The following is a 72,089-nucleotide window of genomic DNA, read 5'->3' as shown; positions in this document are numbered from 1 at the left end:
ACTCTCTGAGATTATGATTTCATCAACCGACTATCAATTCACATCCTGAAGAACAATACATTGCTTTAAACTAATTCATTTTTTTCTTCAAAACTAACCGAAATGTGACACTTCTCTTCCATGCATTTCAAAGATACTACATCATACAGACCTTTTTCTACTCAGACTTGGTTGAATTAACATGTTTCTCACCTGGAACATGGCCACAACTGAGTGGCACTTAGCACTACTGACTTAAAGTAAGGGTCAGCAGGCAGAGTAGATGGCTCTTAGTAGATGCAAGAATGGCAAAAACCATAAAGAGTACAAATCCGAGAAGGCTCTGAGGGTCTGGACAAAACCAGCAGCACGGCTGACTATTTTAGTCTCTGTTATAGAACAGTCACCTGTGCGTGAACAAGTCAAAGGAAGAAAACAGCAACACAATGAAGCCCAGTGAACAGTGATTTATCATTTGTATATTGTAGCTCTTGCTCTCTCTCTCTCAAATGATCGTTCAATTGATCTGAAATGAAATAAAATATTGAGCGCTGTCCCAAATTGAAAAAGTAAGGTTCACCACAAACATTAAATGCTTGCAGCTATAACGACAATTAATATGCGTTGTAGCAGTGCACTACAAATGACATTGGAATTAGCATCGCAGCCAAAAAGGCAGATGGAGCAAAAAGTATAGCTATTTTTGCTGATGCTGATCAATAAAAAAACAGTGGGCAAACTGGAGTTATTTGTCCCAGGAGAGCTCGTCAAAACCCCATTTAAACCTGGGATCGAAACAAGTTTTGTGTCCTATGTGAATCAGGTGTAATAAATGAAGAAAATAAGATAACGTTTGCCCGTCGTCTTTTACAAGGAGCAGACCGACTGCTGCTGCTTTACAGCTGAAGTCACCCATCAGTCACTGTGTCCACTTGCTTTTCTATGAAAAAACGACTCAGCGAGCTCAACAGCAATAAACCAAACAAAGTAATTAAATTCTATTTGTGTATTCTTCTTCACCTTCTTTGAAAATAATTGCAAATCTTTCCCAGTGTCATAATACAAAGCTTTCAGGTTTACTTTTAGATCACAGCGGATCCACTAATTTCACTCATCTCTGTCCAAACAGTCCTCTGTCGGTGTTAACTTTCTTTATTCCTATATATTATTTAACGTTTGCCGCATCAAAAAACGCGTTACCGCGGGGCTATCAATTGCTGATGCATGGAATTAAAATGTGAGACGAGCACAAGCAGCCGCAAGAAATCTGCAGCTTTCGGTCAACAAGGACAAGAAAATATCAGTGGAGCTGGAGGAGACCGAGCGAGCGTTTTTGCGGACAAATCCACTGCATCTTTGGCTCCACAGTCCCTCCTTTCGCAGCACAATTAATGTCCTGCTAATGCATCCACAGTCCCCCGAGCAGAGACAAAAGCAGCCCATTGATAACAGCTCAATAAGTGAGCATGGAGGTCTGGTGAGGGCTTTGAGGAATTTTCCAGTCAATACGCAGCGTATTGGATTGCACATGACGCTTTCAAAAAACTGCATTTTTAGCCCCCCGAAACTGCAGTCGCCACAATTTGTATACAAGCTTCTACACAACAACACCATCAAAACATAATAATGAAGCTATTTTTTTTTTAATAATGAAGCTTCTTTTTTTTACAGAGGGATATACTGTACATCAGATGCGTCACCCTTGTTATTTTCCCTCTTTAAATAATAATCTTCTGTCATTATTCTCAAAATGTTTTTCATCCACATCACAAAATCCATTCCATTACTCTCACAGTAAAGATCCCCCTTTGTTCTCTGAACCACAAATTATTTCCCCGTTGCTTCAGAAGAAGGCGACTCCTTTACTTGGCTTCAAAACCAAAGGACAGGGGCAGGCAGGAGGGACAGGAGGGGGGTGAGCAGAGGACAGAGGGACAAGAAAGGACATACAAAGTGAGACAGAGAGGAGGGGAATGATGGGATGAGAAAGGGAGGGCAGAATAATAAATAAAAAACATAATAATAATAATAATAAACACTGAGACAAGAAGGAAACTGCAGAGACAGGGTGTCAGTCAGCATATGTGTGTGGGTACAGGGTGTTTGTTTATTTTGGAAGGTAATAACGATGAGGATATGGGATGGAACATCAGCCAAACTCTGCCCTTCAGACAATCTACCAACTCAAATCTCAATATTCACCCCCCGCCCCCATCTCAGTTCGCTAATACCGCCTTCCTTTGATATTTGTTTTCCCTTTTAAAGTCATTGATGTTATTAGTTTTTGAAACCCAGCTTAGAGGCTTATTGATAGGCTGTGTAGATGGGAATATAAAAGGCCTCAGAATCTCTGATGAGAGAACAATAATTCTCGTTTCTATAGGCCGTGCGAGGCTGCAGCACATGTGCAAACTCATAAAGCACACCTGGAGAGAGTTTCTGCGGTTTTCCTACATCTCGTGCTCGCGTGTACCCTTGCACGTTTTGGCCACTGTGCAACCAGAGGTCCTCACTTATAATAAGTAAAATGCAGCTTTCCTGTGAAACACTTAATCATGGATTATTGGAATCAGTGCGAGCGGCACACTGGCTCTAATGTGTGTCTCTCTCTGGGCTCAGGACGGAGGGGGCTCGCCTCTCTGATGTGCCACAGCTGAAATTGGCAGGCTATCAGTCACAACCCTGTAACACAATGTACAGCATTTCTAAACAGTATAAAGAGATATGACAGCCAAGTAGGCAGAGAGACGGATCCAGGGAGAGAGAGAGAGAGAGAGAAGAGTGCAAAAACAGAGAGTGAGCGACAATTTCCATTTTTGGAAAACTGGCGTGTAAAGTGTTGTATTTACAACTGGGTCAGAAGAACAGCAGCGTTATTCCAGACGCACAGGACTACAAGCGTGTCGTGATGTGACACTGAGCGTGAGAGCAGAGGGTCACATTTCACAGTCACAATCCTTCAACGCCACAATATCTCATTTGAACTGTGCACTTGCAATAAGTGATTGGTTTCTTCTATGTCAATCTAATATCGTATCCCATATTCTCTGTACAGCTGCGGCGTGTGTCCTTGGTGCTGCATCTTATTCTAATAAATCCTTTTGTGCGATAGATAGATAGATAGATAGATAGATAGATAGATAGATAGATAGATAGATAGATAGATAGATAGATAGATAGATAGATAGATAGATAGATAGATAGATAGATAGATAGATAGATAGATAGATAGATAGATAGATAGATAGATAGATAGCAATGTCTTATTTTAGCTAACTTTAAGCTAACAGACAGACAGACCAACCGATCGATCGATAGCAATGTCTTCTTTTAGCTAACTTTAAGCTAACAGATAGATAGATAGATAGATAGATAGATAGATAGATAGATAGATAGATAGATAGATAGATAGATAGATAGATAGATAGATAGATAGATAGATAGATAGATAGATAGATAGATAGATAGATAGATAGATAGATAGATAGATAGATAGATAGAAAGAGCTTTTTTTCTGAGGACATATGAGAACAAAGCCCAGTCTTGCTCCCTGTAGGTAATCAGGTCTATTGATTAGTGGCTGTGTGGGTCTGTGTGTGGGTCTGTGTGTGTCTGTGTGGGTCTGTGTGTGGGTCTGTGTGTGGGTCTGTGTGTGGAGCTGCAGAAGCCTGGGAGCCAGTGGCTGTGTGCATATGCACAGGGGCATTAGCAGCGTATATTCTCCAGCCTGTGGGACAATGCAGCCTCTGAGCGAGGTGATTAAAAGGCCCGAGCTATTGAGCTCCTCCAATCAATGCCATCCTGTGCTGAGTCGGAGGCCAATTCCTAAACAACAGACCCACACACACGCAAACATACTATCACTTCCACAAGCTTTTCATCTCTCCTCTCCCTGCCCCCCAACAAAAATCTTAAGTTAAGTTTGTTAAGTGCCGGGGCCAAAGAGAGCCAAATCCCAGATGCACTGCTGTGTGGCTTGCCTTGACCACACCACACAGCACAGGGGCTTTGCCATTTTCAGCATGTGCGATGGCCAATTAAGCAAATCTAATACCAGAGAGGAGTAGGGGGGGTGTGGGATAAAAGTAGGAGCTTTTCATTTAAATGGATAAGGTTAATGAGTTATTTGTATGGTTGACGCATTTCGATGGTTTAAAAGGTTAGGTGCATCTACACGGCTGCCCTTTGGAGTGATCTCCTCTGTTTCATGCTCCCTCAAGCCGTGGTAATGAGAGGTCACTATGAACCGTGAGGGCCCTGAGAGCCAGCAGCTCCGGCCAGACAACCACACACACCCACCGTCATATTACTATTTCATCCCAAATAAACAGGCCTTGAAGAGAGAAACAGGTCATTTCAGACCTTTCGCTTCACCTGTGTGTGTCTCTCTCTCCCCCTCTCAATATCCTGACAAGTGGTCTGCTCTCAGCTTGCCATGACCAGAGCATACTCCTCCCTCTTGTTTTTTACAACATCCACTTACTTTCATATTTTCAATAACTGCAGAATCCTATTTTTGTTGCCTAATGGAGCCTCTCTCTCTCTTGTTTTGTCTCTAAATTCCATTTCAGAGAACTGGGATGCTTTCTTTACATCCACTACAGTATTCAGACCTGCTATTTTTTTGTCTCATTAATGCCTCAGTCAAAAATATCACATTTGTTGCCATGGAAAAACATAACTGCCGAATATAACATAAATGTGCGCGGCGTCACAACCGGCGCTGTTCGAGACGTGAACTTGGACCCGCGTTTGTGAGAGTCGGGAGGAAAAAGGTCCTCGTTTCAACTTCATTTGGAGTGATTGATTTCATAATTATGTCATAATCTGGTCTGCCCAAATACTCACAGGCACAGAAAAAGGCCATATCACAGGCGAACAGGCAACCTGGGGTCCATTCCTGTCAGGTTTGCCAGTGTGAGCCCGACAGAGGTGGTGGGCTCTGCTTAAGACAGAGTATTGGACAAACACAAACAAACGAGGCAGCGGCCACTGTGACTCAGTGCTCTAATGAACCAGCGTATTGACTTGCTGGCTTTCTCTTTCTCCCTGCCTCCATTTCTCTCTCTCTTTCTCTCTCTCTCTCATACACACTCCCAGACACACACTGCTTTGCTCGCTCTCTCCCTCTGTCTGCTGTGTTTGTATGGATCCCAGCTGCCACTCGGAATACCAATTACTGTGGGCCCAGGAGTGGGGGAGGGAAAGGGGGTGAGATAGAAGGAAGAGGGAGACTGGGATAAAGAGGGAGAGAAAGAAATTAGGATGATAGGGAAGAAACAAGGAAGGAGATTGGGATGATAAGGAAGGAGGAGAGAGGAGGAAAGGAAAAGCTTTGGATTCTGGCAGGAAACTTGCATGTCCAGCTCCAAGTCATGGGAGGGGGGGGGGGGGGGGTGCTGTGATACCGTGGCACCTCACAATGAGGGGAAATCAAAAAGTGTCTACATGTGACACGTGTACTCATACTGTGACACTTGTGCACCTTGCACACAAGGAGGGAAAATCAAAGGCCACCTTTTTTGTGGTTTGCCACAAATAGGTGCACCCCCCCTGTGCAGCGAGAAAGAGAAGGGGGTGAAGTGTTTCACACGCCAAAGTGGCATTTTTCCTCCTGTGCATTCCTGCGACAAAAAAAAACGTGCACCGGGCGTCTGCCATTTCAAGTTCCGTCTATTTGATGAAAGAATTTTGGACCGTGGAGAGCTTATGGTCGCAGTGACACTCGTTTTCTCCCTTTCTCTTCTCCCTTCTCCCAACCACTGCAACAATTCTCATGACAACCATAATGAGCATGCTCACATTCGGCACGATACCACTAATTTGAGAAATTTCCAGCACAAAGACATAATTAGACAAACTAATTAGACGAAGACTTCGCTGCACAGAGATCCTCCGCAGTTCAACTCATCCGCCTACCTGCCGATGACTAAAATAGGAAGCAGCCGTCAAGCCCATCCATGCTTATTCCCCTCAGTTAGTGTGGTGAGATGTTTGTGAGATGGTGCACAGGGGAGAATAACATGATCTCTCCCAAGGGCTGCAGCCGCTCCTCGGCAGCAGTACAGCAGAGTCTTTGTTGTGGCTTTAGTGTCACATAGGGCTAACAGGTCTTACCCAACCACAGATTGTGTTCCTATTTATATCTGAGGCAGTGACATCGTCTAGATACTGCGAAAAAAGTTGGCTGAGCACAATCTGTGAAAAGCCCACAGCTATACAGCACAGTGTAAGACATAATAAATCAGAGCTCAGCACTCAAATGTGCCATGAACACTTAAAACACACAGTGTTCCAGTCGAGGTGTTCATAGTGAGCTATAGGTGAAGTGGTGGGTTTTCTAATGAAGAATATGAGGAGAGTACTTAGAGAGAGCTGGAGAGGCGAGGGAGGTAGAAAGGTAATTGATTTTAAAAGTGATGGGAAAACCCACAAGTCTCAGGAGGGAGCAGCAAATCGTCTCGACGGATACAGAAGTCCCAGCTGCCTCCTAGAATAATGGAATTAATTTTTAGCCTGACTTAAATACATTTCATAATGGGAACTTAAATTAACATTTCCTAAAGCCTCCAGAGATGGAGTCAAAGTGTAAATTGCTGCAAATTCCTCCCTTTTTTTTATTATTACTCTATTCTCAACAATGGCGCCTTTGTCTTCTGAATATGTGCTCCTTGTAGGCATATGGCAGATATCCCGACAAATAACCGCGTTTCACTCTTTATCATTTCTGTGCAGCGATAAGATGAAATATAATCGTATTACGCTATGAAAGCGGGCCGACTCGAACGTACACAAGAACAAGAGCTCTTGTGCCCACAGAGAAGCTCTGGGAGCCAAATAAGCATGTGCACATGCGTACGCGGACGTTCATGTTTCCCACAGCTTGGCAGACTGTCACTGCGTTCACTGTGGAGTCTCTGTAGTTGTGGGCAGATTTGTAGGAGTATAAGAGAGGGAGAGACAGACGGGCGTGTTTGTTATCGCAAATTCTCTCTCAGGTCAGTAAGTCCAGGTGGACTAAGTGTACCAACGGGATTAGCCTCTCTATGCACCGGCTGCCCCCTAAAACAGATCATTCATATGTACAAGCACACGCGGAGACTGTAACACATACACTATGCACACACAGATACCTTACCACACATCTCAAGAGGCCTCATCACTGTAGCGGAAACACTGCAGCAGCATACATCTTTGATAGCGAGTTTTAAACCTATTAGATCATATAGCTATAAAGTATGCATGCAGACTGTACACTAGCTCTCCCCTGACAAGGGCTTTCTCTCAGCGGTATTACCTGCATAAATAAACCACAAGCAAATCCCAAATAGTGAACACAAACGGCAAAAAGGCCCACTCATACATAAGCATACAGTATACACACAGCTCAGAGACGGATCTCAAAGGAGCAGGTTATACACATCCTCATTTGAATATAAAAGGAAAACTACCTGGTGTTGTGATGCTCCTCAAGTATTTAGCCCACAGTGACAGAAACACCGCCGTTACAAAAAAGTTTTAAAAATGGCAGTGGACACTATAGATGAGGAGGAGTAAGCTCTGGTCTTTGAAACAGGGGAAGCTCATTTCAGGCCCAGTTATTTATACATAAATTCTGCAAACGAACAACTAGAACAAGGAAAATCCATAATTATGGAAAACTGAAATGCCATACTACTGTTTTTATTTACAGTGTATATGTACAAACGAAAATAGGATAAACCGCTGAGCAAACAACACGGACCACGACTCGGCTATTTGTCTACAGACTCAAAAAACTGGTTCCACTTTTTCAGACAGTTCCTCCGATCATCATGTAGCAGCCCGGCGTCCGCGCACGTCGACCCCCGCATACACCGTGTTTCCTGGAAGTGACGCTAGGTAAGACGATCCATCATCCCTCCATAACCCTTCCATTAATCGCATTCTAGTTTACGTTAAGTATTGAAATATAAATACAACACAGCACATATTTGACGGCATTCTAGAGGAAGCTGAGCTTCCTTTGCCGTCTTAAAGCAATCGCCACTGGTACACTGGAATCCCATGGTGTAGAGGACTGTTGTACCACAAAAGTACAAACAGAACCACGGGCTTTATTCTAGAACACAGAAATGCAAAGTGGCTCTCCGAGAACACAGAACATGACAAGTACGACCCAGCCCTAATTCGAAACAGGTACGATTACTTGGCCTGAATAGCAACCCGTTTCTTAATCAAGTGTAAAAGTGAATAAGTTCTGCTGCAACTGACAATATACCATCCATCCATTCATCTTCTACCGCTTTATCCTCCACATGAGGGTTGTGGGGGGGGGGGGGGGGGGGGGGGTGCTGCTGCCAATCCCAGGTGAAAGTACGCCCTGGACAGGTTGCCAGTCCATCACAGGGCCACATAGAGACAAACAACCATTCACACTCACGGTCAATTTAGAGTGTCAAATTTGCCTAATCCTCAAATATACATGTTTTGGCACAGTGGGAAGAAACCAGAGAATCCGAGGGAAAACCCATGCACACACGGGGTGAACATGGAAAGTCCATGCATAAAGACCTTTGTTCTGACTGGGTCACAAACCCGGGTCTTCTTGCTGCAAACACAGCTACACCACAGACAATGCACATTTAATATAATACAGCAGCTACATAACAAAACCGTCCTGTCACAGCTCTCTAGGGCTTCCGCATATTTACAAAATGTCCGTTAAGATGGGAGTGGATCGCTTTGTCATGTTGACTGACGTTTAGATTAACAAACGGTGCCACTGCAGCGGTGACGCAGCGTGATGACATAGGTAAACAAGGAAGACAGCCTCCCACCACGGCTCTCACCGCTATCTGCGGTGTTAACCCACGAAGAACCCGAGAGGGTGGAGGTGACGACTTCTCTGAATTGAGGTCATATATGTTTGAACTGACATGTAAGTGATATATGGCGGCAAACATGAGATGAGTCGTCATCATCTTCATCGTCACATGTGGGTTAGGCTATCATTTGATATTTGATTTGTTGTTATTGATTCATCTGTTATTTACCGTCTCTACTGATTAAAAAAAAAATGTCTGAACATATAAGATACAAATATGAAAACGAGAGCAAACAACACTGAAATCTGACCAATCGTCCAGCATGAAGTGTTCAACACTTAAAGGCGCCATATGTAAGAATGTGGCCAAAAACGGTTACTACATTCAAATTCAAAATACAGAGTTCTTTAACCCGTGGTTGCTTGGCAGCCGAGACTCTACTGACTGCAATGATTGGTAGACTGCGGTAGGTGGCGCCACATGCCAAAACATGATTTCAAAACATAAACATGATTTGCAGTCTCCAAAAAATTATTTGTTTATGCAAATATTTTGTCTGTACTGTTGTTGTTGGTGAGTTCAGTTTGTTATATGAACATTATTCCTGAGTCTCTGTGACATATTAGGAGGATTTTACAGCCAGTTGCTTTAGATTTATTACATAATGCACCTTTAACATCACAGGGACACTCGGTCACTTCTCAAATAATTAAGAGAGGTCAAAAAGACTCAATACTCAGACCTGATCCTATTACCTGTCACAGCTTTGTAGAATACAGCGCTGTCCAATAACTCAATATCATAATCACACTTTTTCAATAGCAATATAACACAAGCTCAATGTACTGTACATCGCTATTGTGTTAATGCACGTTGAGAAATAACACATTTGTTAATTGCTTTTGTTGTTTTACCTCTGATTTGTGAAATGTTTCTTCACTTGTGTTCTATTTATAAAGAAGTAAAAAACACATAGAATTAATTGGTTTCTTCAAAGTTCAGCCAGGGACAAAAAAAAAACCAAACAAACTATCTTTAGTTATCTGACATTTACCATGATGACAGCAATTATCAATATTGACTGGAATGTTTTATTGTGATAACCTTTTCGATCATGAGTTGAACAAAAGCTCGTTTCTGTTTGTTTTAAGCAGGGCGTCGATACTCCAAATTGTGGGACATTTATCAAAAAAAAAAAAAAAAAAGCTAATTACTCTAAATGACTAACTCTGGAATTACTGGAAGCTATTCAGCAGATCCAGATTCTCAACAACAGCAGCAAACTGCACCCGATATTTATAAAGGAGAGTTTGTGGCTCTGTGTCACTTTGTGATGAATTAGCTCCTTTGGAGGCTACGTGGGGTGCATATGTCTCAAACAGGGAAGTGTTTTACCGGCTCAACTATGACATACTGTACGTGGGCTTCAGCGTCGTTGAATGATGACTCGGGGAAATAGGTTAGACCTGAGAGACGATGATGTTAAAACACGTCTATTTGTGCGTGACAGTGCATCGGTAAGTCAGGGAAAGTGTTGCCGTCAGGAACGAGCCCAGACAAAAACACAAAAAAGCCTGGCCCTTTGTGTCTCTTTATGCTGCAATTAACTACTTGTTTATGACAGCAAAGACTGGGTCACTGTCATGATGTAAAATATATGCATGTGTGTGTGTGGTGGTGGTGGTGGGGGGGGAGTGTGTTGTGTTTGTGTGAGGAGGAAAAAAAACAAAAAAAAAACAGCAGTACCAAAGCTGAAGAAGCCCAAGAGCGAGCAGAAATGATTTCTTTGGCGCGCTGACGCTGGCACACACAGGGAAACAAGCAAGTATACACACAGCTGTACATCCTAGAAGTCAAAGAACACACACTCGATACACTCTACTGCATTGCATCTGAAATGAGAAAGTCCTAATTATTATTTCCATTGTGCCCCACTCCTGTGACAAGGACCACTAACTGTGAATGATTATAATTATTAACCGTAGTAGAATAGCAGTCATGCTGTTGTATCATCAGCAACATCATCCAACAGATCAGGGTCAAATCCAACTTGAAATTCATGTATGCAATTCAATTCACATTCGCCTGTGTTAAGATATTCAAAAACATTTCTCATTTGACTTGTGCTTAGATGTGTCATGCATGGATTATGTTTCGCCCGTGGCATGCTATGGTAAATAGAAAGTAAAGTGCTATTCGTCTGCTCACTGTATCTGACAGGAAAACTACTGCATCTGCTCAACAGGCTTTTGTCATTCTGCTCCCTGCATCAACCGCAACACACGATAAAAGAGCTTTTCAATTGAATTATCGCTAATGTTAGATTAGGGCACGAATGACGCGGTCTCCACAAGCACAATTAAACTGAAATGAATTTACGACAAATCTTGGACCGAACACTGGCAGCGAACCCGAGACGTTCAACTTGTGAAAGGATTTACAGCGAAACATGTCCCTGTCCCTTATTTGTATATAAATTCACAACATCATTTAGAGTGGCAAACAAGTCCGTCTTGAATGGCTGGTAATTATGTACAGCAGCAAATAAAGCATGGCTCCTTTCTGAGGCACTGGTGGCTTGTTAAGTGGCGAACAGACAAAACAGCATTTAGAAAATGAAAGGTGCAGGGAAACATCCAGGGCACAGCGAGCTTCTCTCCTATTAGAAACAACACTGTCTGTCTCACGGCCGTTTGTTTGTTCCAGCTGGCTGTGCAGCGAAGACGCACCCTGAAACCCCCCACCACCAACAGTAACAATGTCTCTCTCTTTTCTTTTCTTTTTTTCCGGTCCCCTCTCCGTCTCCGTCCCTTCCTCTAATCTTCCCACCATAACCAACCCTCCTCTTCTCGGTAGATCCTCTGATATTTCCTCTCTCGCAGCACCTACGTTTTTCTCCCTCTCTCATCATCAACCCTCTTTTTTTTTTCATCCCTCCCCCCTTTACCTTCCACCAAATCAAAGATAAGGCTAATGAAGGCAGCTTATTACTGCAGTGTTCGGCACCCTGACAGTACACATGTCCAATATAACATGCATCCGTGGCATGGCTAGGAAGAATAAAAAGGGAAAATGTTCAAATTAGACAAGGGGCAATGAATCTATTAGTGTTATTATATAACAAAAATGGGGGCTGTTATTGCCACTGTGTGTGCCATTACAAAAGGAACAATACATGGGAGCACACTGTGTGAAACCAATTAAAATCCAGCCCCGTCATATAGCTTCCTGCCTCCCGAGTCATGTTGTGAATATGCTGCTTTCACACCATTCACATCAGCGCACCTGTGTCCAACCGCATTAAATCCCCACCTCTTTCGGCTCCTTCTCAAATTTCCCAGCATCACGTCTCACTATCTGTTTCAAGAGTCCCGCGAGTCGAAATGGAAGGAGACCCGCGAGAGAGTGATCAGAACAGGGGAAATTTCACATTATCTATCCATCTGCAATATAAGGGTCTGATGTGGTAGCAGGAAATGAGCTATGAACGTCAGGCCCGCGTGCTCCCGGTCCCAGTGGCCACCAGCCTACATATTGAGATCAAGTAGGCAATGTGGAAAGTGGTTTAATAGACCCCAGTTTAATTGGACTTTCATTTGTTAATGGCAGAAATTGTGATGCATTACTTTAATCATCCTGGCAGAACTAATTCATGAACACGCTGCAAAAAAAAAAAGAAGAAGAAAGGAGGAAAAAAACATGACTAAACCTGGCATTCAAATAGCATCCAACTGTTTTCCTTTCTCTCTCGTCTCTTTTTTTTTTTTTTTTGAAAACCCTCCCATCGTCAAAGTCCTCTTGTTTCTGCCTTCCATGGAATTCTCTCTCTGATAAGACTTGTGAGGCATGGGATGGTTTAAAGCAGCCTCAGTGTACTTTAACCAGTCAGCTGCCATGAATGAATCCACGGGAAAAGAGGAGACGACAGCACTGAGAGCAATTTTTTTTTTGTTTTTGTTTTCCCTCACCCAAAAAAATGCTGGTACCCACCCAGGTCCTATATGTGAGTATGTACATGTTTGCCAGGCCCTGAGAGTGCAGAGCAGCCCTCATCCTTTTGGCTGCTGCTGGGGGAGGGAGAGAGGGAGAGAGAGAGAGAGAGAGTGTGTGAGGGGGGGATGGCACAGCTCCCCCTGCAAAGCACTGGTCCAAGACAACCACAGGCAGCCTCTGCTCACATCTATACTCAGCCCAATCACACCTCAACCGCTCTGTCAATGTCGACCAGCGGCCTATCCAGGGAGAGAGAGCCTTAATGTCTTTTTTAATGCATTACACGACTGCACGCTTACACTCTCATACTGACACATATTCCCTAAAACAGGGCAATCCTTAAAGTAGATTAGCACAGTTTGCCTGTTAGCTACAGTTGATATTCTTTTTTGCTTCTCCCAGCCATTGTGTGTGTCAGAGTGCACGATGTGTCTGAGTAGGTCCACATGTGCACGCATGAGTATGCAGTAGTACAAATGTGTGTGTCTTCCTGGAACAGCTCACGTCTGGAGGGGGGGGGGGCAGAACAGACAGCAAAGAGCTCAGCAGCGGCTCGGTCCCTCAGGACACGCTGCAGCTCTCTCCTCACGGCCACGAAAAGCAATCAGAGCCCAGTCTTCTCCCCTGGTCTTACCTCTGCCTTTAATTACAGACCTCAGCAGCCGCAGCAGCAGCAGCACAGAAAAAGACCGCCTCTGCTGGGCCACATCCAGCATGTCACAGCTCAAACGCGGGGTCGACGCAGCAGGCCTCTCTGCACGCGGTGGCCTCGCACAAACCCCAGTGTGCTTTACACACAAGCGTACAGTCGCTCCTGATGGGCTCAGCGTGTTTCTCTATAGACTGCGACGGAGCCAAGGTGCTGCCATACTGTAGCGATACAATGTGCAAAGAAAACTGCAGCGCTCCAGACATAAAACACAGCGGGGCTCCATGTAGGCAGGAAAAGGGCCTTTTCTGTGTGCTTCACAAGATGTTCTTATGCTCTGTATTCTGACGTTTTTTAAGTTGAAAAACTAAAAAAACTAAAAAACAATCACACACTACTAAATGTGATACAGCAGTGTTGTATCCTCATCTTAATTCTGCTTTATGTGTAAAACATTAATGCTTACACGAGGCATGATTGATGAGGACCAGTTCATTCTGTATAATTGAGACTCTCTCTCTCGCTCTCATTCAATAGATGTGCTATAGTAGAGGCTCATGTGCCTAAGGCTGAAGCAGAGGAGAAGCCACAGTGTACACATGGGCAGGGGAAGATAAGAGAGTATGTACACAAGCTGCTGGTTTTATTGCTGCAACATAATGCTCAGATAGCATTTTAAACACATTTTCAGAAAACCTGCCAGCGCTGTCCTTGCTATGTTGGAACACAGCCGTGCAGCTGAAGGGAAACGTATCACTGAGCTCAATTTCTCACCCAATTTTAAACTAAAAAAAAACGTAGAGAATGACACTTTAGTAAAAGAGCACTGAGACTGATCAGGAAGAGGCGTGAACGCTGCAAAAGACAATCCTCCTCACAGACAGATCCCAGAATGAAGGCGCTGTTTGATATGATATCTCCCGTTAGTTTCCGCATCTGTGATCTTCAAACAAGGCCAGGCGGCCTGAGGATGGAGGCCCTCTCACCCTCCACGCGTCATGTAGCCTCGGGCCTAATGGCACACTGTGCCGTCACACATGATAATGACACCCACATCAACGTGTCAACTCAATTTGGCCCTCTTATAGGCTCCCTTTGACTCAATCAATGCACGGCCTTCCATCTGGTTTCCACTGCTGTCCTCACATTATACATGCAGCAACAGGCGTCAACTGTAACTGGCCCTTGGTCGGGTCAGAGACACATTTTATATCCTCCAACAAGTCACTATAGAGCGAGGTGGAAAGATACAGGGGAAAAAAGGAAAAACATTGGAATCAAATAGGCTCGAAATGCTTCGGAGCATAAATGAAACCAAGTCATATCAGGTCAATAACTGTGTGCTGTGCAGATCATTAACTGCAGCAATAAAAAAATGCACCAAGTTCTTATTTGAAAATCCCACCCTGAGACGCATTCCCATAAACATCAGCCTGGCAAATTCCTAGCTTGTTAAACATTTAATGCAATTAAAATCCTATTTAAAACAAAGTTAACAACAAGCCGATTGTAACACCTCCACAAAAGCACACAGAGGCTGTTATTATGGGCTGCAGCTCATTATTTTCTACAGGGCTCGTCTGGCTCGCCAGTGTGTCTGACTGGGACATCCAGTAAACATGTGTCAGGAGGAGACATCAGACACAGGCGGCCACTGATCCAGTGACCCCACAGTGCAGGCATTCACATCCACGCACGCCCTGCTGCACCTGTGCGTGGCCCCCGCCGTCGTCATGTTTTAGGCCAATTTGGGGAATGTGTGCCTCTTAAACCGTTTATGAATCATTTATCACAGTGGATGAGTCTATAGCTGTAAGAAGATGTCTTATCCCACTGGGTTTCAAGAGCCCATTCATGAATCATGCATTGGTTTGGACCAAAGATGATCCCCCCCACCAACACCACCACCCCCCTTTATTCATTTCTTATTCATTTCGGGACCAGCTCTGCTCGGGATGCATAACGTTGACTCAAAATGAAGTCCACAGGCCACTGTGCATCTTCAAAACACACGACATGCAGGCGCTGGGAAACTAAACTGGGCTCCGGAACCAACAACCACACGTGGCACCTGTATCGGTGTTGTGTTTTCCGAGCTTTTAAGAGAACGGGTCAGAGCCTGTGCGTGGAATAAGTGCGGGCATTTTTTTTTTTTTTTTTTCGCAGGGAATGTGTGATCGATGGAGCAGAGACGAGTGAATGTGGGCTACGACAGCTGTCCCACGGACGCAGAGCTGCCACGAACACCGCATGCTTGGTGCGTTTGTCCACAACCTTTGAATAAAATCACATCGAATCGGGGGCAAAGCGTAAAAGCAAGAGTGTGGATAAGCCAGGCTGTCATGTGCACACAGACCTAGACCTAACATAGCTCCATCTTCTAACGCTGAATGGCAGCATAATAACGCGTTCACTGCATGCCTACCTCCACAGCGTATGCGCCCAAGCTGCGTTTCTCCCCCCCACGTCGCAATGGGATCCTTCTCCGCTGCTGTGGACCAGGCTCACAGATGCGTCTTTGCCCCAAAATGCGAGCACTTGCCCTGCATGTTCCCCCCACCCTCCCTCCCCGCTACTACCAGCAGCAGCAGCAGCGGCGGCGGCGGCAGCGGCAGCAGCAGCAGCAGCGGCGGCGGCAGCAGAGGGAGCAGCCCGGGCCTTCTCCTCCTCCTCCTCCAGTAATAGCAGGTGGACGCGCCTCTCAGTGATGGAGACAGCGCGTCTCTCCTCCTCTCCCCCGCCGCTCCATTTTCAATTAGGGAAAGAATTCGTATTCCAGGAAAGGCGCTACAGCGCAGCCAGAGAGTCCTAATGTCGCCGCTCCTCAGGACAAACAGGGGCCGTCGCCTCTCAAACTCCCGGTTCGCGGCGGCGGCGGCGCGCCCCGTCGCCTGGTGTCTACCTTTTACGAGCGGCTTGATGTTGCCATTGTCGCGGTGTGTTTTTTCTTTTTCTTTTTTCCCTTTTTTTTTTTTTTCCTTTTTTCTTTTATTTTCTTTTCTTTTTTTTTTGCAGCTGGACCTCTCCCCCCTCCTCGCAGCGCGCAGTCTCGTAAGCGCGTACTTCGCCTGCTCCCCCTTCCGATTCTTCTCGGTCCGACCTATGAGCGCGCACAGCTCCAGCCGACGCAGGGCCACGCACCGCTCTGACGGACGCGCTGAGCAAATCAGGTAGTCCTCTCCAAATAGGACTGTATCATAACAGGGCAACTGCAATGACATGAATAATGAATAGGCTACTCATGTCTATGCTGGATGATAGGCCCACTCATAACACTGACTGGACTGAAAGCAAGATTTGGATGCACAATCTCTCTCTCTCTCTCTCTCTCTCTCTCTCTCTCTCGCCTCCCTCCCTCTCTCTCTCTCTCTCTCTTTCTCTCTCACACACACTTATTGAATTCATGTAAAATATGTCAATAGCCAAGGGACAATATGAAAACTTCCTGTACGATTATCTTGATCTAAAGGAAAAAGTGCTTTAATATTCTGCGGGTTTATTTTCTTCACTTGCATCCATAAGTTTGCACACACAGAGGAAATGGTAACAAGTGAGCTATGCTTCAAACATTATTGTTACAAATGCAACATTTTACATTGCACATTGTTATGTTATTGTAATGTCACAGTGCAGTTATGCCACGAGAAGCCTCACGCTGTTTGCACATGAACTGATGTGGATCAGAGGACAGGGTCTGCATGGACAGACAACTCCATATCTGAGGTAATTTTTTTGTTAAGCATAAACAAGTTAGAAATGAAAACTGTTGGTTATCCCCTCTAATATATTTTCCCTGAGCCCATGGTGATAGATGGAAATTGCTTCTCTGATCCGACACAAAGAAAAACAACTATCACGTCCAAATCATCGGGAGCTGGAAACAAAATGGTTGGTGTTCCTGCTTCAAAAAAGAAAATGATTGAAATGATTAATTGGAGACCAAAATAGATCAATTTTTCTGTCTTTTGTCAGAGTGTTGCAGCTCTTGAAATTGAATACAGAGTTTAAAATAATTAGATAATTGATTAGTTGGCATGATGCTGGTATTAAACACATATGTTTGGGTTTTGGACAGTCGTAGACATCACTGTGGACTCTAATCACCTTTGATTTTATAAAATGACAAAGAAGAATGGTCATCTAATGTTCTTCGAGTGCTTACTTAGGATATCGACTTAAAAGTTTATCATCTTATTGTTTATTTCCCATTATTGGTGATTGATTTTGTGCAGCAATCACCGTCACTGATGTTTTTAAACTGGTTCACAGCTTTTTTCTCTCAGCACCGAGAGAAGATAGCGAGAAAACGCAAAGCAGACGAGAGCTGAACACGTTCATGCTGCTATAATTATTGAGTTTCTTCATGTGTTTTCTGTAAACAAAGGTAATCACGACTGCAACACAAGCTTAATGTGAAATAATAAGCTTGGATAAACAAAGTAGTGCTGAGGCCGGAAAGAAAAGTCTGAATTATGAATCTGAAAAGTTTATGATGTATATCAGTAAGATACAGAAATACTAGTGTATCTGGGTAAGGGAATCATAAATAAAGACTAATAAAAAGAAGGTATATAATTATAATAATAATAAAAATTAAAAAGAATCTTTCCAATGAAGGATAGCAACCTGTGCAGGGTGTGACCCCATCCTCATGTGGAGGATTAAGCTGTAGAAAAAGAATGCATGAATGTGGGAAATTGTATAAATGAGAAGAAAATGGAGTTACACAGATGTGACAAGAAATTTTCTCTGTATATCAGGTTAAATGATTTGAAATCCTGCCCCTGACAGATTAGGCTTGGTAATAAAATGTGTATTATAATATGGCTTGTGTGAGTAAGTCAACAGGATATATGACTCAAGCCCATGTACAATTAAAGGTAGTGAGTGTTGGAGCCAGAATGTAAATGCTGAAATTTCAGGCTTTGACGCTCACTGGGTCTGACAGACAGTGTGAACTCTCCAATGAGACTGTGACAGTCGTACCCTGCGTCTATTAGCGTGACTGTGCCTGAACAAACAGTCTAAGAAGTTGCCGTTTGCTCTGATTTGTCAGCCCCGTATGAGATGTGAAGAGCGTGATTACAAAAGCAGACCCAAAATGCACATGCAGGTTCACAGTCATTCATGGGAACTCATCTAAAAGTCCCTAAAGACGCCCACTCATCCAAAACAAGGACACAAATGGTCTCGAGCACAGGTATCTGATACAGCTTCAAAGCTTAATAATTATAAGCTTATTTTACAGAATGTACATCATGTTATACTGAAATAGACTTGAAATTAGTAATTGAGTCCATTTCATTTTCCCATTGACTATCATTCAAATGTAACCAGCAAATTCGCCCCCTGGTGGCTATTCAATATATTTTTACTCCTGGCTTGGCCTCAAACAGCAAACTGGAAGACTGTGTTGCAGCTACAGTGATTTTTTTTTATTGTCAGGAAGAGTGATTTCAAGAGTCAAATTGTGACATTGGATGACAGCATGGAAATGTTGTGGTTGTTTACATTATGCAAGGGTTAGTATTGTATTTACTAGAACTAGCCCAAGGAAGGATAAGCTGTTATTATTGTATGCAACAGACACAGGTGTCCACATGTTCACTGATGTGTTTGTGCTCAAAGCAAACTATTCTGCAGTCTTGTATAAAGTATCTTAAAGGGATACTTGAGTAAAAGTATCTTAACCAGAAAATGACTTAAGTAGAAGTTGAAGTCAATTCTTATGATGTTACTTCTGAAAGTACATGACATTTACTGTATTTAAGTATCAAAAGTAATTTTTTGATATGAAATGTATTTAATTTTTTTTTTCGGATACAGAGGTGGGGCGAGTTGTCTTTCAACTGGAAGGTTGCGGGTTGAATTCCTGGCTCTGCTAGGCTATATGTGTCCTTGAGCAAGACACTTAACCCCATGTTGCAGCGTATGAATGTCTGAACTGTAGTGTAAAGCAGCTCATGAAGACTAGAAAAGCTCTATTTTAATACAGACCATTAGCTCTTCTGATTTTATTTGGAGTATAACGAGTAACAAACACAGTTAGAGGAAATGTAGTGGCGTAAAAGTAGCTTTACTTTCTGGATCTTAATCAAACATTATTTATCAGTATATTTGGTCTGCTCTGTTGGGTAGACTTCACATTCATGTGGATGATGAGCAGACACATGCAGTACCTTCCTAAACATCGTGGCAGCACACCTCTGCATGTCATCCATTATTCCCTGATTTCAGTGGCCTCTTCCATCGAAACACAGCGTGCACACTGCGAAAAAAAAAAAAAGTTCAGGAACATTACAAAGTTTGGATTTGACCTGCAAATTCTCATGATTTTAATCCAATCAAGCATCCGAGGGCTGTGTCGTAATTAGTCTGGTCAATGGAGGTCCCACCATCTAACTTAATTCAATTCAAGAGAAAACCTAGATTCACACAATGAGCAAGCACTAGGCATCAGTGGAGAGAAAAAACTCCCTGAAATCTCTGACAAAAGCAGACTCAAAGATGTGCGCCCATCTGCCTCGACCGGATGGGGTGAAAGGAAAAATGGGGGACAGATGGGGGAGAGAAGGACAAGAGAGACGAGGTAGAGACAGAAGAAAGAGACCAGGAGCAGATAGAAGAGGAGTGTTGTCCTGTTGCATTCAAAGAGAGAAACCTTCTGACCATGAGGCAAAATGAGATGGAGGAAAGATTTGTATTGCTCAAAAACATTAACCTCTGTTGCCCACAACTATAAAAAGATCTTTATATTTTGCATCTGCAGCAGATTACAATGGAGTAGCCCGGACTCTGCTCTAAGGTTGTATTAATTACAGTGTGCTGCATCAAGGGCAGAGACGGTAATACCAATATGTGAGAGTTGATTGACTTTATGGGGATCAGCAGTGAGTGTATAAGTGCACGCATGTGTGAATATTCATTCTCATGCTGACCAGGAGCGTTGATATAGTGCACAGGGATTACGTACATAAATTTACACTCCCACACAAAATGGTGGAAATAACTACATCTACTCTGAGGCATCCCTGCATATTTATCATGAAGCCTTTGGCCACATACGAGTTCCATTGTAGTGAAATGGGGGGTGAGCCGAGTGTCTGGTGCAGAGGGATGGCCCTGGGTCTATAATGTATGTTAGCATGACGGGAAAAGAGTGTGGCAGACGTCAGCAACAGGCCACAGAAGGATCAGCGTGTGATTTGGCGTGTGTTCCCTTCCATCACCGCAACTCTGAAGAGTTTTCCTGGGAATAGAGATGCAGCTCATGCATGTTTAAATCTGTCTCGGGATAACAGAAACACGTACAGGCAGAAGGAGTTGGTGCCATGAGAAGATATCATCCTTTCTTCACATCAGCGTTTGTTCTTTGAAATCCCTCCCTCTGTGGAAGGTTGCTGTTTCCATTAGTGGTGGACTTTCCTGCTGCGGCCCATATTAAGGATGTTATTAGTGGCCTTTGTGTGCCCGTCTTCCTTTGCACCAGCAGAATGCTGCATGGTTAACAGGGACATGGCTTCATTATTACCTCCTAAAGACACGCGGACGGCCACCTCACAACAGCAGTAATCACATGCACGTCATGCAGAGAGAGCAATTGTGGGTTAGTGAACGACAGATTTCTGTGCTGCCGTCTATTCTCCTTTTAAAGAGGTTATACCGCTTGTACAAACACGCACTTCTGTGTGGTTTCAAAGTATAAACTCAGGGTTTCTACTTTCAGAGTTCTCAAGATGGGTTCAGTGGTGTCGTTGTGTCTGTTCTACGTCAATTTTATCTTTTTCAAAATACCTTGGGGGGGAGAAACCGTATGAGAATCATCAGCTGAGAAACAACCCGTGCAAAACCTTGATGTCTTAACTCATTAAACCCTCCTGTCTCGCATAGTTCCATCTCATTGCCTAGTCACTTTTATACAAGAGTGTCACATCCTTGACTGTATCAAACATACACACAAGCTTTGCCTCAGCAACCAAGAGTAGGACAAAAAAAAAAAAGCCAAAATAAATCTACTCTTTCTAATATCCAAGGTTCTTTTGATGACACTGAGCAAAAAGCAGAGAATTATGTTTCCTGGATAATAAGCGAATAACCCGTTCACTGCAGCAGCTGAGCCTCATAAGCTTTTCCTAGGTTAGATTAGAAAGATACTATTAACATCAACTCATCTGCCTGGACGTCTGACACTTGAAAGGAGACCCATTCAAGCAGTAATCATCCAGTTGGTTTCCTTTTATGCAGGGCACTATCAAAGTCTACTTTCATCTATAATGTGCGACTTCCTGAGGAGGTGGTGGAGGCTTCACAATGCCACACAGCAGGGCCTGGACTGTCACGTTATGTAAATGTTTTTTCGTCATTTATGGTTTCAATAATATAATCCTGCCCAAAGCCCTCGCAGAGCGCGTGGTCTTCTGTATCTCGTCCCAGAGGAGGATTTGGGAGCTTGAAGGGCTTCTTGAGGAGGATCCACTGTTATTCTGCCCACAAGATGACGAACATATGGAGAGCGTGCGAGGATCACGGAGGATCAGCGCCGATGAAAAATCATATCGAATGGAAGACGGATCAATAGTCTGTTAAAACGAGTTCATCTAGAACTGGCAGATTTGATTTCAACCTGATTTTCCTTCACACATCAATCATTGGATATACATTTAAAATTAATAACAATATCATCATGCATTGAAAATATGCTGGATTCTGCTCATTGTGGCATCTTTAAACATGCTCGATAGATGTGTTGCTATGAGCAGAAGGAATGTTCACTTTTGCATTTCAGTTCAGTGAAATAAATAAAACAGGCAACGAAATATCCTGTGGACACACTATTTAAATTGTTTAAATGTAAACATTTACATTTCTACAAGTAAGATATAGAAGTGTACCTCACAAAGAACTGGCTACAAGCTTCTGTTCTGGACAACACTGGACTAATATCATTGAGAATCTGGTAATCATGGAGAAACTCACTTATAGACTACGTTAAAAAGTTATACGTTATAAAGTTTGACATGGGCCGGGAAAAATGGCTAAAATATAAGGAAAGAATAAAACATATGCAATACAAATTTGATTTCTCTCCTCAGAGGCCTTTTTTTTTTCCTCTTTTTGAAAAAAATATTTCAGTATTGTTATTGTTATTTTTTGTGTGATTTTGTGTCGGGTGGGCGGTTTCCGACTTGTAGTTTTTGTCTTTTTCTTTTATTTATAAATATGATGCATATAGTGTATTATTTTGTGATGTTCTGTACATTTTTCCTATGTGCATCTTCAATAAAAACTCAAGTTACAGTGCAGTTGTACAGTGCACATATTAGACATTAGACTTGCATAAATATCCTCAGCTACTGTACATATAAGCATGATAATATGTCAAAGTACCTTCAACCATGAAAAATGAATGTCATACCTTCTTAGCTTGTTAATCTTCTGGCACCTCAGATGAGTTCTGACCCTCAGATTAGGAATCCCTGTTTAAATACAACCAGACATTAATGGTACACGGTAGATTCTTTTGTTATCAAGGGTATGATTGTCTTACACTCAGTATATGGTTACTGTATTATGATTGATATACACCATCAGGAAACGTTTTTTTTTTAGCCAAAAGCCAATGTTTATTTACCTTTCTCCAGTGTACTCACACTGTACTCAATAGAATACGTAGACACAGGGTTTACATCGTGTGTGTGTGTGTGTGTGTGTGTGTGAGTGTAGTACAAGAAAACCGGCTAATTATTTTTCCATCAATAGATACAAGGTTCCAAAAAAAATGTGCATATCCCACCCAAACACAGGCCTCGGAAAAGGAGGACACATCTATATTATAAGCATTTATAACATTAACATTTACATTAAATAACAAGAGGAAGTCTTTGTTTTCTTCTCATACAATCCAGAACGCCGTCTTAGCACTGTTAAAACAAGTTTTATTTTAAAGATGCCAAAAAAGACGATATGACTGCGGAATGTTCCCAGAAGACGTTTGCAAGTAGTTGCCACTTGATTCCTATGCAGATAAAAACATTCATGATATATTAGGGCCACCCTTCGCTACTCTCAGTGTGTTAAATTTACATGATGTGACTGTGACGTACTGCTCAATCAGTGGAGAGCTGTTTTGCATGTTCAAACATCCTTATTATGTTGTCTAGAAGACAATTATCTGCCAGATTTGATATTTCTTTTTTTTTAAGAACAATATCATGGGCAATGTGTGTGTGTGGGGGGGGGGTTTTCTCCGGGTTCTCCGGTTTCCTCCCACAGTTTAAAAACATGCTATATGGGGATTAGGTAAATTGAACACATCGTGTGTGATTGTGAGAGTGGATGGTTGTTATGTGGCCCTGCGTTATGTCCAGGGTGAACCCCGCCTTTTGCCCTATGTGAGCTGAGATTGACACAGCGCCCCTCGCGAGCCTCATGTGGAGGACAAAGCGGTAGAAAACGGATGTATTACGCTTAAGTATAATAAATCCCAAGTAACGATCTTTGTAAATCTGCATTCAAACAGCTCACCTAAAAGCAGAATGTACACACCCTAAGTATAAAAAGAAACTATAGTTTATTTTGAAAATAATTTAAAAAATGTAATTAATACAAATCTGGTGTCATCATCAAGGCATATGTTAGATAGTCCATGTATCCTCAACTGTTTTCAGTGCAATGGAAGATCAATAAACCTGGTGTAAAATATGGGGGGTTGGGGCAACCATGTTGACTAACAGATGTCTTAGACACATGTTTGTAATATACAAGGTCTCTTATGCTTGGCTTCAGCTAAAGCAACTGGCATAGAAGCTCCATCTCTGGACACCAGCCAGTGCTTCACACACACACTTGCTCTCGGTCTCTGCTCCTCCTCCTCCTCCCTCACTTTAGTGAGCAGTGGCCTTTATTCACATGAGGAGGAGGAGGAGGGAAAGTCACATGGGCTGAGGCTTGGCTCGAGTCGGGAGAGGGTATTGGGGATGTAACCCCCCCTCCCCCCTCCCAAACAAACCCACCCCAATACTCCACAGACCAGTATAGGGCATCTGAGAGGGATGAACAGACACGATGGAGGCAGCTCCTCTCAACAGGAACAGTTCCCACATCCCTTTACACTGTTGAGAATCTCCTCCTGCAATTTCTTCCTCTCCTCCTCCTTCTGGGAGAGGCGCTCAACCGGCGGCTGGGGCGAGCCCTTGCCGCTGTTCAGGATTTTATTGTGCTGGGTGTTCCACAGATCGGCATACAAGCTGCCTGGGGTGCTGAGGAGGCTGTGGTGATCCCCCCGCTCTGCCACTTTACCCTGGCAGAAAAAAAAGGAGGGGAATCGAGGGAAGGAAAGAAACATAGATAAGCACAAGCTATACACATGAAGTAAAACAAAGGGGCTACACACACACAGTCCTATAGTTAGCTTCTCTTCCTGACCACACAACAGTGATCACATTTTCTGTGGAGAGTTAGGCCCCCCACCTAGAATGCCTGCCGCCTCCCCAACAACTGTTGCATTTCGTTTGCAAAAACAAGGCCTCGCAGACACACACGCGCGTCCACACGCACCAAACACACATCCCTCCCACACAGTTGAACAAAAATGAAGGCACCCTCTTCCCCCACCTCCCATGAGCATGCAGAGGTGTTGGCATCATCTTTAGTGCACCCAGGACGGGCACGTGACTGCTTCCGCTCGTTATTTTAATGAGCACCGCAGGCAGTCCTCTGCTGGTGACACCAGCAAACACCATGGCGACATCACACGCAAACATGCCTCCTCACCACGACCCTCTGATCCCTGCCATCTGACTCTGGAAACATGGAACAACACATGCTCGCTCACCGCAGTTCAAAGAATCCTCTTCTCATTTTATCTTAACACACTGGTGGGAAATGTCACTTCAGTTCACCTCAGTTGCATTTCTTATTAACTCTTGATTTCTGGATAACTGGCAGCACTCCGTTTGTGCTTAATAGCATCTCCGTGCCCAACCCCTGAAATGTTACTGCATTTTCCTCTGCACTCATAGATTTGTCTGTTTCACAGTCCAGCAACAATGTAGCGAAAACATGAACACAAAATAAAATCCTGTCTTTGTCTTTTCAGGCTGACTTTAACACATAATTCAAAAACTGCAAAGATAGGTCCATTTGAAAGGCGATCTGCAGTGAAAGACTTGTTTAGTCCCGGATAATGCCTCATCAGCGTCTGGGAAGCTGGCCCATACATTATTAGTCACTGAGACAAACAAGACACGCCATCTGACCAAAACAGCCAGTCGAGTCTGACTGCTTTAATGAGCCCTTATGGAGAAAATAATACATTCACTTCAACTAACAGCACCCTGTTGTTGTTGTAGTTAATGAGAAAAGCTGAACAAAGCATGTTTTCATCACGTACGTTGAAGAAAAGTAACTGAAAATAAACGAGTGGCAAAAACAGAGAGGCTACTTGTCGCTGGCAGATACAGTGCCCTTAAGGTCACGCTGATTGCAGTCCAACATCTTTCCCTTCAATGCAAAATTCGCCTAATTGGACTAGCAATTAACACGGTGCATTTTTATACTTGGAAACTCTGAACCGTCCAATAATTTGCTTTTATGAAACTGACATTACAAGTGGAAATGTTAATCAGTGAAGGCAAGTGATCAAATAAAAAATAGGCAGGCAAGTTCATACCTCATTCAGCACAATAATCTCGTCAGCGTCCACAATAGTGGAGAGCCTGTGGGCGATGAACACTGAGGACCTGTCCTTCACCAACTCCTTCATTGAACTCAGGATGTTCTGGAGGACAAAAGACAAATACAATTATCACTGTTAACAAGAGCATATCCTAATCCAAAGGAAAATATTTCCTCAGGGTTGCAATAACTCGGGTCTGCAAAAAATAATTGGAAAGACAGCACATGAATGACAGGATATATATGAAAAGCAAAGCTAAAGTTTGATTTGAAGAAGCAGCAAAGTCAACACAATGTTGCTGAGCAACATCCACCTTCATATGGTTTTCTTCGCAGTGTTTACATATGATAATTTAAAAACACCATTGTGATGAGAAGCAACAGAAAATCTCAATTAACAGCTGCATCTACTGCCCCAGTCTTACTCCTGAAGTTCATTGGGGACATGGTGAACTTTCTCATTAAATGTAACATTTACAAAGCCTGCGGATTTTAAGCTGAGCTGAAGATTAGGTAGGAGAAAACACTGGCGTGTGTGTGTGTGTATTGGGGGGGTCACAGCAGGTATGTGACGCAGGCCTGAGTCGACTTATTGTGTTCTTCCAGCAAGTGAAGGAGTGGGCGTTTGTTCTGATAAATGTGTGTGCAGGCATGGAGAGGCATCAGCCTGGTCGTGCAGCAGAGAATGGGCATTTATGCGTATGTTATGTATGCATGCCTGTGTCTGTCAGGGTGTGTGTGTTCAAGCTCCGTCAGGCTAACCTCTTCTGTTATGGAGTCAAGGGACGATGTTGCTTCGTCATACAGGAGAATCGGGGGGTTCTTCAGTATCGCACGGGCGATGGCGACGCGTTGCTTCTCCCCTCCTGTAACAAGATGACAAAAATCATTAACTAAAGCAAACCGGGCGAAAGACAAAGCAGTTTGAAACACAGGAAGATCCAGCAGGTCTCTTGCACTTGTCAGGTAATTACCACGGCTTGTTCACACTTTGACAATTCCAATGCTACCGGTCTCAGGGTTATAAAATTGACTTAATTTAAATGTGAAGACAAAGCAGCAGGATGCAAAGATTTCCCCCACTGTGTCTGACTCAGCCTTTATTGCATATGAGCCGTGTGTGGCCTCTTGAATGTAAGTAAGCAGATATGAGTATAGCTGCCAGTGGAGAACGGCAATGAAAGAAGTTGGGAGCCTAAGAGCCCAGACTGCCCACCTCCCTAAACAACCCTCCCTTGACTCATAAACTCACCGGCAGCTGTCACACACAGCAGCAGTGAAATTAATGAGAAGTTAGTCAAGTCTTTATTTTGTCCGTCCACTCACTCACTCTCTCACTCAGTCACTCCGCACAAGGAAATCTGTGCTGCCGGTAATTGCATCTTGAATGTTAAGTGAGTGCTCAAACACTGTGTATTTATGTGGGCTAGATGAGTTGCAGAGAGATGCTAGGAGCCAAATACTACGCAGTCTTCTCTTATCGCTGCATATCAAATGGGGATAAATATAACTGAGAGGCAACATGCCAAGTTCATATACTGCACAGAAGAAAATGATAAAATAAAGGTGTTGCCAGAGATTAGTCTACAGTCCCATTCCGACTTCATGTCATTAAAGGATGTCAAATTTAATTATTAGATTCATTTTAATTATCACCTACTTTTAGTTGACAACACTTCATAGTCACAGTTAAAAACTACTTCACGTGGCATATTAATGCAGAAATTTAAATGTCATTTACCACTGTGCAAAATGAAATCTTCAATGGCAGCACCTTGCTGATATTACAGCCACTCACCTATCTATCAACAGACATCCTGTACACTACCACTTTTCAATATACATTAATATGTCCTGGGCAGTGAGTGGAAGATTTGGCAAAATCTTATCATTTTACCAAAAAGCTACCTCTGAAACACGCACATTACAGTCTGCAGCAATGACCTAATAACCAATAATAAAAATGTAGACATAATCTAGTCTCATATAACATATTCCCTGACTTCTTTATGTTACGACTCATACATGTAATGGCTTTTTCTTTTCCAGCTTAGCACACCGTCTTTAAACAGAAGTCAAATGGTGCAGCAAACCTGACAGCTTGAGGCCCCGCTCCCCAACCTGGGTGTTATAGCCATGGGGCATCCTGAGTATAGCGTCATGGAGGCCTGCTAGACGTGACACTTGGTAAACCTCCTCTGGTGAAGCGTGGATGTTCCCATACTGCAGGTTGTAGTAGATGGTGTTGTGGAACAGAACAGCATCCTGACAACAACACAGTTGGATAGGAGAAAGAAATGAGGCTTCAGAGAATGTATTTAGTGCAGCTATGACTAAAACAGAGGACTGCAGATACTGAGGCCACTTAATGAGAAATATACCATCTGTTCAGATCAGCCGCTGATCTGCATAAGGTGAAAACCTCATGTATATCAGCGTATTTTGAAAACTGATTATCAATGCTGCTTCTATGTCATAATTATAAATAAAAACACTAATATTATACTGCATTTACCATTTACAGGGCAAATATGAATTGTATTTGTTGTGAAAAACATCCAAATACATAAAGAAACCTAATAACCTGAAAACTATGTAATGACATTTTTATGTACTTTTTTAAATATCATGTTTTTTTATTGTGATGTTGTGTCCCAGACCTGAGGTACAACCCCCAAAGCTTTCCTCAGGCTGTCAAGGCTGACGTCTCGGATATTCTGCCCTGCTATGTAGATGTTCCCCCGCTGAGGCTCAAAGAAGCGGAACAACAGGCGCACAATGGTGCTCTTCCTGCAAACAGACGTGGAAACAATCATCAGCACCACTCTGTCTGCGAGCTGTATCCCACAGTCTACTGATGATATCTGATGACACGAATGACTACACATACAGATGAGATGACATACTCCTGGCTAAAAGGTTTAACAGTCAGTGGATTACCACAACAGCTGACATACCCAGATCCGCTGCCACCGACGATGGCCACCTTCTTCCCAGCAGGCACATCGAAGGACACTCCATTTAATACTTTCTGGCCCTCCAGGTATTCAAAATAAACGTCTTCAAAACGGATGGTGGCCTCCTGTGGCGTGACAGCCAAAGGCGGGGCGAGATCCTTCTCCTAGAGCAAACCATCAGAGGGTTAAAACAGATGAAACAGAAACAGATGGATACAGAAGAGCCACTGGCAGAGAAGACCCAGCATGATGCAACGTTACTCCAACACCTTGTAAAGAGGGATATTATAGTGGAGCACAGAGCCTACACAGACTGCATACAGCAGAGACATTCACATCAAATTCAAGAGGTTGTTTCAAAAGACTATCTGAACCTTCACACGCTGCCCTTCATGGTGACTGAAGGATCAATAGCCGTGAAAACTTTCAGAACATACCGAGCTGAGCCACAGTGCTGAGATGCAGCCAAGGTCAGCAGTGAATAAAGAACGTCCTTACCCTGAAAGTAAAAGCCTGTTCTGCTCTGTTTCTATGCTACCCTAATAGCAACATAATCACATACTATCCACCTCATCCTATTAATACGACTTGAAGTCGATTAGTAATGAACAGATGATAATGTAACATCCCCATAGCAAAATCATTTAAAAATTATTTTACATCTGCATAATTGACCAATGTGCTTTACAAAAAGCATTCAGATAGTAATGGCGTGCTGGGCAGTGCAATTCCACAAGGAATCACAATGGAGCACTGCATTACTTATGGACAGACTATTTTTCCCTCTGTAATTCCAGGATGGAAATGGGAATGGCAATCACATTGTTAATCAGCGGGTGCACATTTCTGTGTGCACTTCTGAAGCAAGCTGTTAAAATGAAAATAAATAAAACAAGAAGCAACTGACAGCCAGCTATTTAACTACAAAAACACACAAGGTTTCATTTGTTAAGTCTGAAATTAATTTTATTGGTTCCGTTCAAGAGGAACTTTTTTCTTTAATTGTTTTTAAATGTAAATCAAGCGTGGATTTGTGTGACGATAACTCAATGACTTGAAATAAATAATACAAGGGGATTTTTCAGTGACTAAATAATATATTAATACATTAATTTTAAAAATTAATTCCTTAAGTAATTCAAATCTCCAAAGTAGTCATTTATGTATTCATGTTTAGAGAAGCTGTCACTAACTAACTAATCTGTACCAAAATCTTGGAAAAACACAAATGTTAATTTATTAGTCTGAGAGAAACGATTATGACAACAAGAATGCTACACACTCGGCAACAAAAAAAACTTAATGCAAAAAAAAAACCCTCCAACAATTGTGGGTGCACCAATTAAAATGACTACTGATAATAAAGTTCCAAATAGATTTGTTAGAAAAATTAAATAAATTAAAAAAATTGCTGACCACAGCTTATCTACAATTAGTCATATCCATAATATCCAAAGAGACATCACACTGACAGAAGAAAAGCAATGTCTCACACAAAAAGCCACAATTAATGAGGAAGCACCTGAGACACATCGAGCACATAATTACTAGGTTTGACTACAACCTATCATTTTTTACAGCACATGCAGATAGATAGCATGTCATGCAACATATAATAACACAACAATAACTCAGCTCTGTGTTAAACACTAAAACCACCAAGGTTTCAAACGCTGTATTTAGTATCTACAGCGTACAATTTCAGATCCACTTTATTATTTTGTTGGAGGAAGCAAAAAAAAAAAAAAGAGCATGTTAGGCCAAGAAGGTACCTTAATCATCGTGTCAACGCTGAGCAGAGTGAACAGAGTGTGCATGTCTATCAGGGCCTGTCTGGTCTCTCTATACACTGTACCCAGGAAGTTAAGCGGCAGTGAGAGCTGGAAGAGCAGGCCGTTCACCATCACCAGGTCTCCCACGGTCATCGTACCTACATGTCAAGACATATAATACAGCATAATCTAGCTGTGTTCTTTAATGTATCTTATTTTAGATGCATGATCTTAAAACATGAGTCTGAAAATATCATGAAACAGTGTTTTTTTTATTTTTTTTTTATTATTTTATTTTTTCTTATTCCCAAATGTAGTTTAGTATCAACAAAATCCGACTTACCTGCTGCAATGCCCTTGCTGGCAAGCAACATAATGCCCGTCAGTCCCATGCTGAAGATAACACTCTGGCCAAAGTTGAGCATGGCAAGTGTGGATGTGGTTTTTAAAGAGGATGACTCATAAGTCTTCAGGAATCCATCATATCTTTCAGCTTCATACTTTTCATTGTTGAAGTACTGCAGCAGAGAAGAGAGGGAGGAGAGAGGTGCACAGGCCACAGAGACGGCAAAAAGATTTACAAAAGGACAGAAAGTGTAAGTTGAGAGAGAAAGAGAGACGGAAAGAAATGGTGAGGGTTAAAGGTGTTGGAAGCATGGAGAGCAGTGTCACACAGACGGACACTTTAGCACAGCCTGCTTCAAGCCTGCATTTGTTCTCAGTGACCCCTCTGGGTATAGTCTGGGTCTCAGTCAGTCTCTAAAGCACTTTTTAATGTCTGAATCATCATCTCCTCCCCACTGATTTTAAAGGACGTGGAGGGCGATGGAACAAAATCCAGAGTCTGCTTCACTGGGATGGATGTAGATCTAAAGCCTAGGCAGAGGACACTGCTCACGGCCAAAGAAAAGTTTAGAAAATATTAGGCAGTTATATTTTTTAGGAAAGCCTAAATACAAGTTGAAAGATAAACAAGAATAATAACTCTGTAGCAGCAAACAAACACACCTTATAGACAGGTCTCTTACGTGCTGTAGCATACTAATTTTGATAAAGACATACAGCTACCATTTATAGAAAACAGCCTCATGAATCAGCCACAAGTAGAGCTGTTAAATTCTACCATAAAATCCACAGCATAATCATAACAACCTTCCTCAACTCTGCTGCCAATTACCTAATATTTCTGTTTGTTTAGTTTACACTATTGTTTCTCTGCTTGTTAAGTGGGCGATTTGCTTCTCTAGCTCACGGCAGTGGTGCTGTGCTGCTACCGCCTTGCCACCTATTTGCATATACGGAAATGCAAAGAACCACGGCGAGAAGGGAAGAAAGAAGCACACGGAAGGATAAACCAAGACAGTGCAAGGCACCACGTTCAGGTTCTCATCCAGCTCTTTGTAAAAGTGGAACAGATTTTTGAGTGGGTGGAGATCTAATTACATATGCACACACACAGCTCATAGTGATGCTAAATCAGGCCACATTGACACAGATGACACACACAAACACAAAAACACAGAACAAAATACTAAGAAAAACAGGATGCAAAATACAGCTAAGAAAACAACATGGGCACCTAAATATCTGTAAGAGAGTAAACAAAGAAGCCAATACTGGATGCTGACTATAATGGTGTGTTCTGTGTACAATGAGGTTACCCAGATAGAAATTTAAAACAGTTTAAGACAAGATTTAGAATAACGGCGTGAGAAAAGTGCAATCAATATTTATGTTCCCTCCTGATCGCATCAGTCTGATGTCTGAGGAGCAAACCTAACCCTGATTATTCTTGCAAATTATGCATAATGCAATGTCAGTAAAGCATGAATACATTTGTGAAAAGCAAGGTTTTGTGGTGCAATTTCTGTCTCTTTTTGTCTGCCTCCTTGAGAATACAGCTAAGAAATCTGCCTGCAGAGTGCTAAATGAATTAACCTGCAAATGGACCTGCAGAGGAAGTTTGTGAACCACTGCAGTATATACACATCATCTATGCAGGGGAAAAGACACATTTACTAACACTTTATTATAGAGCTGAAACGATTAATCGATGAATCGATGATTAATCGATTACTAAATTAATCGCCAACTACTTTGATAATCGATTAATCGGTTTGAAGCTTTTTTCATTATTAAAACATGATTTCAAGATTGTTTTAGCTTCTTAAATGTGAATATTTTCTTCGTTTCTTGGCTCCACATAACAAAGAAATCATTAAAACTGAATCATTTTGGTTTGTGGACAAAACAAGACGTTCAAGAACATTGTCATTTCCAGGTTTGACAAACACTGATCAACGGTTTTTAACATTTTCTGACATTTTATGGACCAAACGATTCATCGATTAATCGAGAAAATAATCGACAGATTAATCGATTACGAAAATAATCGTTAGTTGCAGCTCTACTATATTATATTTACTGAATATGCAGTGAACATGTTTGTATCTAAATGAATATATATAAAAAACAAGGACCTAACATTTGTATGTGGGCACACATTGGTGAGAGGTTTCTCCACCCTTAAAGAAAACCAATGAAACCAAAACACACGGAGTGATGTGAAATCAGTTTTAAATCTTGACTTGTCCTTGCTCTTTTTTTTAACAGTTTGTGTGTCAAAGTTAGACAAAAACTCAAAAGATGAGGTGTAAAAAAAAAACAGAAGGTCTGATGAAAAGTTGAAAGTGTGTGTGTGTATCTCACCTTAACAGTCTCATAGTTAAGAAGGGAGTCAATGGCTGCGTTGCCTGCTTCATTGTCTGCTTTGTTCATTTCTATTCGGAAACGAGTCCTGCATGAAGAGACACACGTAAATGTTAGAGCTTTCATTTCTATTGTACATGTTAAAAGGAATGGAGAGAATAGTCTTTATTCTCCACTCTGTTCTCTTGGACCATGTCTTTGACCCTGAGTGATGGTTATAGAAATTGTGATCCTGTACTTTTGTTTGTTGTCTCTTGTCTTATTCACGATACATGTTTTCTGCAAAGGGACAAAGTTGAAGCCGTATTACTGGTTTATTTGGAAGTGAAGCAAAAGGTACACTTTGCAAATATGAATGAGGAATAACATTAACAATACTGTATGTTCGAATATTGAGCTGAAAAGGTATTTAGAATCATAATGAGTTGCCTGGTGACACAACAATTACACGACTGGTAACGCACTTCATCTTCAGTTGCAGAAGCAGGAGAAAGAGAGCAGTTACAGTAGTGTCAGTAATTCTAAAGTAAACTGCTGAGCCAGGTGGAACAATTGTTGATTAGAAAGTAGTTTTGCCGATTTAGAGAGAAGGGGAGCTTAGACAGTGATTAGTCATACTGATGACTCAGATTTTAATAAAAAACGTCATAGAAATATGTCCAAGGACATGCCAGGGACACAACTCGAGTATTGTGTCCTAGCATTTTTGTAACTTTACTGAAATTTAGGACATCATTCAGAACATTATTTTTTTCAATTTGTAATCAAGGGTGGCTGAATCAGTACAGTACAGACCAGAAAATAAGAAATCTGAGATTTCACAAATAACCATTATTAGGTGTAGGGGAAGTGTACATGTTGGCCCAATTATTATAAAAGCCAGGCATTCAAAAGATGAAAAGGGGCCTAATGAAACAGTCAACCACAAACATTTTTTTGAATTATAGCAGACCACCACCTCCTGAGCATCCTGTAGGGGTGGCTGCAATGACGTGAGTGATGCCATTATGGATAATCCATGACTCACTGATAAGGAAACAATACATTTTTGACACACAATAAAATCTTGACAGTTTAAGGATTTATAATCCCGCACTAAGCAGACCATAACTGGAGGGAGAGTGTGATTGTTGCTAAGAGATTAGCACCATTGTTGAAACTTTCTCAACAAGATACTTCAGATAAAAAATTGACAGTGTCTGGGTGTTAGAGAAAATGGGATGTGATTTACAGGTGGACTGAGTGGGGATAATATTAGCAGCTACAGGTGTAGCCCAGATTTCAGGCCAACAGTAGAGCAGTTAGTTTGAGAACTTGACAGGAAGTGCTTCCTTGTAATTGTGCTCGAGAACTGAAAAATTCAAAAAAACTTTTTTACAGGGATAAACAACCTTTGCAAAAGTTGTATCTTGGTCAGGACCAAGCTCAGAATTTTAAAACCCTAAATAATGATGATAATAATGACAATAATCATAACACAAGCACTAAAGCAACCAACATAATGGCAGACGGATACAGAAAAAGCAGACATTGGGGTCATTACCTCCACTGAGTGATGAGAATGGTGAAAGCGGTGTATGCTGATAAGGTGCCCAAGGATACAGCAGCAAACTGTCCACCACATTTGTAAAACTGCAGATGAGAAATGCACAGTTAAGAAAACACAAAACTGACAAACTGTGACTGTGTATGGTACACAGGCTCCTACACTGGTGCCACGAGGTAATCTGAGATCACAATGTTTTTGATTATTACAAAGGGAGGGGAAACTATAAGAAATCATTGTGCTAATGCTTAATGCTTAAGCTATTTGGGCAATGGAGTCTGGCCTCATTACAGGCAAACTGGCATTATGGTACAGAGTGGAATAATAGTGGGAGGCTATAGGAGAACAGGTCCTTCAATGGCAGCCAAAGAGGGGGGTTTCTGTTTAGGGCATACTCTGCAGGAAGACGTTAAGCTGCCACAAAGCTTTGGGATTCATCGTTGACACTAATGGGCTCTTTGTTGCCTCCAAATGTTCATTGGGATTCATATTCCATTTAGAATGTAAATTAGACCATATTCCTGAAATTAATTTGCAGACAATCTGCTCTGAAGAGTGTCAAGGTTATGGAAGGTTCTGTGCTAGATGTAAGGACTGAAAATGTAACAGAACCATAAAATAAGATTCAGGGAAATGTAAGCAGTGTTACAATTACTATCCTACAATTGCCAACATCTGTGAGCCAATTCCACGATATAACTCACCAAAATGGCACTGACAAGGCCCATCTCAAAGATTGTGGGTCCAAGATTGAAGACGATGGCACTGAGGATAAAGGAGATGCCCCGTGTGCCACGGTCGATGGCCTTGGACAGCGCTCCTGTCTGGCGGTTGAGATGGAAACTCAGGTCCAGATTGTGCAGGTGGAGGAAGACGTTTTTGGCGATACGGCGGATGGAGCTCTGGGCCACCTTGCCGAACACAGTGTTCCTCAGCTCATTGAAGAAGGCCGAACAAGCCCGTGAGACGCCATCTGGGGTAGCAGAGGAGACAGAGAATTTAGCACACCAGCTGTGAAAAGCAGGGAGGTTCAAACAGTGGGACTGGGTGCTTTCTGGTGAAAATGTATCATCTTAACCCATCAGGACTGTTGTGATGCAGCAGAAATAACAATGCACTGTTTGTGCTTTCAGGGCTGTAACACAGTGAATGTATGTTTAAAATGGCCATTTATTTATTATCATAACTGGTCTGTGGTTGATGCTAAAGCATCCCCCGCAAGCCTTTGTAATCACAGGAAAGCGTGTTATCTGAAGCCACACGACTATGGCAGGCACAGCACACTGCAGAGTGACGGAAGGAAATCTGAGTATACAGGGTGTAAATGCAGGTGCTTCTGCACATGGCAGAGAGCCGTTTATATGACTGAGGACAACACTATGAGAGCTTTTAATAAATCTGCTGTGAAAATATGGGACAAGAGTTGTCAGTGAATACACTCAATTTAACCCGTCTGAGTCTACACTCTCGCTGACTCTCGCTGGCTGATCAGATAAAGATGATTATTCATTTATTTAAGGAATTAGATGAAAGTTTCAGTTCAATAAACTCAACAACCTAACTTATTCTTAGAACTTAGATTAATTTATTTAATTTCTCAAACTGTTATACAACCAGACTGGTAAATGGGTTATCAGAAATTAATACTAGACTGTGTTTAAATGACATATGGCTCTCCTGTGCTGATTACACAAAGCTGTGTTAATACATGATTTCTCTGCTGAGACCAGAGTCACACCAATAACTGCTCCGTCTACAGGTCTTTACAGGGCTGTAATGTGGCGTTAAATAGGAATGCTCATGTAATGAACAATGTGTCCACATCTGACAAGGTAGGATGAGCACAATACGACCTTTACATCCAAATAACGGCCATCCCTGAAGGCTCAAAGCACCAGGACCCCAAATGCCACAAAAAAGAACAAAAAAGGACAATTCCTTTTTTTGAAAGCATCACCTTCAGTCTTTCTCACTGTCCCAATTCGTCCTGTCTGGAGTTCTGTCCGTGTGCTCCAGTTATTCAGCAGACAGCATTAGTGTGCAAGACCTAAGTGGGCTCATTAAAATAAGTGGCTACTGGGCTAAGTGTACATTGCATCCAAGCTGATCTCACTCAAGGCCATAGTGACTTGCAGTGGGTGTCGGGTTCACAGTGTTATTTATTTATTTTTCCCTTTCATCAGAACCTCAGGAAAAAAAAATGCTGAAAGGAAATTCAAATTCACTTTACATTTCAGCCTGAAAAGGAGTCACTCTAATGGGATAAAGTGAAAGAAGTATCCCTGGCCTCCGTAACAAAAAATATCCTACCACTTTTAAAAGATATTAACAAGTTCTTCCCCACTGCTTTGAAAATGCATCCAGCTCCGTTTGCCTTGAGAGCACAGAAGTGTCATCGTGAAAAGTTGTCAGTGTTTACGAGAGGGACGTATGGATTAACAGAAATGAACTCAGAGCAAAGCATATAATGTAAATAATGTGAGGGGGAGACAGAGGTTGTGAAGGCGGCATTGATATGGATGTGTTGGGAAAGGTCATCCAGCAGATTAACAGGCAGTCCTACCACCCCACCCCTCATCCTCCAGTCCCCTCTGATGGGCACGGCACCTGCCAGTGCAATAAAAGTCTGGGACTCACAGCCAATCAACACGGCCGTTGCCATGGTAGCCACAGTGCTTGGCGCGTCATTCAGGTTCAGCATGTGTCCTGACATCTGGTTAAGCTCGTCCACTGCATACTTAAACATGAAGGGCACAGTCACATTGGTGATCTGGGAAAGCAGAGAGGGAGGGGGGGGGACATTTAGAGAGCAGGCGAAAGAGAGAGAGAGAGAGTAAATATTTTCAAATAGCCTATTAGCCAGACATATGCTTGATACAGTCTAGCCCTCTGCTGTGCCTCTCTACATTATCCATGTATGCACACCCCATGTGCTTTACATGCATTCATAAATACCCTTGAATGTATATTGAAAGTTATGCTGGATATACTGCCTATATGCTACGCGAGTGTGTATTTTTCTCAGCTATGTGTGCTAGTGCTGGAGGTTCCTGTTAATGGAATTGAAATGGTTATTAGGGCTAATTAAAAGCACAGGGACAGCTGTGTGACTCAGGATAGGCGGTCCACAGAGCATTAGGACAACCATAGAACACAGCAGCACACCAAAGCATTTTCATTTGAAATCCATTTCATTTGAACCTCTCAGCCCCCAACACAAGGGAGGGCTTTTTTTCTTTCTTTTTATTCCATCGCGCCTGTCAAATTTTACATGATACAAAGAAATATTAAAAATAAATATATAAAAACAAGAGATAAAAAAAATGTCAACCCTCCTAGGACTGTATATGAAGGCACCAAGCAAAGCACTACTATAATTTTCACCACTAATACATGATAAAGGTTGAACGTCCTCTTTTAATCCATTAACACTGGAGAACATGTCAATTTGTACCTCATGATATGTCATGTCATAATAGAGAGACTATGTCAAGTAATGAAAATGAGGTTTCAGGCTGTTAAGAAGACAGAGCATCAACATGATTTTTACTTGAAATTAAAATGTCATTGATAATGCAGGGTGCAGAGGGGTGACGCAGTGTAACCACATAATTATTCAGCTTATTTCAAAATTGCCTCCACACTGTTGGTGGTTGCAGTGCAAACAGACTACCTGGAGAAAGTGGCTCCCCAGCTGGGCAGAAAAAAATAGTAGACAAAGACTGGAAGACAGTCTCCTCCTTAGCACACACTAGAGGCCACCATGCTGAGGGCAGCAGGACATGCTTATTTTGTGTGATTGTTTTCCAGGGTGTAAATTAGAGACCATCAACAAAGGAAGAGAAGAAACATCATGCACTGATTATGTGTGTGTGTATATAATATATTTATAATATATATAATCACGGTCAGCACTCATGTTGCTTGAGAAACATGATTTTGTTTTAGCAAAGTTGTATGTTGAACTAAAAATATTGCCCTTTATTGTATTGAATTTAGTTGTAGTTTATTGGAATTGGCATTTACTAGTATTTTACTACACTGCACTGAGTCTGAGCTAAAAACAATGGCATCATTATTAGGGAGTTTCAGTTGAATTAATATTCATACGCAGCAGTGTGTGACATAAGAGATGATTAGAAAAAAAACCTTTCAAAGTGTAGGTAAATGAAAGAGATGGCATCATTAATGACATTAACAGCGCTCTACATTTCTCAAGACCCCTTTTTTTTCCAAAGACTTAACCAATAGGAGGTGGTTGTGGGTCTAATCAGCATTATCACAGCAGTCCATATGAATCATTATTCTTGTTCAGACTGTAGTTATTGTTCATCTGATTACAAAGAATATCTACACTTAGATAAATAAATGAACACTATTTCCTGTTTTGCTGTTCTATTCTTTAATATTTTTCCCTTCATGATCTTGTTGTGGGTATAGTATTTTTTCTTTCATAATGAAACAATTTCGATGTAATTTTTTTTTTCTTTGAAAGAAGCAACAACTTTTTTTAATTTGTCAAACTTGTCTTGCGTCTGCCTTTCAGCCTGACCAAGTTGTATAAAAGAACTGGTCCTACTGTACTCAGAGACAGCATCAGCCAAATAAGATTACATAGACTTGTTTGTAGAAAGGATTACAATAAATCAACAATCTGGAGAGAAGTAAGTGGCTGGATTTAAACAAAAAATATCGTAATTTGTGGGCTATGAAAACATTAATGTGCAAACATTTTAGGCAGGTGTGGGAAAATGCTGTCAGAATGGTTTCACAAATATATAACAATTTACAAAATGCAGAGCTAACAGAAGAAAATGATAAACCAAATGAATATTTAGTGTGACCGCACGTTGCCTAGAAACCAGCATAATTTCTTACAGGTACACTTGCACGGTTTTTGTTCCAAACATATTGGGGAATATACAGTATTTTCCGCACTATAAGGCGCACCGGATTATAAGGCGCACCTTCAATGAATGTCCTATTTTAGAACTGTTTTCATATATAGGGCGCACCTGATTATAAGGCACATAGAAAGAAGATATTACAGTCAAACGTTTGACTGGGGTTGCGTTATGCATCCACTAGATGGAGCTGTGCTAAAGGGAATGTAAACAAAACAGATAAAGTCAAACTTTACCAATTGATCCATATATAAGGCGCTCCAGATTATAAGGCGCACTGTCGTTTTTTGAGAAAAGTGCGCCTTATAGTGCGGAAAATACGGTATATATATATATATGTGTGTGTGTATTACATACATATATACACATATATATATATATATATATATATATACATATATATATATATATACACATATACATATATATATATATATACACATATATATATATATATATATATATATATATATATATATATATATATATACACACATATATATATATATATATATATATATATACACATATATATATATATATATATATACACATATATATATATATATATATATATATATATATATACACATATATATATATATATATATATATATATATATATATACACATATATATATATATATATATATATATATATATATATATATATATATATATATATATATATACATACATATACATGTAGGTCATACCATCACTTCCAGGACTCCTTGTTCTTATTTAGAGTGACGTTAGTTCTTAATAGCCATGTTTCCATCGAGTAAAATGGTTCGGTTAGAAAAGTACCAAAATAACCAGCCCCTACTTGAGGTACCAGAGAAAAATGGTATGATACAGTCAGGGTGGAGCTAGACCGGCTCCACCAATGACAGTCAGCTGATTGGGGGACAGAATAACGTAACTACCCTGTGACCCTCTTTCTTCAACGTCTGCAGTCTCTCATACAAAGCTTGACGCCACAAACCTAGCAGGAAAAAAAGAGCCACTGGATGTCCTACATTGTTGTCTGTTGTGTCGCATTCAATGTCATCGTACGTTGTCGTTGGAACTGGTACTACATCACGCTACGTAGCTCTCCGACGCGGTTATTGGGCTCAGCCCATACAAGACCTACCACCATGAAGTCAAAATGTAAGCCTGTCACAGGGCCAAATTATTGTACTACTTGTTAGCCCTTTAGTGAACTAACCAGCGATTAAAACATCCGATACCCGATCAAAAACTTTTACATTGTCTTTTAGCAGTTGTTTTAGTACTTAGCCCTGAGGGATTCAATGTGGCCTAAAAGGAAAGCTGTTTGAATTTCAGTTTCATGAGGAGACAACAGAGCACTCACTAAATTCTATAATTTGACACTAAATACTCTTGGTAACTTCTGCAGACACCGACTGTAAGACATCGCCGCATGTTTGGCTGACAGCTTATCAGAAATAATCCGGCTGGCTCATTCAAAACCAGGAAGTATTTGTGCATATAGTAAATTATTCCATGAAGACCAGTTCCGGCCAGAAATAACAGGAATAACCAGGTACACACAGTTCCCACAGGTTTCTGCCTGTGAGCTGATTGCATTGCTGGACTTCTTCTAAATTTGGGGGGGAGGTAAGCATGAAGTATCTTTCATCTGTTTTTGCTGTCAGTCTTGCTTGACAGCAGTCAATTGGTCTTCTACAACCTCACCTCACCTCGCAGAGTCTGACCAGTTCATCACCCAGTTTTAAGTCTGTTTCTGTTTCAGTTAATGACTGGGACTTTCAACCTAGAAAATGATCACCCGTTTGGAATAATTGGTTAATCACACACCTGACTATAATACTACACAATCCCCGACTACACTATAAGAGTATCTATATATCTAAGAATTGATCATGGTTTGAAGACAAAGGGTGGCCTTGATTTAAAGGCTGCTTGCTCACTTTGCATTTTGCAACTACTTAAATGTATTATTTACTTAACACTTCTGCTGAGTACTGTATATAAATAACACTGCTTTGTAATGATGAAATAAAATTGTATAACAATGCAAATTTGAACCTTGGCTCCAGCTAGCAGTCCCAGAGAAATGGCAACACGGGCCCGCAGATCTGGTCTGTCCTTTGGCCATACGTAAGACATCATCGCAGATAGGATCTGGCCTGAATTCACCTCGTTCAGCTGTGGAGAGGAAGCAAAAGAAAGGCTATTTTTACATCATAGTGCTCCGAGATTGATAAACTGTAAATATTCGTCTTATAAAGTACAGATCTAAAGGGGACATTAAGTGCAATGTTTGCTTTCCAACTTGCCTTCTGTTTTCTAATTATCACAACTAACTGGCATTTTGTATTCAGTGTTACAATCACAATGACCTATACATGACTCTCTGGGCAGACACATGGTACATCAAATGTCAACGGGACTCCCTGTGGAGATGTGTGAGAAGCTACGACAGCAGACTCCAGGTGGACCCAGGTATCCAACTTGACACTACAAATCCCAGGAGACACCTGGGCTGTCATCTCAGCCAAGGTGGAGAATCCACTGGTGCCAGCATGGCTGTTTACCCACACTTTACCACACCTGCCACAGGGACTCTCCACAGGCCAAAGGACATGGAGTAATTCCTCTAATCCACACAATATGGTGGCACCATGTTACAGTATTGCTATATGGCAGCGCCTCCTGTCACATTACTGAGAAACTATGCCCAACACCTGCCTTTAATTAAATACAATCAAGCTATAGATGTCACTGCAAAGGGAAGATTAACAATTAATTGGACTACTTGAGGTTTATTTACCATATGTGGAGGAAAACAATTAATGTACAATCAAATCTGTTAGTCTAATGTGATGACACTTTGTTCTTTTATGTATAAATAGTTAAAACCTAATGCAGCTTCTAATTTCACTTTTTTGTTGTTTTGGTTAGACTGATGGAAAGAAAAAGATAATTTAGCTAAGAGTTGTGTCGATAAGGAAAGGTCCACAAATGGACAATTTAATGAGGTCAAAAAACCCTCATCAGCCATGAGTAAAAAGAAAGAATACACTTAAAATGTGCCAATACACAGTGTGCAAGTCATTTATTTTAATTTGATGAATAAATACTAAAAGATTAACAGTAGTTGTAGCCTACATTAAATGCATTATGTCAGGTCATATAAACATGAACCCCATTATTTAGTTTGTATGAGTAAATTTGGCTCTTAATAATTTGAAATTCTTATTTTTAATAATGAAAAACAAGGTGCTGTACTCACCACATTTTTTGGATCGGCATTTAGCTTTCCTCCTGCATGTCCGTGCCAACACGTTCGTTTGTCGGTCACCTGCAGATGCTATGGAAGCAACACTTCATGTTATTCGAGGTTGGATTGGAACGCCACACTTATTCATAATTATTTATCACAAATACTGACTTTTACTGCCCCCAAAATCCGACAGTTTTTGTTTCTGTTGGTGCTCCATGTAGCCGTCTGTAAGTGTGGAAGGGAACTCAACTGAAACACACAAGATGATTCATTTAATTGATGCTTCAATTTTCTCATATTCATAAACATTTTCTTTTCCATGTGGTTTATAAGAAATCTTAACAGTCTTCCATCACCTAAGTCAGGGTTCAGAGCTTATGCAAAGTTTGCGCACATGAAGGAAAAGTGTATGATGACATCTTTCACCAAAGTATTTTTAACAATATGAAATCAGCAGGGGAAATACGATGACACAACTTTTCAGAGATTATGACACATTCACAAATAATCCCACAGCTCAATATTCATATGAGCTTATGGTATAAATAAACTAATTTCACTCATTTTTTAATTCCTGGCACCACTGGTCTACATGCCGATATGTACTTGGGCAAGATATTTAACCTCATATTGCTCCTGAGGGCTGTGCCGGCAGCCTGTGAATGGGTATGACAGATGAGTAATAGTGAATGTGCCGCACATAGATGCACTGTATGAAAGTGTGTGAATGGCAAAACTGTGGTGTAAAGCAAGACCATCTACAAACCATTTAAAATGATTGTGTTCATTGTAAAGTGCTGCAACTATTTAAAAAAGTGTTATTGACGACTTAACACTTGGATATAAAATGTGAGCAATACCAGTCACAGCTTCACCAAGACAAAGGACACCTATTCAAATAGTCTTGCTTTGTTTGAACAAAACACCAACTACCCCAAATTATTTCACAACTGTTCTCAACACAACTGCACCATTTTGCTTTAAAAGTGACTGGAAAAAGTATTCAATAATCAAACTAGTTTTAGATTATTTTTAAATGAAGCCACCTAATTGTTTCTGTAACTTTTCTCATAATAAAATACATGCAGTTGCCAGGTTACCAAGTTCACATGGCTAAAAATAATGCATGGATCTCACCGATATGCACGGAGAAGAACAAAATACACCACTTCGTTTGTACCACAGACTTCAAAATAACCACAGATAATCAGCACTTAATCAAAACAACTTCATCACATTATGAACATTTTACTGCTTGCATTGTGACAGAACTGTTGCTTTTGCCCATTTCAGTTTCATCCATCCATATTGCATGTCATTAGGGACAATTAATCGACAGCTATTTAATCATTGATTAAGACTGTTTAATTAAAACAAGCTTTCTGATTTTTCTGCTTGTTAAAGGTTAATGTTCACTGGTTTCTTTGTTCCATATAACAAAGAAATCCTTAACACCGAATAATTTTGGTTGGTGGACAAAACATTTCAGAACTTGATCATGACAAGATTTGGGAAACACAGATCAACATTTTTAAGAAGAAGAATTTAAGAATCATATTTTGCTCAATACGCTCAAAAGGGTTAATGAATTAATTGTGTATCAAAACTGTTTAATGTTAATAACCCATTTTGACATTGAGGCATTTAATCTCCAGTTCCTTTTCAGACTTCTATGGATGATTTGTTACAACAGTTAAATGTATGCAGTACAAAGTATATGGTTGGCAAGATCATTAATCAACGTACAGTATGTACTTTATGATTTCTCCTAAAGTACTGGTTTAAAACAACTGCTGATGGTGTGTTACTAACATGGAAAGTACTTTGTCATCACTATAATGTTAAGAGCAACACTGTGATCATCAAAAGTAAAGAGGACAAAAGTATTATTATTATTAACCTTATTTCCTTCTATCCGGTATTGTATTCTAAGTGTGTGTGATCAGATGAAATATCTTGATCAACATAGCATATATTTGATCACAGATGATGAGGACATGAACAGTAAGATGAACAACACTCAAGTTAATGTAGGGCTGTGCAATTAATTGATTTTCGATTTGGGCTCCCAACGTTCACCAAAATAATACAATCGAGAAAAAAAATATTATTTTGCAAGTTTTGTTTTGCAAGAACTCTTATTTTGACCTGCGTTCTGAATGACACGCGCACACGCACATCCGCCCCTCCCGAAGCCTCAAACTCTCTCAGCCAGAGGATGACAGGTCGTGTGCATCATCATTCGCCAGAATTTAAAAACTCAGCGCGAGTAAAGATGGCAGAAGGAGGCCAGGCACAGCAGCGTTTGGTGAGCAAAAAAAGGAAAACCAACTCCGTTGTCTGGGAACAGTTTGGCTTCGAAGAATCTGACAACAAGCAGAAACATGCTACGTGCAAGATTTGCTATATGACCCAGAGGCTATACCCTCGGCTTTCAAACCTGGCTAGAAGTACCTCTGCGTTCCAGCTACAAGTTCCTCTTCAGAGAGGGTCTTTAGCACAAGTGGAAACATTGTCACTTACTTGCGTTCATCCCTTAAACCAGATAATGTTAACAGATAAGTGTTTCTGGCTAAAAATCTTTAAGATATTTTATTAGCAGCCCTACCAGCATGTTGAGTTTTAGTTCACTTATTTGCTGTTAATGCTGGGGGCTGATGGTGGACCAGCATTTAATACTACTACTTGTTTACTACTTGTACTTTGATACTACTACTTGTTTTCAAGAGATTGTGGGAGTGCACTTTATTGTTGATCTTATTTACTTGTGGTTATAATTTTTACTTGAATACATTTATCGTTTTATTTGAATATGTTATATTATTTATTTTTATTTTATTTTTATCTATTATATTATTTATTACTTAAAGGGGCACTGTGTAGTATTTATGGGTTTATATAACCCAAAATCCACTTTTTTATACATATTATGTGCTCCTGCATTGTCTAGTCGCTGTATAATATTCTTTGTTTAATTTTCGTAGTGTTTCAAAAAGTCATGTAAAATAACATGGTCGCGGGCCACTACTGCATTGCCACGACGCCATGTTTCTACCGGAGCCTGTAAGGACAAACGTGAGAGAACAAATCAAGCGTCGCTTTTCTTGAAGCGGAAGTCCCGCCTCCACTCACTCCGCTTCGTCTGCTACGGCCGCGGTAGCTCGCCCTCTCCCTCGCCTCACGAACCTCATCTGCTGACACGGAGAAAGACGATGAGGTCGACAGTTTACCGGCTGAGGATGTAGGGCTCAGGGAAGGGAGGGGGTGAACAGAGGAGCAGTTCTTTGTTGTAAATTTCAGCCTCTCCTCTAGATGGCACTATAAACTACTTACTTCACCTTTAATTCAAAAAGTGCTACAAATGTCAGAATTTCATTTTTTTACGAATTGTTGAAAGGTGTCTTTTCAATAAATCCAAAGTTCCCAAAGTCATGTGAAATAATCGTGTTTCATAATCGTGATTTCAATATTGACCAAAATAATCGTGATTATGATTTTTTCCATAATCGAGCAGCCCTAAGTGAATGTATTAAGTGGTTAAGTTGATATTAAGTAGTTAATGTATGAGATGAGAATCACGATTCTAATCACCCATGATTCTGAATCGATTCATAAATTTAAAAAATTTATTTTTTTAAATCAAGTTTCTATTTTGAAAAACACCAGTTTGTGTTATTCCTGTACAGTTTATTTTTGTAACTTTTGACAAACATCAAGTTGTTTTTTTGTACAGTAAGTAAGGTTTTATTTGTTTTGAATGAATAAATGTTAACTTTTGTCTTAAGTTTGCCTCTGTGTGATCACATTATCACATTATCTTATAGAAAGTGTATTGTTTTGATGCCATAATTTGCCTTAACACATTATGCAGTGTATCAATTTTTTTAATCGAGAATCGTTTGAATTGAGAATTGTATGAATCGAATTGGTTGAATCAAATCGTGATGCTAAGATTTGGAATCGAATCGTGAGCCACACAAAGATTCACATGCCTACATTTTACATTTTGTATCTTTCCAATATCTGATCCAGTGATTTTATTGGACCAATACCGATACTGGATGTCATATGGGGTCATTTCTAATCTTTGCCCATGTTTTTACATACCCATCAAAGCATCTATTTATGGGAGAGATTTTTAAAAATATTTAAAATATTATTTAAAATGGTTAAAGAAAATGTGGCTATAGACAATTTATAATTGGGAGTTATTGGGTCAAAAGTGACCCTGACCATACTGTGCAGTCATAAATTACACTATGAACAGTGTAAAAAGAGGTTCATTCAGTCTTCAAAAGTAAAAGTGAAATTTTACCCATACCTACACCATGAATTGGGTAAATTGGTATTAGTATCAGCGAGCCCTTTGAACTGGTCAACAACAGACGGTGAACACGTGAGGACAGATGTATCAGCAGTAACAGCAGTCTTATCTAACATGCACACGTGACGAAGCGCCACTGGCAAACCCCACAGCATTTACACGATAAACAGTGACGTGTAAGACAACAAATTAACTTTGAATGCGCTCAAGTGAAAAACAAACAAACGCCCTGTTATAACCTTTAAACATGACTTTAATAACCCTGTACCAGTCTTGTAATCGACAACGCAACTTATTACTTCCTACCATTCAACGCACTAAATTTCACAGACATCGGCCACACGTGAAAACAGCGACTAACACGAACTAAATCATAGACACCAACTTCCTTTAAAGTTAGTTAGAAGTACTTTACATATGTTGTCCTTGGGTAGGAACCGCTGTCCCGACCACCACCACCACCAAAAACACCGTGTCCTCTCCAACCATTCGCCTTCCCACAGTCCCCACTTACCGTACATGTACTGTGACGTTTATAGTTGGTGCCTTTAACACTGTGACTATGACTCCAAATGTGATACGAGCTCGTCTGTCGTAAGAGAAGCGCTAATTTTCTTCTTTCAAAGTAGAACCCGCATTTCAGCGGTCCCAACATCGGCGCCATGTTGACGGTGAAGGAAGGCGGTTAGTCAACACGCCGCCTACGTCATATCCGGCCACCCGTCACTGACGACGCGCTGTCACTTTCAAAGCTAGTAGGCTAACAGCACTAGCTTTGTCCTACACTTCAGAGGGAAATACCAGCTACTAGATTGATTTTAACACGACGTGGCTGTTTCTGAAGATTTGTGAATGTGGTCCTAATGGGCAACTGCGTACTGAAGCCGCGTAAGACTGTCAGTCGGATATTTTCCTTCAAACAATAGTAAAGGCTAACGGCAGAACACGTTGTCTGGTCGCTAGTCTTTGTCAAACAGGACACTAAGTTGGTCGCTGGGTGAAGAAACGTCATTGGACCCGCTTTTTTAAAAAAAGATAAACGTCGTCGATCTCTCTCGGGATGCCGTGCCACAATCAGCAAATGAACAGTGTCAACAGTGGCCAGGATCACCCAGTGAAGCAAGTACGGTTTGCAAGCAGCAGCAGTGTCCCCGCAGTGCTTACGAGCCCTGAGCCAAGTGATGCCACCATACTGCACATCCAGGATAACCTAGGCCCTCAGCTCAAACTGCTGCCACTGAATGACCAGATCCGTGAATTACAGACTATAATCAGAGACAAGTGAGTCCCTGCTTCTCAGTTTTTACATACATAACCCAACAAATCGCAGGAGCAAATCTATATGTGGTGTCATCTAATAAATCAATGTATAAATCGGTTTTATGTGTGAGTTTATGTCAAAATTTGATTCGATTTGAAGAAGAATAACTGAAAAATCATCACTAACTGTCAAAAGAGCCAAAGAGATTAGACAATGGGTCCTGCAATCCAAACTAAGTATTGGACAGTGTTGTCCCCAGACTGCAGGCTTTCGTGGGTTAAATAAGGAGCTACACTTATAACCAGTGTTAAACTATGTTCAGACACTTAGTCATATTACATACATAACATCCAAGCTATATCATTAAATTGACACTTTTATCCAAAGTGACTTACAAGGGAATTGAGTACAACCTCTACAATACCAGCCAGGGGTGGAGTTAAACTTGTGATCATGATGTCTCAGCACACAGGGTACACCACCCCATATCATAACCAACACACTATTAAGTCACATTATAGTTCCTCCTATGACTGAATCATAGACCATACAGAATGTGGTCTTCCTGTTCTGTATTTGAATGGTGGTGTGTATGTGTGAGATCACGGTGTACCATAATCATTACTGATCAGTCAATGTATATATCTAATGTTCATCAATATCTTTCGTCATCTTATCATTCTTCAGCTGTGCAGTCAAACTAACACAATCTCAACAACTAATCGATTACTTATTAAATTATGACAAAATCACTGTATGTTCACTTATTCTCTCTTTGCTACGAAGTCATGCCACCATAAACAAATAGGGATGACCTCAGTCACCTCCACACAGTGCTATAAATATCTAGAAGTGAGAGACGAGATCAGCTGAGCGGTGTTGGCTAATCCCCAATTATATCTAATCAAGCTAATGTTTGTATTTTCAGGACAACTAGCAGAGGAGATTTCGTGTTTTGTGCTGATCGACTGGTAAGATCCTGAATGCACCACAACATCAGTGCAATCGTGTGCATGTACATTTGTATAATGTGTTTATCACTTTATTTGTCCAACAGATCAGACTAGTAGTTGAAGAGGGCTTGAATCAGCTTCCCTACTCAGAGTGCACGGTGACGACACCGACAGGTGAGGATGTGGACATTTTTCAAGCATGGCTCTTACAGAGCCCCCCCAGAACAAGCTTGAAAGTGTGGACCAATTGCAAAATCCTGATAAATAAATGTCAGGCTCTCATATTATTAATTTATTTTCCTCCATGACTATGTAAACACATTCAGAGCAGCAGCATTTGTTCATGTACCGTCTTCATTTTTTTTGCCCACAGGGTACAAGTATGACGGTGTCAAGTTCGAAAGAGGCAACTGTGGAGTCAGCATTATGAGGAGTGGTAAGTTAATCCTGTGGTTATACAGCTACAAAATTGCTGCCTTTTCTTCTCTCGGGCCACAAGTGCAGTATGTCTACAGTCAGTGCAGATGTCATTTGTGCCCACTGTGCACCCATACTTACATAATGCTCGGCCTCGACAGGCTTGTGTGCTAACGATTTCACGCTTTTTATCAGCATTCAGTTATTTTCACTTGGTGAAAGTGATGGATTGTTTGAAGGCTAAATAATATAACAGTAAAATATCACATGGGGTTTATGAGACAGATGCTGTTCTGTACTTCATACAGAGCATGTTCCCTCACGGCACAGCAGTCAGCAGAAGGCCCTCTCATTCTTTCTCTTGCAGATTTAATCCAGCTGTCATCACAGACACACAAAACCTGTAAAAGCCTTTTTATGGATAAATAGAAAATATTAAAACGTGAGTCTCTTCATCAACACACATTACATTGTGTCTACGTTGTATAAAAGACAGGAAACATTTCAGAGCTTTTCATAAGCGCTACATGCCAAACAGCCAGTTAAGTATCTGGCTGGACATGAATAGTGCAGCTGTCTACATTATCATATTCATTTTTTAATTCTAATCAAATTCAATTTTGATTAACAAATTGCTCTTTGCAGAATGTTGCACATTCTGTGATCAGTAGCTTCTGCTTCAAAACAATGCAAGGATGAGGATAGAGGAACTATCAGTGCTGTCCTCGCCTGCTTAAACATACTCAGTGGAAAGGCTGTGTCCTTTTAAGTGGACAGTTGTCCTCAGCGATAATAGTAATATGTGATAACAAAACAGATTAAGATCTGAATTGACTGTACAGACAGGGAATACCCACATTAGATGGGTACACTTTGGAAGACAATTGATGGAAAAAACTTGGCGATTTCACATTTAACATAAAAAAAAAAGCCCACTGGAAATGCTGAATTAACAGATAAATTAAAAATATGAAAACTAATATCAGCTGCCCAGAATCCTGTTCAATGGAACATCCTGCACTAATATTCTACATATGTTCAAGTATGTATTATATACATGCTGTCTCTTGACTGACTTCTTAAAGAATAAAAAGTTAAAACTATATATAATCATCACTGTGGCGTGTTTGTTATAGTCAAGGTGTCAATAAATGATAAATGAGGGGTAATTACAAAAGCTTTGATGAGGTTTGATGTATTAATCACTATTTTTAGACTGTTGGTGCTAAAACACAAAAGAAGCCTGATTCTCCTTCACAATAATTACCTCGTTCAAGCAGGTTATGTTTTTGGTGCTGTCTCTCCGTCTGTCTGTGTGTCTTCTAGCAGGGTTACGCTAAAACTACAAAACAGTTTCTCGTAAAACAATTTAGTAGGGTGCAAGGTGGGGCCAAGGAAAAAACAAATACAATTTCCCTGTTTTCCCTTGTACCTAGAACATTTCTCCGTGGAGGGGCATGACCCCCCTAACCCTTATACAGCTCACCACAACCTCATAAAACAAAACTTTTATCGACTATCAAGAGGAAACTTTACCCATGTCTCACCTCCTGCCGTACAGGCGCTGACCCACACAGCTTTCCATCATAGACCCCCCCCCCCCACCACATACACACACAGGAATAAACTTAGTCATAGTGACATCAGTACTGTCATAAACGCTGGTCACACAACGCAGACACAACACGGCTATTTCAATTCGACAACACCTGTTTGTGTTCTGTCTCTCCCCACAGGTGAAGCCATGGAGCAGGGTCTCCGAGATTGCTGCCGCTCTATCCGCATTGGCAAGATCCTCATCCAGAGCGATGAAGAGACACAGAAAGCCAAGGTCTACTATGCCAAGTTCCCCCCCGATGTGTACAGAAGAAAGGTGTTGCTCATGTACCCCATCCTCAGTACGTAAAAAAGAGAAAAGAGCGCCGCGCACAGCTCATCCCGCTGATAACTCCACCTTAACACCGCCAGTGACTTGTAAATGTGCATATGTAAAAACATTCTCATGTATTTATCCATTTTGAGAAATCTCCATCGAGTTGACCTTCTCACCAAGTCTGCATTTCCACATCATAGAGGGCCATTCACACTGTTCTGATAATTATAGCTCTCAGGGGGTAAATTATACACTGCCTGGTGGATAGCCACCAAGCTGCTGAATAGCATAATGAGAGCCAACAAAAATAGTATCTTAATAGCCCTGGCTTCCCAATGTCAAAAAGCAGTATTTTTCTGCTCTCCTTTCTGAAAGAATATGTTGACAACCAAGCTCTGGTTGAAGGTGCATTTTATGATGTCAAAATGATGGACCTCAGGATTACACTGATGTATGCTGTTTGACGGGGTCGGAAATGAAAGCCTGCCAAGTGTCCAGACTCGCGGACGGATCAATCAGTCCAGTAGATTTTTCTGATGCTCACGTCAATTATTTGCAAATATCTGTGCCTTTAATCATTTATTCCTAATGAACATTGTTCATAGTTGTGACTCATTGAACGTGGATGTTGTTTTTCTGCAGGTACAGGAAACACCGTGATTGAGGCAGTGAAGGTGCTGATAGAGCATGGAGTTCAGCCCAGACATATTATACTGCTCAGCCTCTTCTCTACACCTCATGGTAAATCAACACAGCGCAACTACAGCTCATCACCAATTTAATTTTATTTAGCCACTAAATCTCACATTTAGGCCCCAGTTTCTTCTCCACTTTTCTATGTTATTATTGTCATTTTTTTATAGATTTATAATACACCATTGGCAGTGCTGACTACAATGTTTTAAATGAACAAATAAGGTTGGGTCACACTTATCTCAGCTTTAATTTGTATTCATGTTCAATCATTTCTCCTTTTAAAGATGTAATTTGTAATTGCTTTGATAGTTGTCTGTCAGCCGCAGACCAGATTGTCGTGGCATTTAATTCTACTATTTACCGTTTCTCAGAGAAGGATTTTTAAGGCACTTGACCTTTACTGCCACTACGGATCATACATTTCCACTTAAACGTGATGTTGAAATCAGAAGGGCATGTTACCATCCTATTTATAAGCCCTCAAAGGATGAAAATTTAGATTTTTCTAAAATCCCATTGACTTTTCTGATGTTAAACTAAAATAAAGCTTTACAATTTGGTGTTTATCTAAAACCTCTTGGTGGCTTCTGTAGTGTTGGCATGTCAAAGGTTAGGGTTAGTACAGCTTTAGTTTTCATTATCTCTGAATCTACTGATAAGTCTTAAATAACAGGCTTTTCACTGTCTCTACATCAGTATTATGCTGTAATTGACAGTAAAAACTGACAAGAATTTGGCTGCTACTTTTTGAAGTAGTCATTTAAGAGCTGCAGTGTTACGCTTGACAAGTTAAAAGCTCCATGTTAAACTTTCTTCTAGGAGCCAAATCTATAATCCAGGAGTTCCCAGATATCACCATCCTGACCACAGAGGTACATCCAGTAGCTCCAACACATTTTGGACAGAGGTACTTTGGCACCGACTAAACTGACAACAACCCGAGGACCACGACCTGCAGCCCGTTTTGAGTATTTTTGTCCTTTTATTTAAATGTTTCTTGTGTTCTCCTTGTTGTGCCAAAGTACTGCAACTTTATCTCCCTAAGTTTTCTAGACTGACACAGAATAAATAACTTGATTGTATTATATTTGGTTTTTTTTTGTTGCAGCATATATTCAAGCTTTGGAAAAGAAAACAATACTGAACCATATGAGGGGTTCGACTTGGAGCATTTTATTTTGCATGTTACAACAAGTAATCTATCAATAAAGAATTTATATTTGTTAACAGAACAGAGAATGAAGCGGTGTCATTATTTTTGGTGGTTCAGGTGTTAAAAAAAGGGAAGCACCACATTCACATAGTACAAAGACAATTGAATTTAACAATACTGAACTCCTGTTTGCAAGACCGAACTTCTCATTTCAGAAAAACATTCTTTCAATTGTTCACGTGTCACATGATGGAGCAAAACAGACACCGCCTGCAGCACGTATTAATCCGTAAGCTCGATACACAGGAAAAACGAACTTAATAAATAGACATGAGACTACATGAAACACTCTACATCCACAAATTTCCTAATGTCTTGCACATGCACTCAAACAACGAATCATACCCAAAAATAGAAGAAAAAGGACATTTTCTACTCGATGTATTTCTCACACACATGAGCAGCATTTGGCTGACCCAACACAGTAGGAAAAACAGGTTGAAGTTAGTGTCAAAATCAAACGGCTTTAAGGTTTGATGAAAGCCTAACTTTTTACTCGGATACAAAAACAGTCATCGACACAAGCCCACAAACCAGCCTCGGTAAGGACAACGATGGAATAAAAATTTTAAAAATACATCAACACGGCAAGTTTAAAAAAAAAAAAAAAAATCTGAAAAGCATATTGCAGAAGACAACTGACCTCTGCCAACCAGTGAATGATGATCAGTCATCATAAATATTTATATATGTACAGTTATCAGCATTTTTAAAATGATCAAAACTCAAGGAAACAACAACAGGAGCTTGAATTTTCTCTTGCATGATTTTGTGCTTGAAGATGAAGCCATTTTCACTTTACTTTCTTATCACCTCACACACAAACAGACGCATGTTCTCTTACCAGAAATAGCCGATGTGGTTGAAAGCAAAATAATATATTAAGATCTCTACATTTTACATTTTAAACTGCACTGTAGCCAACAGCAATCATACAGTATATTAACAGTGATCAACACTAATTTTTGCAATGATACTGTGAGTTGTCGGAGCCAATTATCAAACATAATGAGCCGGAGCATAAAATCTCAAGCTACTGTCACTGCTCTGATCAGACACCTGTAATGACATTCTAACCAAGGATTAATGATAAAAAAAGCAATACATGGGCTCTTTTGAAAAGAGAAAAGTACGATACTGAATATATATTTTAGGAGACGCAGACTCCTGACGATACAAATACGAATACAGTATATTTGATAAGGCGCAGGTTACGTTAGGTATTTATGTTCGTGAACCAAAAACAAAAGGTCAAAATATCACTGATATGCTAAGATTCAAAGGCAGAGGTATGACAACTGAATCACAACAAGAGACCTCTGGGACATTGGGGTGTCAAGTTACAGCTCGCACAGATCAAACCTCTATGGTGCAACACTGTAAACTCAGTCCACCACTCAAACTTACGTAGATATATTTATGTATATAAAAGAGCACAGTGTCGGACAGAAGCTCAGCAGAGGCTGGTGTTTTGAGATGAACTACCAGAGGCTAATATACAACCTGCGATGGATTTCAGCTGCTTTCTTGCACAGTATGTGAGGTAATATTCGACAGGTTGCGGTTTGTATATATATTTTTTCAAATCCAAGAGTGCAGAGGCTACGCTGCAATTGGTCTTCTCTTCATTTTGTAAAATGCTGGGGTTAAAGTGTTCACGACAATCCAAATGCATTTGTATATCCACTTGTTTGGCCTCCCTTCAGATTCGATTTTCAATGCGTTTGAACATCCACACGATTCGGAATGCATTTGTCACATGGTACACGGGGTGTGTGCACAATATGCTGTATATTTACATGCTCTGCATCAAATTACTATTCATCCATCTCTATCGTAACCGAGGGGTCTTGGTCGTCAACTGGAATGGGAAAAAAACAAGAAAATATGAAAGTAAATGATCTTTGTTTATTTTAACCAGAGCTTTTGTGGTGCTTTAATTAACTCGTATAGCAGCAGTTGTCAGGTAGTAACAGGATATTCTTGGTCACTGTAAAATTAGATTTTCAAGAAAGTGAAATAGTTTTTATTTAAAACATTTAAAAAGAAAAGTTTTGTTGTTGTTGTTTTTTTGTCTTTGTCTTAATACGATATAGTATTAAGACAAAGACAGACAATTGTTTGCATGAAATCCTTGTGCACATTAATGATGTTTTTTAATAAAGAAGTCAAATTCATTATCACAGATTGCTGCATGTGCAAAATATAAGACATTCTAAAGGTATATATATATATATTAAGTCAGTTTAATCAAGTAAAGGAAGACTTGTGAAAAATGTTTTGGCAGAATTGATTTGATTGAAGTACAACTTTCTTAAACATGAGTTTTGGCCAGGCACATTTCAGTCTGAAATTAGCTGCACATTTCAACCTAGTTTTAAGTATTCTACCCAAGCAAAATGTGCTTTGCATTGGCAGATTATTTTTCTTAAAACATCCAATATTTCAATTAATTCAAGTATTTTTTGTGGGGACTGAAGATCACTGAAACTGAAAAAAATACTGTACACTTCCATAAGAATCTCTATCTTATGATATAAAAAGGTGACTTTCTGTACAAAATACAATGTATTTTATCATGTGAATTTTCTGTATTGAGAAGATTAGGAACATGTGTGGTCTTCAATAAGTCCAGTTCAAGTTCGTGTGTTAATATTGTATATTTACAGGATCCTAACAACTGGTGAAATCTAACAAGTAAACTGATAGTTAATGTTAAGTTTTTTTAATATGCAACCAAACGTTTGAGCAACATCTTATACAACTGAATGAATCCCCCCGACTAAAAACACAAATTTTTAAAGGTCAACATGCAATATTTGGGTACACTCGTCTGTATTTGTTTGTTTTGTTTGTTTTTTGTTTTTTATGAGACACAAAAGTAAGGGTTTCTCAAACCATTTATTTAGACCTGACATTTATGTCAGGCCTGAGGACAGTTTAAGTGCAGTGATTCTTGCATGCATTTGTCTCTTTCTATCTTTAGTTTTTGTTTTGACTTAACAGCCTCGACCACAAAGTAACAGTGCAGGATAATTGGAGATGTGAAAATTACAAAATAAAAACAATAATTAACCACATACTGAGCTTTGTGAAGACCGCACACATCTTATCTCTCAAGATGTTTTTTTTTTTTTATGTAAAAGCCAACAGATTCTGAAAGACGTTGGTTTGGTGGTTTCTAATTGTGGCTGATACAAAAGACCAGATTAGACACAGCTAAAATTACACTATTAGAAATTAACAATAATATCAATATAATCAATTCCTCTCGTGTTTTATGTTTTCAGTCTGGAAAAAAATAATTTGAACTAATAACATTTCTACAAGGGCATTTTTTAAGACAGCACAAGCAGCACAAGGAAACAAGAACTGCTTGATATTCATCACATTGTTGTATTTTAACTCTCATGTACACAGAATGAAGCTCGATTATCAATATCAATATTAATATCCATCTATATACGCAAAAGCATTCACATTCTAGGTACGACAATTACTGGACATGTCAAAATAAAAGTGACTCACCTAAGCTTCCTTCCTCGGAGCCATCGTCTGACTCCTCCCACATGTCCTCATTAGCTAATAAGGGGTTATGTGACTCAGAATTTCGATTCTTCAAGGGGAAGTAGTGGCCATTCCCTTGGCTGACAAACGTGTTGGACAGAAGAAGATGGAAGCAATTTAAGCAGCTGTGTCGATTACCTCATTCTACATTTTGTTCATTAGCTCCAAAAAACTGTATAGGCTTTAATGTTGTGTGGCGTCATTGTTTTCTGCTTTAGGAATATAATTCTGTCTGTACTTATTACAGCAGAAGTTCTGAAGTTCAAGTAAATAACAAATGCAAAATGAGCAGAAGGATGAAGAGAATCATCTAATAATGCATCTGTCTCCTGACGGCAAACTCACCTTGTGAAGACGGGGATAAACCACAGTCTTCGATCCTCGCCAAATACCTGCTGCAAGTTTTTGCGCATGCTGACGTTAAAGCCATTTCTGTCTGGTCCACTGACAAAAACTGGAGCTGAGAAGGCCTCTAGAAAAATTGAAAAACAAATGTGGGTTACAATATGTTTTATTCTTTGACACTACTAAAAAAAACAGACAAATATGAGTTTTTGAAAAAGTTCTAACAAATATTTCCTCTGAGATTTGGCAGAAAAGAGAGCATATGTAAACCAGGGGATCCCAAATGATATGATAAACATTATTATTGCAATAAAATGTTGTGTTGTGTGAGTAACGACCTGTTGAGTGCTGCTGATGTGCACCTGGCCTGTTAATGATGATTGATTATTGTGATTGATCAACTTTCTGGAAGTTTTCATGGATAATAAAGCAATGTCACACAAGAGGGAGATACTGTGCGATATTTACGGCTGATTACATCACAGTACGGCTGTGGTGTACTGTGAGGTATCACAGTTCTGCTAATATTCAGCACAACACAACATCAAATGTGATACAGCTTTTATAGCACAGTTCTACAAACACTACTTTATAGTTGAATATTATACGCTACTTCTAATTACTGTAATTATGTAATAACTAAAGCAATTTTCTATTATGTAAAGATGCATGGTTTTTTGCCTCCAATGTTTGTAATGAAGTGTGAAATCTAATAAACAAAGGCATGTTGTTTTAATGGTATACTTTCCTAGCTTTGGAGGTTTGACATAGGAAACACATTTATCAATTTGGCTTATATTTATCAATCTGGCCTTTGTGAGGAACCTTATTCCAAGCATAAATCCAGTTGTAGAATTTTATCTGACATTTTTCAAAGTAAAAGAAGTGACTACATAGATTTGAGTCTTTGGTTTGCACTGGGCAAAAAGGTTTGAAATCTACGATGTAAACTCTCACCTAAAGTCGATCTGTTCTTTGCCACTAACCAACAGTGGTAGCCAAAGAGGAACATGAGACTAACGAAGAACATGAGTGCCACAAACATTAGGAAGAGTACGTGGAATTTTGCTGGCCTATTTGGCAATTCCCCCTGGAAGAGAGAAAGAAACGGGAGAACTTAAAACTTGCACACAATTCAAAGTGGTCATATGACTTGTTTTTATCCAATCCAACAGCATGTGTAATAAATGAGACAAACGACACTTACCCCCCAGAATTTGAGGAAATACTGAAATACTGTTGCTGCAATAAATACACAATACACCATGGAGTAGGAAAGGAAAAGCAGGAAAAACTTGTAGTTGGAAAAGCCCACACAGTTGTTAACCCTGAAGGAAAAATGAACCTTTGTCAGAGCAAAGTACATAACAATACATTCAATTATCCTGACAAAGAAATACACGGTGTCATGACTTATGACTTACCAGGGGCAGTGGTGATCCATCTTCAAGACACATCTTTAGAAGAAAGAAGAAAGTTTAACTATTTTCCTATATTTCACTGGCAATGTGAGAACTACAGAAAGCAGTAAAACCATAACACCATTTTGGCACATCCTGAAACTTTGAAACTGAATCGAACAAATACATCTTTAAAAGCATAATATCAAGGATCTGATGATTATTTTTATTTTATTTATTTATTTTTTAACAAACAGCTGTACTGGCTCATCATTAAGATATTATCTCTAAGAGATGGTGTGCCAGCCGCAAAGCAACACCTTCTAATTATCACGCCAGTCTCTGGCCAACAAATATCGCCTTGCCTCGGTTAATCTCCCTGGGCGAGTGGATTGAGGAGGAAAGGTGACTTACGTTTCGCAAACTGAGCAGTGGTGACAGCGGTCAGGCTTCAGTACCTGGCAGCGATCGCAGAACCTGATAGCTGCAGAGAAGAGGATGGCCAGTTGAATGAAGGACATCTGAGCTGAGCTTACCCTTCACTTACTTCCTGCAGCCTTGAACTTAGTCTAAGCAATCAGCACTAATGAAAGAAATACATTGGTTGATTACTCTGAATGGGGATGAACGTGAGCACACACAAAGCTAATGGACCTTGCCTACTTCCTTTCAATGCACACAGATGTGCAAAAGAGTAACTTGTTCTCTCATCAGTTGTGATAATGGCAAATAACGGAATGATACCAAGTGAAATATTGCAAGAGGAAAACACAGATCACTAAACACTACACTCTACCTCCAGACTGGGCTCGAGTGAAGATGGGCAGTTTTTTTGCAATTTCAACCAGGATTTGTTTCTGAGCATCTGGCCTCTCCTCCATTTCGTATCTTTGCTTGTCGGAGTATGACAGCTGGAACTAGAGCAACAAACATGCATCGTGATTAATGACACATTTGCTTTATGTTTCATTCTTGGCTCAGTAAACATGTTAATGAAGTCATATTTAGGCAGTCATGGGTTAGGGTTAGCACCTTTTTGCATGGAGTGGCAGGAGGTGTAAAGATGGACTTCCAGTAGGTCCAGGAGAACATCACGAAGCAAACATGAAATACGAGTAGATAGATCACTGAAAGTACAAAAACACCAGACTCATATCACACACACACATACGTGACCATGGCATTATACTACATTACACCATTTTGTATTTGAAGCACATACAATTACTGAGTAGCTCACCTTTTTCCAGTGTGTTGGTGAGTGTAACTGTTAAACAAAACAAAGAAATACGACTTAATTAAGACACAAACCGGATACCAGTGACTACAAGTCGATGTAGATATTTGTTTCTACTTACGACAGTCACATTATTCACAAGAGGAACTACTACATTTACTTGCTAGCACGACTAGCCACATTATAGGATGTAGCACAACTAAAGCCGGTCTCTGTATGAATTAAACAGCTAATACGCTGAATGACAATGACAAACTGAATTACGAGTGGCTCTTTAAAATGTACATTTACCACCATTACTAAACTAAAGCACACGCCCTGCACCACTTCCGCCTGTCTCGCGAGCTCCTGCTCCGTCTACAACAACGTTATTTTTGTCAACACTGCTGTGCGGCATTATGCGAAGTCCACACTTTAATCCCGCTCACGCGTTTAAAGCCCACAGTTGTGTCGTACTTACACAGACATAGTTCGAAGACGTACGCGTAGTAAGACCACAGCACCACGGAGGTTATGATAAGCACAGGTATCCAGGAGAAAACCCTTTGACAGCATCTCAAACCTCTGGAGAGAGCCATGTTCCATCAAACCACTGCTCTTATCTGCGATCGACTATCGACCCTGGAATTTTCTGCGAGCGATTCACCGCACTACATCAACTTGATCACATGACCTGCACAGTCTCTGGGGCCATGGCTCTGCTTTTTCCCTGAATGGTTGTTGTCTCATACTCTGTTTTATTTTGTTTTTGTTTAATTTTGCAGGGATTATAATGAATATGAATATTATCCTGTCGAAAAGAACAAATAACATACAATTATTCATATCACAAACAAATTTCAGTTTAATCAGTGGATGGCTAAATTACATTTATTAACTTTAGGTGGACTTCTGTAGCATTTGCTGAGAGAATGACAAATGTATTGCTTAATTGTATGTAACAAAGACAAAAATAAAGAATATTGCAGACTGTAGTTGCTGGATTTGTATTGTCATACATCATAAACGTCTTGAAACCTGCTTCAAACACAACATCATTTTATGATTTAGTATTTTAAATGCAGTTAAATTATATAATAATAATGATAATATGGGGCCATTAGACTGTTAGACTGTGTTTATTGCAAACAACAATTCCTACTCATTTAATCAGAGGACACTTTAATTCAAGTAACAGTCATATTATGTCCATTTATTTTGGTGAGGATGTGAAGTATTGGTAGAATCAGTATTAATTCAACATTAATGTGTTGGGAATAAATCAGGTGGATGCAGGGTGTTATTTTACAGTTGTGTCCAATGTTGGAGCCATTTGGCCACAAAGTATTGGAGCTGTGATTGATCGGCTTTCAGTTACACCTAAGAGGTACGAGGTGGAACCTGTCGTTGCTTCATGCATCAGCTCATCACAGAGGAGGTAAAGAGGATTGTGTGTTACTGTCACCCGGGGTGTCAGGTTCAGCTCTATGACCGCCAGCCTTTTCAGCAGCATGTTTGGACTGTTGGCCTCCCCCGTCTTCTTGCTGTCTCCTCTGAACAAAGCTAATGACACTCGACGGCACCAAATGATGACAACGCATGCTGCTGCACCGCAAAGTTAGAGGCTCGCACACACAGGGAGCACTGTGTCGTATCGTCTTCTGCTCAGTTTTATCTGGGGCACAGAAGTGCAGTGTCTTCAGTTTTTTTCCTCACTCGGCTGGAGACACAGCTTATCCTCACAGAGCCTAAAACTGCAGATTTCTCTAAAGGTGAAATCTCCCTGAGGTTTTGGGAGCAAGAGTGCTGTAAATTCAATGATCTGGGGCCAGAAAACAGTTATCTCGGGGTATCTTGTTATAATGGTGGGCCAAGAAAACTGGCTTCATCTGACTCCTTATACCTCTTGAAATAACACCTTTACATCATGAACAATCATTAGAGACCTGGCACACAAAGGTGGTGAGGAACCTATTGAAATTCAAGGAATTATTATTATTTAATATGGATCTGCTTTATGTTCAAATAGAGACCACATTGATTGCTGACTATGAAGTGGCATATTTTGTTTGTTTTATTTGAAAACATTTAGAGGTGCAGGATAAGTCCTGCATGCACTTTGCAGACTTTGCCAACAGGAGGCAGTGTGAGCCTGTTTCACAAACATACTGTACTTTAATCAATAATTATAATAAACGGTTGGCAATTGCTGACTCAGCACTGCATATAAACCAATTAAGAGTGTTAATCTCACTATGTTCATCATCTTCATCATCATCATCATCATCAATGGTGAGTGGGGATAAATGGCAGTTTGTGTAAAGATCAAGGTATCAAATTATTATAACTTTGTCTGAAAAAAGTTATTTTAGCAACACATTCTTTTAAAAGATTATTATTTAAGCACCACCAACAACAGCTGATCACGGCCTGCTATTACCATAACAATTTTGCTTGTGTCCAACTCTCGTTTTCAGTGTGAAACATTGATTTCTCCCCCCCGAAACTTTCCGAGAGACACTCATGTTCACTCCATTTGTTTTGCAGATTTATGGCATGCCGTCATCCTCTGACAAGGCCCTTCAGCACAATGCGTACAGACTCATGGAATAGTCTCCCCATTACCGAGAGCTGTGAAACTTTACATCATGTCCCCAGTGTCACTCAAGCTGTTAAACCATGCAGTCAAACAGTCCAACAGATTGCCGAACACAGACTGTGTAAAGGGGTCCCCCCACTTTTTTTATATTATATATGTAATAGTCACCTCACACCCCTGTCCCAGTGAGAGGATAAGGGTGTGAGGTGAGCTGGACCCTATATTGACCTCCTCTCCTGCATCATGCATGTTCTCTCCCCCTCTGTCTGTGGACGTACTCCTTTACTCCTGACATCTTTTCCCACGTCACGTTGTCGAACCACTGGCTCTCTATCCAGCTCCCACTGCCCCCACCTCCTCTCTCCTCCTCCTCTTCAGGCTACAGTGTCGGCAGCTGGGTGATGACAGCTCCTCTCTCATTCAAGAGCTCACATGAGGCAGGGAGCGGCTGTCCATCCATCAGCACGGCAGCGAACCACTACAAAGCCATTGTGACCAGCAAAATAGTAATGGCCTTTTAATAAAAACATTTACCCCCCCCCCCCCCCGTAAATGTAAAACATAACCCGCTCATATCAGCAGGTTGAGGCAGACTCTTCATCACGGTGAAGAGTGTTGGAGGAATTCCATCAGTCGGTGCTGGAGTCATGCGTGGCTGCAGAAAAGTGCAAAAACACCTGAGTTTACAATTACAGGCTTTTAACCGGCGAGAGGAGCACAATGGCCAACACAGTCCAGTGTTATTTGAGTTTGCACTTGTGCTGCTGCTGCTCACTGTTATTCCCTGAAAATGAAGAGGTACTTTTCAGTGTGTGTTTCATTTGACCCCTAAGACTCTCGTGTCGTGCTGTTTGTGCTCCGCAGCCACAGTTGACTCAGAGAATTCTGATGATGCTAAAGCACTTGACGAGGTTGATTCATTTGTTAGGTGTGTCTCATTCTCTGTGTGTGTGTTTGTTTTAAGTCACTTTACTAGGTCATCTATCTGTTGGTTCAATGTTTTATCCATTAAAGTTAAGAACAGGTTGTAAAGCATCGTCATCTTCTGCTCAAAGGTTTAGTGGATTCCGGCAGAGGAACTTGAGTTCCCTTTGGAAAAACAGGCAACAAAGAAGGCAAAAACATTATATATTTTATATCTATATACATATATATATATATATATATATATATATCTTCTGAGTTCAGGCTGCCAACATGCACATTCCAGGAGAAACAATAGATCCTTCACCAACCTCTGTTTGTTGACCCGTGCCTTGACATGTAATATAAACTGTTATTTGTCTGATTGTAATTGTGGTAAACTACAAATCTATTGCCATGCTGAGATCAGTAAAGTGACGTGAATCTGTGTGAGCATGCACACGGCGATATTACTTGTTTTTTTTCCGTGTTAGCACTCTGCAAGTCTGCCTCTATTTTTACAGTGTTGCACGATGATGCAGACGTTTGATAGGATTTCAATTTCATTCCCTGCATGCTTCAGTGTCTGGACAGGGAATTCATCATGTGTCCATCTGTTTGAAGTCAATGTGGAGCACATATTGGAAATTCTGCATCGAACTTAACATATTGTCAATGGTGTGTGTTCAGGTCATCAAAGAGTCACTGTACTGAAGTTGCCCACATTTAGACAAAAGGTATGTGTGCAAAAAATCAGGCACAAGCACGAGAGACAGAGCAGCACAAGAAAGCACAGCCACGACTTTACGGAGCACAGTCAGACACGTCATTTGCAATTTAGCTTAACACAACACAGAAAAAAGACTTAATGTATTCCACCATTAACATATTAACATTAATGCATTGCACTGAGAAATGTCTAGAAACGTCTTATGCCTGTATGAATAAGTAATGTTGGAACCGTGGAGAATAATTCATGTCATTTGTGCATTTTTAGTCAAATGCTCTTGCGATGAGAACGACTGCAGAGCCTCAAGCCCTGGCTCTGCACCCAGCGACAGGTAAAGTGGACTGCAGATGTCGGGAAATCTATCGGGTCATGTGACCTCAGCAGGCAAGCACCTATGGAGCGGGAGAATTCCCTTTTTTCTGCCTGGTTTCTCCTCATATTCACATTTAGCAGCAGAACAAACAATGACGGGGCGTAGAGGACTTGCAGACACCTCACCCAGCATGTGTGAAAATAAATCTGCTCAAGGGTGGAGACCTGTGTGTCTTCAACAATCATGGAAATTTCAATGGCCACGCCATGGAGGAAGACTATATGCGTTTTAATAAAGGCATTTCATTACGCCGCGTGCGAGTCATGCACTCGTGGGCGATTTCTGTGTCACGAGTTGCCTTGAAACCATGTGTGGAGCTCTTTCCATTGATACCAACAGGATCCTAAGTGAAAAAGTGTCTCATCGGTTTTATTGTTCTTGTGCCCCGTGCTTGTCATCAAACAGACTAATTGCATTATGCTAAGTGATAGAGTAAGTACATTGTGTCTAACCGCATGATAATTGATGTGGAACATCAAAGGGCAGTTGTAGCAGCTTTGTCGCTTTCAAGAGCTCCTTTTATGAAAGCTGAACCGCAGCCTGTGCTCTGTCTAAACTGAACCACCTCTCCACCACTGAAAGCACCTCATGGAAAATGTGATCCGGAGCCTAAACCTCGTCTAATCACAGATAGTGTGAACAAAAGGCAGTCCTCTCACTTAAACTCGTTTTCATCACCCCGCGTAACAATACGTGTGAGTTGACTGAGTGAAAAGGAAGTGGTTGTTAAGAGCGGCTAGTGAGATACAAACAGACGCTGGGGAAAAGTGAGCGTGGTGCTGGACAAAGATGGGGACTGGAAAGTACAACATTTCAACGGATTAGATGCCGTTTGCCTTGTATTGTACTCCGGCCTCCAGTGTCCCCGAAGGACGCTTATCTGTGCACTCTTTCCAATGCAACGTAGACACAGTCACAACATACAGTGAACCACAAACAAAGAAAAAGTAGCGCTGAGTAAAACTTGCCATTAGGATGTTTTGCTAAAGATTATGGATTTAAAGGTGAAGGAAAAAGTCTCTTCGGCTTTTTTTTTTCGATAGAGCAAGCAGTGAGAACATAACAGCAACAACCAGAGCACAAATATGTGAGCATTCCTTCTCCCCGCACTGCCACAGAAAACAGATTACTCAATGATGACCCAGTGGGGAACAGACTGAGGTAGACAGTAGAAGGCCTCATTGGGTTCTGATGATCCAGTCCCACCGATGCAAACCGCGTCAGCGTCACCTGGGACCACATCAGTCTTCTTCTGCATCTGTCACTCATTCTCAAGTTTACACACCACTGTGCCTATATACGCACATAAAATGACCTCTATATATTTGTTAGTCATACTCAGGATACGTGCAAAAGAGCTATACAAGAATGAATAAACTTATAAAAGTTTGAATCAACACATTTACACTACCGTTCAAAAGTTTGGGGTCACTTTTTTTTTTACACTTGTTTGTGTTTTCCATTAAAAGTCACACTTTTATTCATCAAAAGAGTTGCAAAATGAATAGAAAATATAGTCAAGACATTGACAAGATTAGAAATAATGATTTTATTCAAACTTTGCTTTCATCAAAGAACCAGCAAAACTGTTTTCAGCTGTGCTAACATCATTGCACAAGGGTTTTCAAGGGTTTTCAAGGGTTTTCTAATCATCCAATAGCCTTCTAACGTGATTAACACAATGAACCATTAGAACACTGGAAATGGGCCTCTATACACCTATGTACATATTCCATTAAAAACCAGACATTTGCAGCTAGAATAGTCGTTTACCAGATAAACGATGTATATAGTGTATTTCTGATTCATTTAATGTTATATTCATTGAAAAAAATTGCTTTTCCTTCAGTGACCCCAAACGTTTGAAGGGTAGTGTACCTTGTCTTTATTCTGCCGTGTTGCAGATTTTACGCTCACCTGCAGACATGGCCCTGGTTTCAGAGTGGAAATAAAAAAAAAAGCAAACTCAAGTGTCGGCACCAAAAGCTCTGTGACCAGATGTGTGCAACTCTATCAAAGCCAGATCACACACAAAAAAAGAACCGAGCTCTGACAGAGCAGTAATGTGGCATAAGAAAAATCTGGGTGACAACAGCTCATCTGTCTCCTGCTACGGCAGCTTACGGTAATTTATGAGCACCCCATTTGAACCGTACACAAATGAACGCTTTCCAAAATGACATGCTCATGAATATTCTGACGAATGCCTTGAGTGAAGAGGTGACCCCCGTCAATGACAGTAATTTACATTTCAAAGGTTGCAAAAACACTTTAATGACGTTTTTTGGGGGTTTTTTTTCTATTTCTTACAGTCTGAAAATTCAAGTTTGGGTTGACTGTTTTCCCAGCACTGCATGGAAAGGGTCTGGAGTTATCATCGCAGAGGAGATTCCAGAGCAGGTACTTAAGGGAATCTGTTTCCATGATCCAGTTTGACACACAGGGGCAGAGTTATGGAGGCAAACTGTAAGAGTGGAATAAATAGAACAGAAAAAGATTAAATGTGGGAGGGAGAGACACGCAGAGACAAAGACAGGGAATAATGAAAGTGAGGAGCAGACAAAAGGGTAAACAAAGCACAGGTATCAGGGTGGAAAAGAGCTTATTGAGTCATGTAGCCACAGTCAGCCAAAAGTGGCATCGTCACTGAGTTGTAAACCACAATAAGGAATCTAAACCTTTGCATTTAAATCCCACTGGTGTAATGTGTTTTCATGCTCCGAGTTACCACAACAAACAGCTTGACCATGTTTTGCTTTGTTTTTTTGGAAGGAATGTAACAGATGCAGTCTGGAGCTGCGGGGGGGGGGGCTGCCTGGTGATCATAGCACATGTTGCTGACCCTGTGCACCCCTAAGAAGCCTGGACTCATCACTGTAGCTGATACATAGATGCCTTTGAAGAGCAGACAGACGGGCAACCATAGAAACAGACCACGTGTGCCATCTCAGAACACCAAGAGAAGCACTGCATTAGAAAAGAGAAAACAATACAGATGCTGGCTGTCTCGTCAAGTTATTTATAGTGTAATGAAACTGGATTCCAAAGTATGCCTCACACCTGAGGGTTGATATTGTTGTGATCACATCAATTAATACCAAGAAAAAAAAGCCCATAAAAAAAAAAAGCTTTGACAGAGCTGCTCGCTGCTATGAGTTAAACATCAACCAGTGACCATGCTGACATGACGCTGGACAGCTCGTAGCCCAACACACAGCCCGGGGCCATGTGGAAGGGAATTGGGCTTGTAACTGGAGGGTTGCCAGTTGAAATTCCAGGACACGTCAAGGGCTTAAGTGCTGCCCCCTGCTCCTGCGTCCTTTTACTGCTGTGTGATAGGATGTTGATGTTAAATTCACTATTATGGAGTGGTGTGTGCAAAAAAAAAAATCAAATTATAATGTTCAACTGGTATAATAATTACCAGTCAGTTGTGATGAGTATGAGCGTTTTTCATAGAGTATCATAGATGTAAATGATCAAATGAACAATGACTGCCTCAGGTGTCAACAAGTAGTTTTTGTAAACTTCAGACATTTAATTTTTTTTTACTGACCGATGCAATTCAGAGGAGAATGAATTTCATTGCACTTGTGAGCCTCGTGCTGATGTCGCAAGAAATGTCAGGGATAAAAAATGCCATTCTGATCCATCATGAGGAAACGAAACCTTTAAAGACCTCGGTATATTGAATTTGAATGTAGTAACCATGTTTGGCCACATTCTTACATATGGCACCTTTAAGCTGAATTACCAGACCACTGATATGGCTAAAACAGTTTGGATATGAAAATGTGATCTATTATTACAAATTAAATACATATTTCAGGCTTCAAGTTAATGTCTAAAGTTATAACCATTTTTTCTGTAGGTGCGAATTCTTTTTTTTGTTATTTTCTTTTTGCCAACAGCTTCTTTTATCAGCACAGGAAAGCTGGTTTCATTGAAGATCTTTCCACTGATGTATAATGTATTTTAAACACTCTTTCCACTGGCAGCATCACATAAACCCTGGCAGATGACTTTGTCTCCCCTGTGCTGGATCCAGTGTTACAGTCCCACTGCTGTCAGGAGCCACCGGCCAGGCCGACAGCTGCCTGGAGAGAGAGATCTTGTGGGTCCAAGCAGAACCTGAATTGGGGTCATTTGGGTCTCAGCAGTAACAGTAAATCCTCATCCAGGCTGTGATATCGCAGTGTTCCCAGAGCCCAGAGATACTTGCACTCCCACATACTGTGGACTCCATCTGCAAAGACCCCAGCGCCTACTATGTCATGCCATTCCAGACACGATTATAAATTCGACAACGTAAGTAATCTCTGTCAAAAGAGTGCAAACACAAATACCTCTTAATGTGTGTGTGATTCATTGATGGGAAACAGTAAGTGACCTACTAGAAACATGTTTCTCTTGGAGAGGCATGTAAAGTTAATATTATGAACAACTGCTGTATGTCTGGCTTGGAATGGATTCAGACTAAGAATGGTATTACTGTACTGTGCGGCTGTTGATTTTCAGCAGATTTTAGTCGTTAGTCGTGATGTACGCGAATGCAAAAGTGCCGTGTTTGTGGATGTCGGTCTCCACATATGCAGTGTATATAAAGTGGTGTTTCTGTCGCCATGACAGCAAATTCGACTTGCCCACATGTCATCAGGTGGCTGATAAAGGACACGTCTTTGCCGTGATGATGTCACTACCTCCGCACAAATGAGAGCTCAAACGTTAAATGGAGTGTGGAAGAGACTTCTCATTCGCAAAAAAGCTCTGTGTTGAGTTAGGGATTAAGGGGGAATTAGAGGTTCCAGTGTCACCTTTGAAGAGTTCCCTCATCCTTAAAAGTCACATAAAAGGTCTATGCACTTGGTCAGCGACGAGTACTTTGTTACATTGTATTTTCCATTTGAATTCAATAGCCAAGAAAAATATGGCATAAGCAGCGGTGCTACATCAAAGTCAGGGATTGCAAAGGGAGGAGAGGGAAAGTGACTAAGAGGGAGGAGGGGCATTGTTTGCACTGCTCCTGGGTACCTCACTTGCTCTTCCCACCTTCTGGCAGAAAGGCACGCACTGCCTCAACGCACCAGTGCTGGAGCTCTGAGCTGGGACAGCAGCCGAACTATTTACCCTGTGCAGCCATACTCTCTTCTTACTTCTGCCTGCCTACAGTCTCTCAACACATTAGCATGACAACATTCCCACTTGTGGCAGTTCTTTCTGGTTAAGCAGGGTCTTAAAGGAATGTTTTTCTTCTGGTGCATGGATGGACGTCCACTGATGGGACGGCCACTATGTTTTTCACGTGCCACGAGTGGCCAGGTTTTTTTTTTTTCTCGTCTTGAGAGCTCTCATAAAGTTTCAATCACTTGTGAAAGGGCCTTTCATGTCACCTGGCTCAAAACTCTTGTCATGCTCTGATGCAAGTCCTGGCATTTCTTTACTTAGCATCAAATTAAATCATATAAACTCTAAATTGCTCTCAGTGTGACGGCTGTAAAATGATAATACTGCTGCTGCTATTATCACACATTTTCTTGTATGTGGAAAGACGTTCATGTAGTCACAGACGGTCACTGCAGATCCAGGGATTTTTTTTGTACCATTTCAACTCATCGTCTTGTTTTCCTGCCTCACAGCTTTTACAGAATGTAGTTCACTCACTACTCGAGTAGCAAAGTTTCCACCCACAGTTCTCCTTGAAAACAAAGACAGACACAGTTCATCACTTGCCGAGAACCAACAGATATAGAGCGGTTTAGCCACTTCAGAGCCTGATGTTCATCTCAGGAGTTGGTGGAGACCAAAAAAGTTAAAGGGGAAAAATGAGAGTAATGACTAGGCTTCTACTCTTGTTGCTCCAAGTCCAAAACATGTTCCCTTACAAGTTTATATAGCATATACAGTATATATATTTGCAGATTTGTATAAGTCAGGAACAAGGGCCTTTCTGCAAGGAGTTTGCATGTTCTCCCTGTGTGTGTGTGGGTTTTCTCCGGGTTCTCCAGCTTCCTCCAATAGTCCAAAAACTTGCAGATTTGGGGATTAGGTAAAATGGTCACTCTAAATTGACTGTAGGTGTGAGTGAATGGTTGTTTGTCTCTATATGTGGTCCTGCGATGGACTGGTGAGCTATCCAGGGTGTACCCTGCCTATCACCCTATGTCAGCTGAGATAGGCACAGCAACCCCGGTGCCCCTCAAGTGGAGGATAAAGCGGTAGATAATGGATGGATGGATGGAACAAGGGCCTTTCTGCAAGGAGTTTGCATGTTCTCCCCGTGTGTGCGTGGGTTTTCTCTGAGGTTCTCCGGCTTCCTCCCACAGTCCAAAAACATGCAGATTTGGGGATTAGGTGAATTGGTCACTCTAAATTGACCGTAGGTGTGAGTGTGTGAGTGAATGGTTGTTTGTCTCTATATGTGGCCCTGTGATGGACTGGCGAACTGTCCAGGGTGCACCCCGCCTATCACCCTATGTCAGCTGAGGTAGGTACAGCACCCCCCGCGACCCTCCGGTGGAGGATATAGTGGTAGATCATGGATGGATGGATATAAGTCAGGGAAGAAAGAATTAAAAAAGAGAAACACTGACAGCTGCGCAGACAGCCTTGTTCAAAAGAACTGTAACAATGTTTTGAAGGCGATAGACTTTCATATCGTCTGTCCTTCAGAAACAGCATTAGTGCTGTGTCTAAAACACAATAGGTCACACAACCCCTCCAGATACATATATTAGAGCAGAAATTATATCTTATACCCATTCACGTTCTGTTTCTGATGTTCTTAGTTTTGCAGTCGCACCTGCAGCTGTGCAGCGACGGTGACCTCGACAGGGAGAGACAGACGCGTTGGTTTGTTTTCTTTAGAGGTGACAGTGGGCTCTGTGAACGATTCAGCACATTCTGCGGTGAACTCTTTGCGTCTGGTCACGTCGAGGACAGCTGGGGTTCGCGGCGACACTCGCCAGATAAACC

At 40.9% G+C, this 72,089-nt stretch overlaps 3 protein-coding genes across 3 annotated transcripts; 1 reads left to right on the top strand and 2 right to left on the bottom strand.

Annotated features, from left to right (window-relative positions):
* Positions 1 to 23,142: 23,142 nt before the first annotated feature.
* abcb7 (ATP-binding cassette, sub-family B (MDR/TAP), member 7) lies at positions 23,143 to 48,235 on the bottom strand (the record flags this gene model as incomplete). Its single annotated transcript, XM_083891180.1, has 16 exons — positions 23,143 to 24,727; positions 26,099 to 26,206; positions 26,866 to 26,969; positions 28,197 to 28,368; positions 28,764 to 28,893; positions 29,061 to 29,224; positions 30,833 to 30,990; positions 31,176 to 31,350; positions 33,542 to 33,629; positions 35,085 to 35,173; positions 35,792 to 36,060; positions 37,725 to 37,857; positions 42,050 to 42,169; positions 43,257 to 43,334; positions 43,416 to 43,496; positions 48,086 to 48,235. The coding sequence occupies 16 exons, from the start codon at positions 48,233 to 48,235 to the stop codon at positions 24,509 to 24,511; spliced, it is 2,238 nt and encodes a 745-aa protein (XP_083747306.1). The 3' UTR covers positions 23,143 to 24,508.
* Positions 48,236 to 48,319: 84 nt separating this feature from the next.
* Positions 48,320 to 53,960, top strand: uprt (uracil phosphoribosyltransferase (FUR1) homolog). The gene is made up of 7 exons (XM_083890920.1): positions 48,320 to 48,852; positions 49,761 to 49,803; positions 49,890 to 49,959; positions 50,159 to 50,221; positions 51,939 to 52,100; positions 52,718 to 52,816; positions 53,591 to 53,960. Exons 1-7 carry the CDS (start codon positions 48,632 to 48,634, stop codon positions 53,695 to 53,697), a joined length of 765 nt encoding a protein of 254 aa, XP_083747046.1. The 5' UTR covers positions 48,320 to 48,631; the 3' UTR covers positions 53,698 to 53,960.
* A 1,669-nt stretch (positions 53,961 to 55,629) lies between these two features.
* On the bottom strand, positions 55,630 to 61,134 carry zdhhc15b (zDHHC palmitoyltransferase 15b). Its single transcript, XM_083890921.1, has 11 exons — positions 60,994 to 61,134; positions 60,537 to 60,563; positions 60,329 to 60,423; positions 60,093 to 60,213; positions 59,711 to 59,780; positions 59,321 to 59,353; positions 59,104 to 59,224; positions 58,854 to 58,986; positions 57,897 to 58,023; positions 57,513 to 57,631; positions 55,630 to 55,845 (listed from the first exon to the last, which is right to left on the bottom strand). The coding sequence occupies exons 1-11, from the start codon at positions 61,109 to 61,111 to the stop codon at positions 55,802 to 55,804; spliced, it is 1,008 nt and encodes a 335-aa protein (XP_083747047.1). The 5' UTR covers positions 61,112 to 61,134; the 3' UTR covers positions 55,630 to 55,801.
* Between the last annotated feature and the right edge of the window lie 10,955 nt (positions 61,135 to 72,089).

Source organism: Microchirus variegatus (assembly GCF_963457635.1).
Source record: "Microchirus variegatus genome assembly, chromosome: 6".
NCBI lineage: Eukaryota > Metazoa > Chordata > Actinopteri > Pleuronectiformes > Soleidae > Microchirus > Microchirus variegatus.
The sequence above is the reverse complement of the archived record's forward strand: the minus strand, read 5'-3'. Positions and strand labels throughout refer to the sequence as shown.

Coding starts and splice junctions, on each gene's coding strand:
- uprt (XM_083890920.1), top strand. CDS start 48,632: ATGCCGTGCCACAATCAGCAAATGAACAGTGTCAACAGTGGCCAGGAT. Junction 49,960..50,158: donor CACGGTGACGACACCGACAG/GTGAGGATGTGG, acceptor TTTTGCCCACAG/GGTACAAGTATGACGGTGTC. Junction 50,222..51,938: donor AGTCAGCATTATGAGGAGTG/GTAAGTTAATCC, acceptor CTCTCCCCACAG/GTGAAGCCATGGAGCAGGGT.
- zdhhc15b (XM_083890921.1), bottom strand. CDS start 61,111: ATGGCTCTCTCCAGAGGTTTGAGATGCTGTCAAAGGGTTTTCTCCTGG. Junction 60,424..60,536: donor CACCAACACACTGGAAAAAG/GTGAGCTACTCA, acceptor TTGTACTTTCAG/TGATCTATCTACTCGTATTT. Junction 58,024..58,853: donor AAAGAACAGATCGACTTTAG/GTGAGAGTTTAC, acceptor CAATTTTTCTAG/AGGCCTTCTCAGCTCCAGTT.